This window comes from Ochotona princeps, chromosome 4 (genome assembly GCF_030435755.1).
Source record: "Ochotona princeps isolate mOchPri1 chromosome 4, mOchPri1.hap1, whole genome shotgun sequence".
NCBI lineage: Eukaryota > Metazoa > Chordata > Mammalia > Lagomorpha > Ochotonidae > Ochotona > Ochotona princeps.
Window position 1 is genome coordinate 71789406 of NC_080835.1, and position 69074 is coordinate 71858479.

Sequence of the window (69074 nt, forward strand, 5' to 3'; positions counted from 1 at the left end):
ATCAGCATTTTTTTCACATTTTACGTTTTCTTCTTCTTATTATTATTATTATTATCATTTTATGATACAGTTCCATAGGCTCCTGGCATTTCCCTTATCCCAGCCCTAATTCCCTCCCCCTAGTTTCTCTATATCATTACTAAAGTACAGTTCTTCATACACAGTCATATGTCCATCATTGCGGCATGGACAATGGCAGAGAATCCAGTATCCTATTGTCATGATATAGTAAACAGTTTCATTGTAAGTCCACCTTTGGTAGTAGAAATGCATACTGCATTGTATCCTTACATCTGCATATGTTTGTCTCCATTTCACAACTACTGTACATCCCCTCAAATGAAAAGTCATAATGCAAAATCAACAATAGAAAGAAAAGTAGAAATTTACAATGCCATGAGATTAAATAACATATTACTAGATATGACAGTCTCCATTACACAGCTACTATACATCCACTTAAATGAAGAGACACAAAACACAATCAACATCAGGAAGAAAAAAGACATTAACAACACCAAGAAGTTAAATAACATGCTACTAAATGACTATCGTGTAGTTGAAGAAATGAAAATCAAGAACCTTCTTCCAGAAAATGATGCTACTGTATGATCTATGAGTCACTGAAGAATTTAATCAGAAGACAGTGTTTTGAAGAGAAGAAACTAACCGAAAACATCAAAACCCATGCGATATAGTTTCTGCTAATTTTTGTTGGTGAAATGTGTCTCTTGTAGAGAACAAATAGATGAGTTTATTTTTTAATCCAGTCTACTAATCTATGATGTTTGATTGAGCTTAAGCCATTAACATTCAGGGTTAATATGTATGGGTGGTAATTTGGTCCTGTCATTTTAGGAATGGGTTGTTCATTGATTTAGTCTTCTGTTGTCATTTTATTGGAATGTTCTTCACATTTGCCTTTGGTTTTGTTTGGTGCTATTCCTCTTCTTTGTGAAGAGAACATTTTGAAGTATCATTTGTAGGGAAGGTTTGGAAGAGGCAAATTCTTTTAACTTTCCTTTACTGTGGAAGAATTTTATTTCATTTTCAAAGACAAAAGAAAGCTTTGCTAGATATGTTATCCTAGGCCGACAATTTTTTCCTTTTAGAATCTGGAATTGTCACTCCATTCTCTTATTGCCTGTAGAGTTTCCTGTGAGAGGTCTCCTGTGAGTTTAATTGGCATTCCTTTATATGTCAATTGATTTTTTTTTTCACGTGCACATTTAAGGATCTTTTTTTTAAGTTCAATTGAAGAGAGCTTGATTATCATGTGTTGTCTTGGTGAAGATCACTTTTGATCAGGCCTGTTGGGAGTTCTGTGCCCTTCCTGGCTCTTGTTTCCCAATTCTTTCTCCAGGTTAGGGAAATTTTCCTTTATTATTTCATTAATAATAATAGTTATAGTTTCTCTTTCTGCACCTTCTGGGACTCCCATAACTCTTGCATTAGGCCTCTTAATAGTGTCTTTCAGTTCTTGAATACATTTTTTTGGCCTGATCCAGCTCTGCTTGCAGCTTTTTTTTGCTTTCCCCTGATGACAGGAAATATCTTCCAATTCTGAGATTCTCTCTTCTGTTTGCTTCATTCTGTTTTGGAGAGTCTCCACTGTACTTTAACTTGCTGTACTGTGTTTTTAATTTCTGATATATCAGCCTTGATTTGCTTTATTGCTGCTATTGCTTGTGTGAAATATTCCTTAAATTCTTTGAACTCCTGTATGAGCTTCTCATTGTTGATCAGAAGCTTTAAAATGAGTTTTCTGAATGCTGTGTCCCCCATTTTCTCGATGTCTTCCTCAGTTAACTCTGAGGTTGGCATAGGGTTTTGCTCCTTTGCAGGGGAGTTTTCAGTAATACTCATTGTGCCTTTGTCTCTTCTTTTGCTCTTGGTCATTGTACTTCTGGTTAGCAGAGTTTTCTCCTTGGGGCAGGTTTCTAAGATGTGTCACCCACAGGTCTACAGTTTGATTTTACTTATTTTAGTTGGTACACAACTCTTTTCTTGCAGCCAATTGTGACACTCCCTCCAGTGAGTTCCAGATCTGAGTTCTTACGTTAGATTTCCACAAAGAACTCCGTAGCCCCAGCTCCTGGCTCACCAAACTCCACCTCTTGTGATACCATGCTGAGGCTGCACCGTTGTCTCTGCAACCTTTCTTCCAGTTCCGTTTGGAGCAGGTCCCAGGATTAGGGAGACACTAGGTGTTCTATATAGCTAGGTTGTTGGTGGCGCTGATCCCGTCGGAACCTTTTGGACATTCGGTCTGGGTGCCACACGGACTTATTTTGACCCATACGATGCCACAGTCAGTATTATTTTCCTGCGGGACCAGTGCAATCCACAGAACTCAGTGAGTTCTCGCAAGCTCAGCACATGCGCAGTTCACTGCAGTCCTAAAGCTTTTGCCACAGTGTGCAAAATGGCGCCTGACGTACCACAACTAGAGTTCTTGATCTGCTGGTCGTCAGGTCTGAGGGCTACCCAGACCTGTCTTGGATGGAACCTGTAGAATGCCAAGTTGATGCAGTTCACTGAGTCAGAAATGAGTTCACTCCCAGCTCGGCATATGCTCAGTTCTTACCCTTGCCTTTGCCTTGCTTGCATGATAACACAAGACAGATTGCTAAGGGTGATACTGGAAGAAATTCCTCTGAACTCAAGTTCCATGGAGCCAGACACATGTCAAATACAATCACTGGCCATGAGGGTGTGAAGAATTTTCTAAGGATTCACCATCCATGGTGACAATCTGCCCTTCTCTGGCAATGATGGCAGGGATCAAATAGGGGGAGAGATAGGAAGACTCTGTTGACCAAGGAGATTTCAGAGTTGATACCTGAAGAGGGAGGAGGCAGGCATTCACAGAACAAAGAGTCAAAAGAGGGACTAGCATTGTGGCTTATCAGGTAAAGTTGCTGCCTGTAGCTCCAGTATCCCATACAGGCCTCAGTTCCAGTCCCAGCTGCTCCACTTCTTGTAATGGGCATCTCCTTCTGGCCAGAAGAGGTCTGAGAGCTGTGAGTCAAGGTCATGTGTTGCACAAGCCAAGGTCTACTTTGCACCCAGGTGGTACTCTCGGCTCTGCCACTGAAGAGCTGAGTGACTCTGGACAAATTGCTTCTGCTTTTTCAGGTTCAGTCCTGTTGCCTCTAAAACGGGATGACAACATCTCCAGGGTACAGGTCACAAGCGACAAGGGTGATGTAGTTGGCAGTGTGCTAGGCACAGTACAGGCACACAGTAAGCCCATATAGGTGTGGGTTAAGGGCAAAGGTCTGTGTGGGAGCTGGTCAGAGTGCTTGAGTGAGCAGAGCAGAATGATGAAACAATAGTCCCTGAGCAGATATGGAGGCAGGCCCACCTGAACTTCACTGTAACCCCTGGGACAAGGTGATGGATCTCACTCACATAGTCCTATCAGAGGAAATAACTGAGCACCCAGCAGCAGAGTCTCTTGTTCCAAACTCAGTCATGAAGTGGCAAAGCCTGGACACCAAGTGTCCCCTCCCCTTCTTTCCCCAAAGCACCATCTTATTCCATGGCAGTTAGCAGTGTTGATCTCTCTTTCAAGAGAAAAAGAAAACGTTGATCAAGGAAATGCCCGGGTCAGCCTGGCTCCTTTGTCCTCTCTGGCCACAGGAAGAATACGTTATGCTCTCTGACCTTGACCTCGTCCTCTACTGAGTCTCTTGTTTGGTCCTCAATGAAGGCAGCTGAGAGCCTACAAATAGCTCACTTGACATCCGGCTGGCCGCCCTCTGGAGATTGGAAGTTAAAAATAACCTCATCTGGGTGGTGTTTCAGGCCCCTTCCATGGGTAGAAGAGGAAAGAACTCAGCTAGAGATTCTCAGCCCAGGGTCCAAAGGTTGGCCTTGCTGACAGCACTGGGAAGCCGTTTTCTTAGCACAATGGGCACAAGTTATGGGCTCAGGAAGTGTGTGTCAAAGGCCATCCCACAAACGCTACACACACTCACTTGGTCACCAGTAAGTGTTCCCTCCTCTCTGCTGGTGACCCAGCAACCCAGAGGAAACATCCAAAGCCCTATTCTTTCCCAGCAGGGCTCTCTGCACCTGCCAAATGAGCAGCATGCACGTCCCATACATCTCATCTCTGCTCTCTATGCTGACTCTGCCCCCATCCCAACCCCCTTTGAAGGTTAGCTCTGCTAGGAAGATGGCGCCATGGAGTCTTACCCTCCAGTCCTATCCAATTGCTTTGGATAGTCTCATTTTAATTGGCATTCTCCAGCACACAGCTTAACCCATGGCTTTAAAAACATTTTTGACACATTTTGGAATGTGTTTTTCACTCCTCAGTTAGGGCACAGGTATCCTGGAGATGAATGGGGACACACATTTAGCTACAAGCCATGTGACTCTGAGCAAGTTTGTATTCCTCTCTGGGCCTTGAACTCCAATTCATAAAATGTTCTCTGAGATCACACCCGGTTCTAAGATTCCGTGGCTCTGTTTGGTTCGGGCTCTAGCTATAATAATCTCTTGTGTCTCTGGGACTGCCTCTCTGGAGCCAACCCCTCCTACCCATGGGAGAGAGAGAGAGCAAAAGGGACAGGAGACATTGCTGAGGCCATCTTTGGACATGCATTTTCCCACAGATGATTTTAGGGCAGTCTGATGTGTACCAGGTCCATGAGTCATGTTCCCAGAGGTTTATCTCCCATCTTGCCCTTTATCCTTCCCCCATGCAAGGTGCCGCATCAGCCCTGGGATGCATTTTGCTTATTTCTGCCCTGTCTCCTCACTGCCTGTGTCCCTGGCTGCTATAACTCAGGCCCACTGTGTGACTCAAGACTTCACATCCACGATGCCATCTTTCTGGAAGCCACCCACAAAGCAGTCTGTAGCAGATGAAATGCTAGACTCAGGGAACATTTCCAGGGAGGCCTTGTCATAATCAGAGAGCCCAGCCCCACCTCTGGAGAATCTGGTTCTGGGGCTGGGGCCTTGTCACCTTGCTCCAGTCACCACTACTGTAAAAGAAAAGCTCCCTACATCTTACATTGGAAACATTGCCCCCGTCATTTAAAGGGTAAGGATTCCAGCAAGATCCTCCCAATGATTCCCAGTCAAGGACAGTTAAGGGGGGCTGCCTTCAGCATGGGATGGGAACATGCAAGATAACTTCAGGACTCTCCCCAGCAGGGTACTGGTAACCTGGGAGACAGATGGCATCTAAGAGCTGTGGCCCTAACATGTGAGGCATAAGCTGCATATTGTTTAGGGCCAGTTTAGGATGTTAGATAATAATCCTTCTGCCTCTTTGGATGGCTTAAAGCAAGCCTGCCCACACTGAATGAAGAGGAAATAGATCTACCCGGCAAAGTTTCACGGTGGAAGAGTGGAGTTGGGGAGAGAGGGATACATCTCTGGAGGCACAACTTATGACACCCTTAAAGGTGTTCCCCAGGGCAGTGTGTTGCATGCCGGGCCTGAGAGCCATGTCCCAGGCAGCCTGCCTCCCGCCTCCTCTGCTTTCCTAATTGCGACGCAGCGTGCAGCACCAGCACTTCAGGGAGTGGAACTCGTGACGGGTATTTGTCTACTTTTCTGGTCCCTATCATCCCCACCCTTTGTATCCCACAACTGCTCCTTGTATGTCCATTCTGCAGACACAGGGGGAGGGCTAAAAATACAAACCAGACTCCCTTTCTTGTCCTCAAGTTCCTCCCCAGCAGAGAGCAGAGAAAACAACAAGCAGGGCTGAGTCACGCCTTCCTCCTCCTGCACGGAGTTAGAAAGTTTCCAGCTCCAGGCTGGATAACAGCTGTGGATTGTCTGTGTCATACAGGCCAGGACTCAGTGAAGGTTTTATGAACACAGCCAGTGGCCACCAAGGGCGACTGTTGCATGCTTGTCACCTGACCAGCTACATCCAAAGCACCTCTCATCCAGCATGGAAAAAACAAATCAATAGAGGTAATGCATGGGGGGGATAGAGAGAGGAAGAGCAGGAAGGATATCACACGTGCCTCTGGCCTTAGAAACAATTATACCCGTGACATCATCCAAGAGAAAAGTGCATTAGGAGAGTGGAAAAGTGGGCACACCCAAAGTCGGTTAGCAATAGACTGGAGAAGTCTGGGGTCAGCAGCAGCAACCTCCCCCTCCCAAGGCAAGCCAGACAGCTAGCCCAGGAACTAGGGGTCTGCTGGACTCCCTTGCTTGCATCAAGAGCACACTATCCTGTCTGGGAACTTAGGGGGTTTCCCAATTAAGAAGCTCAACCAGCCCCTAGCCACAGATCACTTTTATTACTGCTTTTTCCCCCCAAACTCCAGGCAGGCTTGGGTGGGGTAGGGGTAAGACAGGTTGATGAAAAAAAGAAAAGAGGGATCTCATCAGTCTTCCCTGCCCAGCAAAAGTGACCAGACTCAGGGTTACTGCCCAGTTGCAAAGCAGTGCTACAGACTGAATGGGAGTACCTGCTGCGGTCCCACACTTCCTCCTGGCTCAAGACCGCCATGGTTGCTCCCGCGCCTGCCTCCCGTGGGTTGGAAGAGAGTGGACGATGATAAACAGGTGCCTCTCCGCAGGAGCGCTGGCTCCAGACTCTCAGGGAGGGGTGGGAAGCGGCAGGTGCCTGCTCATGCCAACAGGACGGCAGGCTCTCGGCATGGAAAAGCAAAAAGCCTGAGCTGCTCCAGTCTCATCTACAGAGCCATTATGCCTTGAATTTCCAACATGATTATCTCCAAAGAGCATTAGCTCCTGGAAGAGTTGCTCCACTGGCCTCCCATTTGTATTCACTGGGAAATGACGAATGGGGTCGATCTTTGCCAAATGGAAGTGGACAGGGCAAAGGCAATCATGTACTCTCATTTCGAACACATGCCCAAAAGCAGAGATCAGCACCTTGAGGTGACCCCTCACACTTAGGAAACAAGTGCCAGTTAAGCAATAATGGGTCTAGAGTGGATTTTTCACCAAGAACCCAATCTCATCCAGACCTTGATTGATGTTTTTTCTTCCTTACTGGCTCACAGTCTTCGGGTGGATTGGGATGGGAGGCGAGGGGATGGGGGAGATTTTGTTTCAGACTCTACCCTGCTGCCTACTTCCACTGCCTTTGCTTTCTCCGCTTCTCCCACACCAAGAGCTTAGCCAAGAACGGGCACAGTGCAGGGACCACACTGGTGTGCACATTGCTAGTGTCTCCCCTGGCATGTGCTAGGTGGCACTCACATGGCTGTAAGAGAAGGGAGGTGGTGTTCTTCTGGGGAAAGGGACTTGTGCTGAATTTCTGCTTTCTCAGGTGAGAAGTCTGCTGCCCCCTGCACACATAGGCCATCCCACCTGATTTATATCAGTCAGGATTGTGTTGCTATGTGGAGAGGAAAACTAGCTACTATGGCAGCAAGTCCAGAGTGACATTATTCATGGCTCTTGGCAGCTTCTTTCCCCGCTATCCTTAATCAGGGGCTTCTTGTCCTCATGGTGGCAAAATGATTGCTTCACCTCCGGAAACTGCTCAGTCCAGGGTCAGAGTCTGATGAGACAAAGCAGGCGAAGGAGCAGGAGAAGGAGGGCTCAAAGGGCAAAGGATACATAACACTGTGTCATTTTTGGACTTCTCACTCCTACCTCCTTGGCTAGAGGAAATGATAGGGACACCCACAGTTGTGTGAAAGTCTGAAGAAGTTAGCACACTGCTGTTCAGTTTGATGAGAGGGAGAAAGAAGAGAAAGATCTGTCTAGGGAACCAATGGCACCTGGGCTCTCAGCCTTAGAATTCTACATATAGTTACAAAATCTTGCTGTTCGTGCCCTAACATCATGGGCAGAGGAGAAGGCTTCTTCTGGGATGTCAAGTGGTGAGGTTCCCCTCTCATCATCCTTCATCCTTGGGGACAGAAAGCAATGCCAACACACTCCACAGCTGCAGGGGCCATGCCCCGAAGACCCAGTTCTGAAACCACACTGAGGACCTTGGTTAAGCTGCCAGGCAGGAATGCAGCAAGCCGGCTTGGGGCAAGAACATGCAGGCATTTTTTACAACAACAAGTCATTGAATTTCACCAGTGATGAATGAATTATTGTGCAAGACACTGGAGTTGATAATTGGGATATAAGGACCAAGCTGTTGCTATTTGATGAGGATGGCAGACATGGGCCCTTAAACACGGCATAGGTCGGCTGTGTCTGCATGGCAGAGGAGCTACTGATGACCACACAGAAAGGATGGCTTGAATTTCAGTAAGGCCAGGAAGCAGGATGATGACACATGTTTTTCTGGATGAGTGCTGGCCTGGGGGTTCTGTCTCCCACACGGCAGGAAAGCACTGTGAGGCATACCTGCATGGTATACTTGTCTTCTGGGAGCAGGATTCAGCAAGCCTCAGTAAGTAGAAGAAGCATCTATGTGGATTACAGCTGTTATTAGCTGACCAATTTATTTTTAAAAAAGATTTATTTTATATTTTAAAATTTTTATTGGAAAGTCAGATATACAGAGAGGAGGAGAGACAGAGAAGAAGATCTTCCATTTGTTGATCCATTCCCCAAGCAGCTACAATGGTCGGAGTTGAGCCAATCTGAAGCCAGGAGCTTCTTCCGGGTCTCCCACACGGGTGCAGGGTTCCAAGGCTTTGGGCTGTCCTCGACTGCTTTCCCAGGCCACAATCAGGGAGCTGGATGGGAAGTGAGGCCACCGGGATTAGAACAGGCACCTATAATGGGATCCCAGCACATGCAAGGCGAGGACTTTAGCAGCTAGGCTACTGTGCTGGCCCTGGCTGACCAATTTTATCCCAAAAATGAGTTAGTGGCAGACTCTTAGAAGCTTAGGAATCTTTATTTACTGGCCAGCAGACTGTCCAGTACCACCACAACTGGAAGAGGGGAGCACTCAGGAGAACTGCTGTTACTGACTTAAATTCACGTTGGCAGGAAAAACTTTCCAATCAACTAAGCTAGTGAGAGGGAACTGTCAGGAATTCTTTTTGTCTTCTCAAGATGGAGCACTGGTTCTTCCCAGGGTTACAAGAGATTTGTTTTCTCCTGGGCTGTCAGGGGAAACTATAGCTGAATGCTAATCGGAGGATAAGGGAAAGGCAACCCAACTGCCAGGCACCATTAAGAGAAACATTAACACCATTAATTATGTTAGGCTACTCAAAGGGCAAGTGTTTATACAGACTAAGAGCTGTATCCTGTTTCGTGGCAAGGCGCTGAAGCAAGCAAGCAAGCCTGCCTTGTTTACAGAAGCCAGTTTTGCAGTTAGCCACATTTTTGAGTTGACAATAGGTGTCTTTCTAATATCCTGGTTCTGCATATGTGTCTTTAACTGAACACTTATTTTCTGCTCAACCTTCAGTTCATACAGACTTAGAGGGCCTGACAAAACTGTCGTCATTTTGAATGGTTATCACATGAGAAAAAAAGAAAAAGGCCTGTGCAGGAGGGGCAAGAGATCCAGGACGGTGGAATGGTTTGGAAGTGAACAGACCTCTTTGAGTCCAGGAGTTGGGAAATTGCTCAGTCCAGGGTCGGAGCCTCAAATCCAGGCACAGCAAAGCAAGCAAAGCAAGCGTGACTGATGGAAGGCCGCACAGCAGCTGCAAGTGACAAGCTTCTCTGCCCTTTCTGCTGGCCACGCCTCAAGATGAGGCGGCCCAGCTCACAGCCATTTGCTAGGTGGAGCGGTGTCTGCCCTGGAGGCTTCTGGCATCTCCCTTCCAGGCCCTCTGCATCCTGATGGGGCTATTTTGTGCCTGGGGCACTGACATGGGTAAGTGCTATTTTTGCCACAGTACCAGGCACCTGGGGACAAGTGCTAGCCAAAGGGAGCTTTAGTGTACAGTTGCAAGTGACTTAGCACAAGCACACGCTTTGAAGCATCCGGACAGCTAAGCTGTCCTCCCACGCCCTGCCTGTCTGTGGGTTCCAGTTGGCCCTGCCCTTTCTCACCCTGCTTCCACCGTGGCTATGCACTCTGCTCTGGCACTCTATCTTCTCTGGGTTTCTACTTGTGTGTCAGGATGTGAGTCCATTTCTCAGCTTCACAATAGCACCAAGCGCCTCATGGGGTTCCCCAGAGCAGCCTAAGCTGCCTCTTCCAGATTGTTTCTTACACCTATTGATATTCCCTAGTGGTTTCCCAGTGCCCCAAGGAGTAAAGCTGGAATCACCCACAGAAAATGTCAGGCCCGCCCGGCCTGCTGCCTGCTTCATTCTTCAGCCACTCTCTGCCACCGCCACCAAGTCTTTGCACAGACTGTTTCTGTTCCATTGTCAGAATTGTTTCCTACCCTTGCCTGACACCTCCAATTCTGGCTTCACCCCCTTTCCTTAAGACCTGTTGACCCTTTAGCTTGCTTCTGAAATACTGCATTCTCAGGACTCTAACCTCTAGAACATGTCCATGACATGTTTACTCATGGAATAATTTGATAAATGTCTACCTTGCCATTGTTGTAAGGGACGGTGTCTCCTTTCCTCATTATTGAAACCAAACAAACCCCCCCATGATGTTTAAGCAGGACCCAACCTCTTGTCTGCCCCCCTTAACCTGAAGTATCTTTGCCTGTCCTCTACCAAAAGGGAGTGAGTCTCTAACTGACTTAGGGAGTGAGCCAGCTAGCCTTACCAGACCCCAGGAGTCGTTTGCTTCTCCAATAGATAAGAACCTTAATGGTTAGTGTTGTTCTGGGATGATTAGGGAAGGGGGATTCCAGCTCAGGGCAGAATAACTACCACTTTCATATAACCCTCAGGCCAACTAGAGCCCACCTGGCCATCATAAATTCCCTGAAGAACCAGGCATCACTGACCAGTCAAAGAAAGGTCATAAGCTCCACTGACCATCCAGGAACATGGCAATGAGGTGACCACACATTTCTCAGCCCTAATTTCAATCTGCAAGAACCTTCAACGCCGGTTCCCCTGGGAGCCCGGGAATCAAGCAATAGCTGTCTGGCTCCTTGCTCTGCACTCTGCCATAAACAACTGCTTTCATCTACCACACTGATGGTAGTGATTGACTTTTTGATCAGTGAGTGAGTGGACCCAATTTGGGGATTCAACAGCAACACCTACAACTAGATCAGGGTGTTGTTCTGTAGCATTATATCCCCAAAGCTTGGTACCGAGTTCAGCCAAGAGGAGCGCTTCTCCTCCATAAATGTGTTGAGAAAGGGGGCAACTGAGTGCATTTTTCCTCGGTGGGAGGTATGACTCGTCTCCCCCTAGACGAGAGAGCTGATCTTCTCCAGGACAAACTCCTTATGTTGCATTATTATACCTGTCATACCTCAAATGCTTCCAGCAAGGCATCTAGGGAACATAAAAAAGCCTCAGCCATTCCTTGGACATAGCTAACTCCTGTGCAGCCTCGGCTGGGTCATAGGGCTTGGCAGGGCTCTGCAGGAGCAATATAACCAAACACTTGGGAACTCTGGCAGGAAAAGAGCCTGAAGCAACAGGTGGTTGGGCTTTGGGATTCTTTCACCCACTGGCCTTTTCTTCCCTCACAAGGGCCTACAAAGCCTAGCTTGGCTGTGTCCTTGCCTGACTGATACTTTTAAAAGCAATGCGGACAAGTGGCAAGGAGTGGGACTTAAGGTTTATCTGGGGGCATGAATTTCCTTGTCTAAGGATAGGGGCCCAAAAGAAGTGTAGTTTCATCTATGTCCCTGGAGCTAACCTAAGGGAAAAGGAGAGTTAGAAACATCTCCTGGGTTCATGGAAGGTTATATGATCTGCTTAAGGTCATATGGATTCCAAGACTTGAACCAGGCTTTGGCAAAAGAACTTTAGCTTTCACGGGAACCAGAGGACCTGGAGACTAGGTCAGAGGAGCAGCCATCCAGCCCAAAACCTGTGCTCAGAGGTCAGGCTGTCTTGCCAAGGGTTTATTTCTCAGAAGGCATCAAAGTTTTCCTGAATTCATGGTTATTTTCTGCTTTGGGATTTTTTTTTAAGATTTATCTTTTTTTTATTGAAAAGTCAAATTTACAGAGATAAGGAAATACAGAGAGAAAGATTTCCCATCCACTGGTTCACTCCCTAAGTGGCTGCAATGGCCAGCCAGAGCTGAGCTCATCTGAAGCCAGAAGGAGGAGCTCTTCCAGGTCTCCCATGTGGGTGCAGGATTCCAAGGCTTTGGGCCATCCTCTACTGCTTTCCCAGGCCACAAGCAGGGAGCTAGATGGGAAGTAGAGCAGCTGGGATTAGAACCAGAGCCCATATGGGATCCCAGTAAGAGCAAGTCAAGGTCTTCAACCATTAGGCTACTATGCTGGGCCCAAATTTTTTTAAGATTTATTTTTATTTGAAAGACAGATTTTTACATAGAGAGAGAGACACAGAGAGGGGTCTTCCATCTGCTGGTTCACTCCCCAAATGGTTACAGTGGCCAGGGCTGAGCCAATCCAAAGCCAGGAGCTAGGAGCTTCTTCTGGAGAGCTCATGCTGATCAAGTCTATCAGGCTCATTTCACAAGTGAGAGCACAAGGTCCCTGGACTGGGGCTGTTAAGAGGCCGGGCTGACTCTCTTGCTCTTAGTACTTACTGTCTCAGGGGTTGGGTTTTTTTAAGGAAGTCCCTATGGCCCTACCTGGACTTGGAAAATCATAGCCTCTCTAAGCAGCCCCTCCCTTTTTTCCTGTACACAGCCTCCCCTCCAACACACAATTAGGTGCAGGCCTGGCAGCTTCCATCACAGTCCAGCTGTCTGGCTGTCTGCTGCAGGGCTCACCTGCTGCTTGTCCCTACTTACAACTCGTGATGACAACAGCCAGGTGACTGAGCACTCCCTCTAAGCAAGGGCTCCCTCTGGGAGTCAGGAGGTGGGGGTAGCAGCATCACTGTTTCTCTTCTCCCAGTGAGGAAATGGAGACCTAAGAGGTCAGTACACAGAATCACTCATAGTCTTTTTTTCAGGTAGGGGTACAAAGGTAGGGCATCTGGACTGGGGGTTTGGGCTAGGGAGGGCGTGGAGTGGTGGTGCTGCTGGCCACTAGGGTCAGGGTTGGATGAATGCATCCAATCTGCCTTTCAGCAGACAGCCCCTAGCCCTAGTCTAACCAAAGGGCAGCCACAACCAGGGCTCCTGCGGCTGCCACAGCCATTCAAGCTGTTGATGCCTGTTGCGCTGGATGGCCAAGGCTGCGAATCACTGTGCCTGGTATAAGGGTAGTCTCGCATTTCTCCATGTCCTAGCGTTTATTATTTCGGAGAGCTGCTAGCTGTGTCCTGGGGTTTGCTCACTTCCTCATCTTCTCTTGGGGAAAGGCCAGAAAGCAACAACGGATCTCTCAGCCGCTCCGGCGCTTGCACGCCCCCTTGGCGGTTCCTCCTGTTGCATCGCGCAAGCCGAGCGCCACTTGGAAAAATTCTCCCGCTCACAAGCGAGCGCGCGAACACATCGTGCTGCGGAGAGGGGTCCGCGTGGTCCCGCTCCCGCTCCCCGGCTCCCCCGCGCCCCCTGGGCAGCAGCCACGTTCGCCAGAAGCGCACGGCCCCGCGCGGCCGCGCCCCCTCCCACCCGGGCCGTGCGCTCCGGCTCCTTGGAGGAGGGGAGGCGGGAAAACCGTGCAAGCCGCGCCCACCGCCCTGCCCCCAGCCCCGCCACTCCCCGGCTGCTCCGGAGTCCTGCTCCTGCCGCGTCCTTCGGGGAGCATCTAGGAGGGCACTCGTCTCGCAGGTGAGCAGCTGGCAGGTGGGCAAAGTTAACCGGGTCTTAGGAGCAGGATAGCGGTGGGGTGGGGTTCGATGCCCCACGCGCCAGCGGTGCGGCTGGGTTTGTTTTCGTGGGTGGGTGCGGCCACCGCCAAATATCCGCGGGGCAGTGGAGAGCCGGCGGCTTCAGAGATGTAAACAAGCAGGGTGGGCATCATAAGAGAAAGGGGACCTCGAAGGGAAAGGCAGGCCCTGGCGGCCAAGTAGCCCTGGGGGCCAGGCAGTCTCTGCCTTGACGGCTACATGGAGCCTGGAGCTTGGGTTTTCACAGGGGTAGGCGCCACTCCCACCCCTTATCCAGCAGGGAGTTTTCCTTTGTTACACGGAAGCCTGGACACTTGGCTTGGAGCATGAGGATGTGAGAGTGGTTACACTAGCAGTGCCCATTACAACTTGCTGGCCTGGTGCTTGGGATCTGGGGAGTGGGATGTGGCTGGGCTGTGGGCAGCAGGAAGGGGACCCCCAGTGAAAAGACTCTGGGGTTCCGGTGTTAGCCCGCATCACTTTTGCCCGCCGCCTTGGCGGTCCAGTCCTGTCTTCTTACAGGACTCCTGGGGTCTCATGTCGTCCAGAGCCAGCGAAGCTGGCCCTGGCAGAGCCTTTGTGCCTCGCTGCGCTTCACACAACATTGAATGAGCAACTCGGGTCTCCCCCACCCTTCTTTCCTGGTGCTGGCTGCAGGCTCTTATAAGTGGTGGCTGGTAGACAGAGCAATAGGAGAGGGTGAGAGCAGGGCATGGCCTGGCTGGAAGCCCCCTCCCAGCCTGAGATCAGGCCCCTGCTGGCAACCTCCAGGCCTGCGGGGGGGGGGGGGGGCTTGTGTGTGTGGGGGGAAGCTGTAGCTGCTGGAGGCTGCTCTCCCAGCATTGTGGCCAGGGTCTCCCACTTCTTTTGTTTCCTGGCTTCTGCGCTCTGGTATGGAGATGAAGGAATGAGCATTCCCTCTGAGAAAGAAACGTCGTCGTGAGGCACCCGCCCCTCCTCCCCATGTTGTGTATGTGTGGATGTGTCTGTCAGTTTCCGCAACTTGGCCTTCTGCACGTGACCTGCCTGGTGGTTGCCATGGAAACTCCTCCAAGTCGGCCTCCCTCCTTTCCCTGCCCATTCCTCACCTCCCTGCCTCCTCCCTCCCCTCCCCTCCCCCCATATGGTTGCCTAGATACTGGTGAGCCCTGGCTTCTCTGGATGGGAGACCCTAGAAATCTGGCTGCTGCCAAGGGCTCAGTGAGTGACCTTTACCCATCTCACCCCCTCACATACATTGTAGATGACCACCACACGTGTGTGCATCTTGCTCTCCACACACACTGTAGATAACACCCTCATGCATATCACCCACAGTGCTAAGCTTACACTACCCTAGCACTGTGAGTTGGCACCTGCACACATGCACAATGCCACGTCCCTCCCCCTCATCACACACATATACATATGTGCACGCTCACACACATGCACATGTACACAAGCATACACACTCTCTTCTAATAGAGCTGAGCTTAGGATGAAAGGACCATTTCCTGCCCCATCTGGCTGTAGGCTCCCAGGCCTACGAGAATGGGGGTAGGGAGGCTCCCAAAGCCTAGAGGGAAAACCCCAACTGTCCCTGGGAACCCCACCAGAGGAGCAGAAAGGCCCTTGCAAAGCCCCTTTAGAGAGAGAGCAGTGGCAGAGGTTGAGCGCCACTTCTTCAGGTCCTTGTTTCTGTCTACCTCCAAAGAAGTCTGAGAGGCTGGGGCAGGCTGTGGGGCTGGGAGCTCCCACAAAGGCAGGAAGGTCAGTGGAGGAGACCAGAGCAGGGGAGGGGGGCAAGGAAGAGGAAGGGAGGTTAGGCACTGGAAGTGGGGGCCCTTTGCTCCTGTCCACAGCTGTGCTTCCCACTCGGCCAGTATGACCGGCTGTGTCCGCAGGATGCAGGTTTGCAAAGGCCCCCAGGCTGCCCAGGCTCTTGCCAGACCTGTGCCTCATGTGATCTTCAGAGTATGCATGTCCAGAGGAAGAGGTTCCTGCAGTGGCTCCTTGGACTAACTGAAGACGTCTTTCATGATGGTGCAAAGTGTTGGGCCATGGTTGGGGACGTGACCCTGAGGAGATAGGCACCGTCCTGGGTCTCAAAGTCCTAGATTTCTCAGAGCTGAAACAGGCACTGGGGGATCATCCAGATTTATTCATTTACTCATTTATTTGAAAGAAAGAGTAACAGAGAGAGAGAGGGGACAGAGATTTTTCTCTTTTCAGGTTCACTCCCCAAATGGCTGCAAGGGCTGTGGCTGGGCCAGACTGAAGCCAGGAAGGAGCCCGTAGACTCCCTCCAAGTTTTTCTCACAAGTGACAGGGGCCCAAGCTTGCCCAGGTACATTAGTGTGGGGACAGATCGTAGAACAGCCGGGCCCAGCATGATAACTCAGTTAGCTAATCCTCCCCCTGCAAGCACTGGGATCCCATATGGGTGCCGGTTCATGTCCCGGCTGCTTCTTTTCTGATCTAGCTCCCTGCTTATGGCCTGGGAAAGCAGAAGATGGCCTAAGGCCTTGGAACCCTGCACCCATGTGGAAGACCTGGAAGAAGTTCCTGGCTTCAAATCGGCTCAGCTCCAGCCGTTGTGGCCACTTGGAGAGTGAACTAGTAGACAGAAGATCTTTCTCTTTGTCTCTCCTTCTCTCTCTGTAAATCTGTCTTTCCAATAAAAATAAATAAATCTCTTTAAAAAGAGCACCCATGACTCTAGCCAGTGCGCCTATGCTGGTGTCACAGGTAGTACAATAGCCTCCTTGCACTACAATGCTAGTCCCAGTAGCTGACTTCTGACTCACCAGTGAGGATTTTAGAGTATACCTCACCTAGTCTGCTACTTTTACTTTTTTTTAATCTGTTAACATCGGTTCTCTGGACACTGGGGTGCCCCTCCAAAGTGAGGGGGTCCCTGGTGGGTAGAAGGTGGTGGACCCCTGCCATCCATCAGAACACACATCTCCCACCCCAGGTTCTGCTTGGATGGCTGCCCTGCCCTTCCCCAGCTCCCTGCCCCATCCTTCTGTCCCAGTCCCCTGGAGGGAGCCGAGCTGTCTGGAAGGAGCACAGCCCCACAGGGCAAAGAGCTAATTGGTGCCTTCCAGTCCCTGCATCACCCCTGATCCGGTGTGCTTCCCAAGAGAGAATGAGCTGCAAGCGTCTTGCTCCTTGTAAGAGTATCTATTGCTCTGGGACGCAAGCTGAGCTGCGGCTGACCTTCTGGAGTAGCTGACCCTGCTCTCCTGCAACTGGTCACTTCCTCCAGGATTTCAGACCTCTGCCTCTGCCCCGGGAGTAAACCATGCCTGCTAGGACACAGTGCTCTCTCTAGGGGTGTGGATTACACTGTCCCTGTCCCCACTTCCCTCCGGGTCCCAAACTGTGCTAAGGATTCCACAGCACAAGTTTGGAGCCAAGCCGCAAAGGCGGGGCATCCGGGCTCTGGGCACTTTAAGGAAGCCCCCCTTTTACCCAGTGTGTAAAAAGTGAGGTGGATTCCACACAGTGCAGGGACCAGACCCAGGCTCTAGGAAGTCCTCATGGGGGCGGGGAGCTTTGGGCTCTCTTCTCTTCTCTGACCAGAAGAAGCGGCCAAGGTCACAACATGCAGGACATGTTCTGGCTGGGATGAAAGCTTGGAGCCCATTTGGCCATATCTGTTCTGCTCTAGAAAGTGTCAAAGAGCGAGGCCTTGACCTGGAAAGGCAGGAAGCCAGCATGCAGGCCCTATCGGGATATGTGTGTCCCAAAGGTTTATGGTGGAAAAGGAGGCCCAGAGAGAGCAGAGTGGGGACTGCAGGAATGTGGCTGCAGCGCCCCCTCCCCACCGGCGCGTTGTTTGAGTGGAGGCATCCAGAGGTGCTGGTGGGGGGGTGTGCAGAAGGGGTGGTTCTAACTGGAGGGAAAGTCAGGCCTGGGTCTCAGACTTGCCCCTTTATTCCTGTCCCCACAGAACCATGAGAGAATGCCTGGTTGTTTGCCAGAGGTACAACCACCGACTTCGTCCTGTGTCTTTCCCACCCCACATCTCCACTTGTCACAGAAAAGATTATGCACCTCTTGTCCCCCCAGGAGGGCCCCCACACTTCCTCATAGGCGCACGGTCACTGGCACCCCATCCCCTTCCTCACACGCACATCAGCTTCCACACTTGATGGGCAGCAGGTATTGGCGCACCCCTGTGGCCTTCTTGCTGCACCCAGCTGCAGTATGCCACCCAGGCCCTAGGGATGGCCTCTGAATTTCCATTCTCTCAGCCCCGCCCATTGTACCTGTGAATGCTGCAACTGAAGTGCACCTGTGTCAGCCCTCTCAGGGCTCCCCTCCACTGGCTGGACGCTCCAGGCGTTGTATCATCTGGCCGCTGCTGCCTCTCTGGATACCCATCCCCAGCCTTAATGCCCTGTCCTCTGCCTGTGCTCAGGCCCAACTAGGATGTACTGTCCTGCCCCAACTGTGGAATTGGGGTTCATGACCTTGCGAGACGCACAGACTTGGAGTTCTAATCTAGATTCTGGTTTTTTCTAGCTTCGTTAACTTTTCTGAGCCTCATTTCATTGATTCATGTAAGAAATAGTGATGCAGAGAGACAAAGAAACAGAGAAGACTCCCATCCACTGGGTCATTCCCCCAATGCCTTCACCTGTCTGGGGCTGGGTCAAAGCTGGAGCCAGGAAATAGGAACTTAATCCAGTTCTTTGGGGTGGAAAGCAGGGCCTCCCCTCCGTTGGCAGGCAGTTGGAGTCAGGAAGCCAGAGCCACATGGGTGCTCCAGTGTGGAACCTGGGCAGGTGCCCCCTCTGCAAGCCTTAGTTCCTTCAGCTTCATATGAAGTAAGAGTGTGTGGGGACTCAGAGTGGAGCCCAGTATGTAGGAAACACTCCACAGAGGCTGGCTGTTGTCAGGATGATGTTAGGAAAGATACATTGCAATTGGAACCATATTATTCTTGCTATGATCGCATCCTTTAAGACTCCTCCCCTCTCTCCTTCCACACCCTTCTCCTCCCTACTAGGGTTTAGAATTCCAAGTAGCAATCCCAGGGTACTATGGAGGTTCTTCTCCCTCAAGGATCTGGCCTGCTATGCCCTCTTTTCCTCCGCACACATGTCTTCTCGCTTCTGTTCCCCATGGGTCTTATCGAGGGCAAAGTCTGTCTGTTCTGCCCACAGTGTCTGGCTTATAGGGAGTATGCATGCCAGTGTGCCCCCCCACTGAGAACTGCCAAGCCAATGCCCCTTGGAGCCCTCCCTTGCCCGTCAGTATCCCCGGCACACACAGCACATTCTCCACTTCATACCACTACCTTCCTCTGCCCGGTTCCTTTGGTAAAGCCTAAAAATGAAGCATCTGATCTTGGTTGGAGTCTGGGAGATGTTGAACTCCGACGAGGAGTGGACTCATTGTTGGGATTCCACAGACAGAAGGAAGTGGGGAGCCAGGGTGAGAGTGTGCCCAGAAGGCTCCTAAATGACTGGGAATCTACACCGAGCCTCGAGTGGGTCTGAACTTGGATTGGTGGTGACGGCAAGAGAGATTGAGGCTAAACTCTGGCTGTTCATGTGTCAACCTTCATTTAGCAGCTGTGGCACATAGGCACAGCAAGGGACCCAGGGTGGTTCTGCCTCCAGGGAGTTTAGGATTTTATAAAGGAGAGGGACATGTGCTAGGGGCAGCAGGGCATGGGAGGGAGGCAGGCTTTGGCTCTGTGGGAACTGGGGGGCGGTGAGAGTAGATGGGGGAAGGGAAGGGAAGGGCAGTGTGTTTTTTGAAACAGACACAGATAGCATCAGGCCATGGCCATGTATCCTCATCAGGGGTAAAGGCGGTTTCTAGGCTCAGGGTTTGGATTCATCCTTATGCCACTCCCAGCCCCATAGGAAGTGATGTGGATCTGTGCAAAGTGCTCTCCAGAAGCAAGCAAGCAGAGCAGAGAAGGGTTGGGCAAGAGAGGTGGAGGGGCCAGGCCGAGCTGCCTGGGGCTCAGAGCAGGTGGCATGGGCCTGGCCTCTGGGCTCCTGGTCTGGGAACTGCTCCAGGTTTCTGTTTCTGCCATTTGGGCTTCTCTCCTATCTTCTCTTGAATGGGTCTTTGTCATCAGGTGTGTGTGTCAGGGGTGATCCTATCCTGCCCTGCCTGTTGGAGCCCCTCTGGCTTTTGTGCAATACTGTGACATCCAGACTGTCTGGAACCTGCCGACATGGCCTAGCGTTGAGGGTTAGGGCAAGCAGAAGACAGGAGCCAGGGAGCTGGCCTGTACTCAGGTTGGCCACACAATAGCCCTGTGTGTGCCGCCTCAGAAGGCGCCTATGAGAAGTGCTTGGGGCTGTGGCTGGGACGCTGGTGACAGTGAAATGACATCACCCTGCTGTTGCGCTGCCCTGGGGCCTTTGCAGGGAGACTTGGAGAAATCAGGCCTGCCTGTGTGATGTGTGCTCTCTGCTTCTCTCTCCAAGGAAGCAATCATGCTTCTTCCCAGTCCTTTATTTCTGTCTTTTTAAATTTCCCCCAAATAATTCCATGTACAAGATGAAGGTGCCTCAGCTGTGGGATAAAGGAGCTTGCTTCTCCCACTTTCTCCCGCACCTCCAGGATGGACAGTGGTCAGGCTTTGACTCTGGGGACCCAAGGAGCCTGCCTGGAAGCCCACAGTGGTGGGGTGGCCCTCTCCTGTGAATGAGAGACAGGTACAGGGCCTTGGGGTGCTCCAGGGGCCCTCTCTGGCCTGAGGGAGGAAGGAAGGAACTGGCTGGGAGGTGTCAACAGCTGTCCACTGCCTTTTTGGCATTCCACAGCTCCGGGCCTGCTGGAATGTCACCTCCTCTGCTCTCCCCCACTCCCCACTTGGGGCTTCCAGGTTTTGTTTTGGTTTTTTGTTGTTGTTGTTGTTGTTTGTTTGTTTGTTTTCTCTCTGGAACTTGCTTTAGTGGGCGGTGGCAAAGGAGCAAAGTTAGGCCAGTAAACTGAACAGCTTATATTTAGTTTTCTACTTAATGAGCATTTAAATTTCGGATGGAAGGAACAGGTTGCATCTTCCTCTGAAAGCCGCACAGAGCCAGCGCTGGCACCCAAGGCACTCATTTGAAAAGCCTTGCCTGATACTTACCTGGCAGGGGAGATGTCATGATCATGAAAAGCCTTGCCTGGCCCTTGGCTGTGACCCAGAGAAGCCCAGCTTTCTTGAGGGTTTGCAGGTGTCGGGGGGATGGGAGGGGCACAGGAGGCTGTTCTTGGGTTGAATTGAATGTTTTCCTACTGTTCTGTTGCTTAGGGCAGGTTTAGATTTGTGGAGAACTGCAGTGAGAGTTCAGGGTCCCCACATCTTTCTCCCAGTGTACCCACTTCCTATTGTCAGTTAAGATCTTACAGTACTGGGGTACAGCTAGAGAACTGTACTGATGCTCTCCCATTAATGAATGCTGATGCCTTATTCTTGGCCAGGTGGCCCCTACCATTCTTTGCAAAGGTAGAGCTGCTTCAAAGTTACTCTCCCTTTCCCTATCACTATCTCCCTATACATGCAGGCAGATTTCAGCAGTATGGAAAACAATCCAACTAACACAACACAGGAAAGTTACAAGTGATTATTAGGATTCTCTACTAAAAGAGAAAGGGGTTAGTGGCATTTAGAAGTCTCATCCTGGGAGAATGCTGGCGGTACAGGTGGTCCTTATTTTACTTCGGCACCCCCCATTGGATTCTGAGCTGTGACAACAACTGGGGGCCTGAGAGGCAGCTTCTGGAAGTGACTGGTGGCCAGGTTTGTGGCTGTCAGCATCCCCTGCGGGCTCGACACCAGTGGGCAAGTTTGCCAACAACTGGTCTGGAGCATATTCCTGCTCCCAGCATGGATGCCTGCAGCTGCTGGGAGGTGGATGAGACCAATAGGAACCCCTGTGTCAATGCTAAGGCTTGTCTGTCAGTGATGTCCACAGCCATGGACAGCTGGGATCTGATAGCTGCCAGCCAGCCAGCCTCTCTCCTGTCCCCAGAGGCCCCTGGGTCCTGGCCTTACCCATAGGCACACCAGAATTGACAGGAGCTGTGTTTCTGGGTTAGTCTCATTCGAGCCACTTTTTTCTGGCCTGGATAAGAATACTCTCCATACCATGGATCCAGCTGAGTCCTAAGTATGGTTTTGGCTGTTTCCCCCCTGCAGGTCAGCTGTATTCACCTCCCCACCCCCTGATATTTTTTATTGAGTTAGAATGAACATGACACGGAATTAAATTTTTCGAGGTATGAGTCAATGCTGTGAAGGAAATTCCCCTGTTGTGTTGCCCTGCTGCTTTTTATCTCCATGATTTTTCATCTGGCAGACCTTAACCAGTATCACACCCCTCCCCCTAGTGCTGAGTCTACCCACCCCCCATCCCCAGCTCCAGCCCCTGGCAACTGCCATTTCCATTTTGTATCTGTGAATTTGACTCTTCCAAGTGGGCACAGACAGCATTTGTGTCTTGTGAAAGGCTTACTTTGCGTGTGGCTTCAGGGTTTGTCTGTGCTGTAGCGTGTCAGGATTTCCCTCCTTTTTAGGGTTGAATCATACTCCTTCATATCGGTATCCAAATTTCACTTCTCCATACACCCTTGCATTGAGACTTGGGTTGCTTCTGTGTTTTAGCAGTTGCACCTGAAGGTGCTGTGAACAGGTACACAGACCACCTCTTCAAGGCCCTCTTTTCCATTCTGTGGGGTGGATACTTAGAAGTAGAGTTGACTAGATCATGTAGTTGGTGTGTCCCCGGCCCCACCCTTGTCTGCTGGGAATAGGTCCCCCTACCTGCAGTAGAGGCTTGAAACTAACAGATAGTCCCAAGTCTATCATGTGGCTCAGAGTCATGTGCAATGGAAAATTTATGGTGAGTTGTTTATTTCTGGAACTTTCCGTGTGTTGTTTTTGGACTAGAGCTACTGCAGGTAATTGAAGACGTGCAAAGCAAAGCCATGGATGGGGGTGGCTTCATCATTTTTTGTATTTTAAGGAACCTCTACCCTATTTTCGACAGCAGCTGTTGCATTTTGTATTCGTACTGGCTGTAGTCTTGGCATCCTAGCCCACCTTCTGTTTTCATGTAGTCATCCTCACATATGAAATGGTAGCTAAGTGTAGTTTCTGTTCACATTTCCCTAGGGATGAGTGACGTAACCATCTTCTTTTCCAACTTCCTTGTGTAATTGCTCTAAGACTTCCAATACTGTGTTGGGTAGAAATGGTGACAGCAAGCATTCTTCCTTCATTCTTAAATTTAGAAGGAAAATTTTTAGTCAACATCATCAATTATATTCGTGATGGACTTTTCATGCTTGTATTACATTACGTTATATTTGTTTAGCTTACATTATGTTGAGGTGTTTTCTTTTTAATCATAAGAAGGTATTGAGTGTTTCGTTCAAAGACAAAATTACAGAGAGGGAGAGACAGAGAATCTTTCATGTGCTGGCTCACTCCTCTAAATGGCTGCAAAAGCCAGAGTTGGATTGGTTCTAGGCCAGGAACCAGAAGTCTCATCTAGGTCTCCCACGTGGATGCTGGGCCCCAAGCACTTAGACCATCCTCCACTGCTTTCCCAGGCTCATTAGCAGGGAACTGGATCAGAAGTGCAGCAGCCAAGACTTGGGTTGGCACCCATAAAAGATACCAGCACCAAACCACAGTGCTGGCCCCGGATGTTGAATTTTATCAAACGACTTTTTTGGTATCTATTGAGAGAGTATAGCAGTGTTTTCCCTTCATTCTGTTTTCTTGGTGTATTGCATTGATTGATTTTCATATGTTGGACAGTCCTTGCATTCCAGAAGTAAATCAGGGCCACCATTTTTGTTTCTCTTAGTCCCTGTGCATTGGTGCATTTGCTGGGGAGGCAGCAAGGATGAGTGGAAAGAGCATAGCATTTGGTGACAATTCCCAAGCGCTATTGTGAGCTGTGTGGCCTTGGGCAATAACCTGGTTCTAGTCCTCATTTCCTGGGCTGGAAAATGAATGCAGTGATCACCAGCACTGAGTATAGCTGGCGTTTCTTGGAGCTAATACTGGTGAAGTAGTTTGGTAAATACCACGTCTCAGCATTGTTTGCTGTGATTAACATCATCACCATCATTGTCATCATGCCTTCACCCAGCACTGGGGCAGGGGCTGGCAGTGGAATATGGAATATGCAAAACACATGTTCCCTTTTTTCCATGGTCAGCCACAGATACCCAGGGGGTTAAGAGTCCCTGCCCTGATACCTAAGGAGGTGGTAGGCTCCGGGCTGCCTCAGGAAGGGCAAATTGTGGCTTCTCTGAGAGGGCTTGGAAAGTGGAAGAAGATTGGGCCAGGCTGGCCAGAGCTGGGCTCAAGGGTCTCCAGGGCTGGCTCGGGCTGGCTCGGGCTGGCCACTGCCCTGTTGCAGTCTCCAGGGACCACAGCTGCTTGTTGACTCTGCCTCTGCACACAGAACCCTGCTGTATTTGCTTTCTTCTACTCTCTGGAACATCTGTGAGGCAAGGTCACCCCAGGCAGGGTGGGAACTGCCAGGGCAGGCAGCTCGTTAGGGTAAGGGGGAACCTCGCCGGAAGGGGATGGTGTGGAGGCTTATTTGCTGCTGCCCGGCAGATGGTAAAACTCTCTCTGCTTCGCCACCTGTGGCACTCAGGTTTTGCTGGGTCCACCGCACTGCCCCGGGCTGCCACTGTACTGGCTTCCAGCCTACTCCTTCCTCTTTGCCTTGCTGGCCTCCCCTCCCTGAAGTCTCCTCCCCTGCCATCTGTCACCTCTTCTGCTTTCTCCTGTCCTTGCATTTGATTTGGCTCCTGAGCCTCTGGGTGGGGGACTACTCCCTCTGGTTTTCCATATCCAGTGCGTCACCCTTGTCAAGGCAGGGGCAGAGGCCCTCCTCTCTGCCCTGCAACAGGACTGGGATGGTTAGAGGGCAGTACCCAGTGGAAGGGAGAGGAAGGAGAGGAAACGACTGAGCCCTTTTCTTGGCCCTCATCTGCTTCTCCTTCCTGCATTTCAGGAAAAGGTAGAAAGTGAATGGGGGGAGAAGGAGGAACATATTGGGTGGGGAGTGAGGGAATTAATAGAGCAACAATAGAGGTGGACAGAATAGCTGGTTTGCCAGGCATTCAGCACGTTTTTCCCATTTTCCCATGCACTTCTTGGTTGCCTGAAACAGAAACAATTGGGTCTCATTTAGGCTCTGTTCTACGAGCCCCGCTGCAGGAGGAGCAAGTGCTGTGGGTTTGAGAGCGGCGAGACCCTCCCTTGCTCCCAGCTTTTTCCGGCCAGCTTCTCCTACCTATCTGCCATTGGTATCTTCTGATCCCCCCATGCTTTCTACCCTCACATTTCCCAGTGTGGCTATGTTACCCCTCTCTCCCTCCTGTGGCTTGGCTCTGCCACAACACCCCCAGGGGCCAACCAAGCCTCCTGTTAAGTCCTTTAGCTGCTTGTGGGGGAGGGGCTGCAGTTGCCTGCCCCTGGCTGACCGGTGTGGCTGCAGTGGGCAGAGCAAGCTGAAGAGGGGATGGGTGTGTGGGCAGGCAGGCCATAACTGTCCACCACAGAGGCTAACCCTCGCCTCGGCTAACCCTCACCACTCCGAGATGCATGCTGTCATCCTCACTTGATAGCTACAGAAGCAAATATTCCCCAGAACTTGCATTAAGTGTGTGAGGCCACAGAACCTCTGAGTAGCCACGAGGCAGGAGAGTGGGGTGATTTCTAGCACTGGGACTTGCAGCAAGTGACTTAACCTTCTTGGCCTCCCTTTGCCCTTCTGCATAATGGGAAGGATTGTAAACCACTGAAAACACCACTTGACATGGCATGAGCACCTAGCAAATGTCAACATCTTGTACCTGTTTACCAGAAAGTTTACCAGGAAGGTTGCCATGACTCATCTCACTCAGACTTTAGAACAGCTTTGGATCGTAGACAAGGGAATGGACTAGCTGAATCAGCTCTGCCTCCCACCCTGTGCAGTCAGCTTCCGGCGGGCTGTGTGTCTGTGAAAAGTAATCACCCAAGTGGCCAGTGCCGTCTAGCAGGAGTTGTAAATTCTAGCCTTGTCTCCTTGTCTGCAGGCAGGCAGCTACATCTGATAGCCAAGGGACTGGGAGAGCAGCCACCTGGGGTGAGTAACCCACCCCCCCAAAGAACCTCAGTGCAGCTGCCCATCAGGGCCCTGCAGGCTGTCCCCTGCCATGTGAGATCAGGCCTGACCAGTGAAGAAGGCTGCCCTCCTTCTCCACAAGGCCGGCAGAGCTGGATCCAATTCTGGCATCTGGCACATACTCAGCACATGGCTGCTTTTTCTGCCTCTTTCTTTTCCATGTAAAATGGGCTTGGTTGGTAACAAAGGGCTATGGGAAGATGCTAGCTGGAGTCACCCTCCAGGCTCCCAACACCTGCTCTCCTGCAGTCTAAGGTCAACTTCCAGTCCAAGGAACCTCCTTCCTGCTTCTCTCATCCCACAGCCTGGGCCAGCCAGGCACGTCCCGGGTATGCGCACCCTGCTCCTCCCAGCCCAGCACATCCAAGACAAAGAAGGGAGTGGAGGCCCACTGGGAAAAACTGGAGGCCAAGGAGTTGTCTTCTAAGCCTGATCCTCCCCCACCAAGCTGGCTGAATCAGGTGCAGCTTCTCTGTTTGGATCTCAGTTTTCCCAAATGAGAACTATGAGCTTTCCTCTCACTCTGACCCATCCTGGCCTTTTGTGACTCCAGTGCCATCTGGTAAGCCTCATGATGTCTTCGTTATACTCTTATGTCTGCACACTCAAATCTTTTCACAGCTTCTTCATTGCAAAGAGTTAAAGACATCATAGGCCAAATCATATGCCCTAGCTATGTAATAGTCATAGGTGAGGATAGCCAGAGAGGTCAGACAATTGGATCCGGGCATTTCCAGTTCTCTCTGGAGTAGGGCCTGCATCTTTCTCCTGGACCTGGGCTGTCTTCAGGATATGCGATTGTGTGCTGAATCTGCAAGGAGGCAGCAGGTGGGGTGCCGGGGGACAAGGCCTGGAAGCAGGGAAGGCTGGCTGGAGGATGAGATAAGATGGCTTCAAGTGTAACTTGGAGCTGCTGCATTTGGAGAGAGGTGGTTTCTAACTTATTTTTACTGGAGAACCAGGTATTCTGATCTACTACATGGCTTCATGGAGTCAAAAGTGATGGGGCATGTTGCTCCATTCCCAGCCAGTGGCTTCTCTTTCCCAGCAGCTTTTACCCAGGCATTAAGTGGCATGATGTGACTCAACAGAGAATGATTATCACCCAAGCAACTCTTCTGATTGCCATCTCCTGCACACGCACGAGCAGATGTGCCAGCCTTGGGGCCATCAGGGGGAGAGGGAAATGAGCTAGGCAGCATGTGCTGCTGCCACTGGCCGTCAGCTGTTTACCAACACGGCCGTGAATGAGAACAGAGAGTGGAAAAGATAGCAGAAAGGAGGTGTGGGAGCATGAGGGGGCTTAGCAGCTGCCCACCCTTTCTGCAGGGCCTGGATCCCCAAAAGAGACACCCTGCTCCCTCAGTTTGCACTCCCAGGCTCCTGCCATCGTCCTGAGCCTCCTCTCACAGCTGCACTCACTTCCATCTTGCAGGTCTCTCCCTCCTGTCTTGTGTCTAACACTCAGGGTACGTCATGCACAGAATCATCTGGTCCTGCCAAGGCAACCCCAGTCAGGATATGAAATTCCATAATCCCACATCCAGAGGAGAAAATTTGCAGTTCAAAGCACACAACCTTGTTGCTTGAGATTGCCCTGCTCAAAAGAGCAGCTAGTGGGGTCTGAAATCTCTGTGCTTCACATCCAGGCACTCTTTTTTCTAAGAAAGGAATTACTTATTGGTTTATTTGAAAGGGAAAGCATCAGAAGAAGAGAAAGAGAGAGAGATCTTCCATCCACTGACTCACTGTTTTGTTTGTTGCAATGGTCAGGGCTGAGTCAGGTTGAAGCCAGGAACCTGGCACTCCATCCAGGTCTCCCACCTGGGTGGCAGCAGCCCAAGTACTTGGATCCTGTTCTATTACCATCCCAGGCGCGTTAGCAGGAAGCTGGATTGTCAGTGGAGCAGCTGAGTCTCAAATCTAACCCAATGCCAGCATCGCAAGCGGCCTTACACGCTGTGCCACAGAATAATTTTAAGTTTAGTTTTTAAGTTGCTCATTTTATTTGGCTTATGAATGATGCTGCAAATACCCTAATGTCCCGAGATTCCCTGCCACCGATTTAGTCTCTGTGACTGAAAAAGAATTTACCACCTCTGCTGGGTCTTAACCTCCACATCCTGGCCCAGCCCCATCCACCCAGCTTCCTCCCTGGAGAAGGAATGTGTGGGAATGAGGAGGGAGGGAGGCATGGAGGCCCTGGGACACCCAGATGCAGCAGTGGACAAAGGCTTTCTCTGTCCCTTCAAAGGCTCTGTGTGCGTCCTTGGCCACTGACCACGGGGGCAGGGCAGGGCCATCAGTTATCACCGATGAAATTCTATACTGTGGGTGTGGGGGACCCAGGGACACCCTGCTGAGGCCCAGGCAGCAGCTTGGAGGAGTGGAAAGCTTGCCATTCCCAGATCTGCAGCTGGCAGCGTAACCCGGCCAGAAATATTATCTTTAGCACACAAAGACAGGCCCTGATTCTGGAGCTTGGCATTCAGTAGCCTCCATGGTTGGATTCCAACCACCTTGAACTAGTCATTGTTTCAGTTTTTTATTTGTTGGAGTCAAAGAGATGGAGATCTATCATCCACTGATTCACTTCTCAAGTGTCCTCCATGGCCAGGGCTGTGCTGGACTAAAGCCAGGAGCCAAGAATTCAGTCCACGTCACCCATGTGAGTCAATTGAACCATCTCTGCTGCCTTCCAGGGTGCACATGAGCAGGAAGCTGCTGTTGAGTGAATGTGGGGTGCACATTAGCCACTAGGCCAGACCCCGGCCCCGTTCACTGTTTGGGAAGGTGGCTTACACTAGAGAGGTCTCTATCCTAGCCCCTTCCCTGCCTGTGCAGGCACTACCAGAGGATGAAGGCTTTGTCTCCTGCTCCACCTCATCTACAGTCCTTCTAGGAAAACCAATTCAGGCAGCCACTACTGAGTGAAGTGCCCTGAGGTTCAACTTGAACTGAACTTGAACTTGAATGATTTGTTAGCTCTGCTTTTCGCTTTTCCCTTCTTGCTGCCCTTGTTTCTGTTTGCTTTGCCAGTACGTCCTTGCTTTTCTTTCTCTCTCACTCCTAATACAACACCAGCTCCTCTATGGAAACATCCCAGGGCCACGCTGTGCCTGCTGCCCTGCTAGGCCCTTGCTGCAGACAATCTTCCCCTTCGGAAGCTCTCTCCACATGGGCTGATGTTCTGGGGCTCTTTGTCCCCGATTCCTGCCTGCTCCTCCTTAACTGTATCTGGGTCCTCTATTTATCCCTTTGTAGACCTGGTATGGTATGGCTTGTCCTAGGAATTCTGGGATTGTCTGTGGAATTGACTTGACCATGAACGTCTCTGGAGATGGTTGGGGGTGGAGAGACAGAAGGGAAGGCTCAGTAGTGACTGAGCTGCCGGCCGCTGAGCCACATGCATGGAATCCTTGCCTTGTGTCTTTCCTACTCCCATGAGGGGCCCTGCCTGCCTGATGATTCCTGCCCTGGCTAGAGTGCATCAAGAGGCCACTGTGAGACGCCTGGCCTGTCCTGGGTCATCTCGGATCCAGTATTCACACCAAGGTCCCTTGGGCTTGAAGGTTTGTAACATACAGTCCCCATCCACCTTGGTTCCCATGTCCTGAGTCCAGCCACCCCACTGGCTGAGCTGGGAGCAGGTGTAATGCGAAGTGAGACTTGGTCCAGAAAGTAGCAGTAAATGTGACCACACATATTCACACACAAATCAAATGAAACAGAAATATTTTCTTTTTCAAATCTTAATTTGAAAGGCAGAGTTACAGAGAGAAGGACAGGCAGAGAGAGGAGAGAGAGAGGTATCAGTTGATTCACTCCCCAGATAGCTACAAGGGCCAAAGCTGAGCTAATCCAAAGCAAAAGCCAGGAAATTCTTCTGGATCTCCCATATGGGTGCAGGAGCCCAAAGACTTGGGCTGTCTTTTGCTGATTTTCCAGGCATAAGTATGGAGCTGGGTGGGACTTGAACTGGCACCCACATGGGATACTGGTGCTGCAGAAGGAAACTTAGCTTACTACATCCCATGAAACAGAGAGGTGTTAATGCATAGCAGGTATTCAAAATCTGTGTTCTTTCACATTTTGAATTAGGCGTTTAGGACATACTGACAGCCTGGTTCCCTGAAGGGATTTTCCCCAGGACACCACTGACCCCAGCATGGGTTTTATAGAGTTTGACTTTTCAGAAGAAAGGAAATTCAGCCAGATAACTCACAGCTCCTCTCCCCACAGTACACACTTCCTCAAACCAAACAGGCCAGTGGAAGGTGGGGCAAGAATTGAAACCCAGGTAGCTCTTGAAATGAGCTCTGGGGACTAACCAGGCAGCCCTGCGTCAGGAAAGGCCAGGAAGCCCCCAGACCCTGGTGTTAAACCCAGGCCCTTGAGAGGGGCTCACGTTGGTACTTGCTGCTCAATCTCCATCGAAAAGCAGCATCACTTCTCTCTGGAGGAAAGCATCTCATGTTAAGATCAGGAGAGGGACAGAGAAACTAAGAAAAAAAAATAACAGCAATGAAAAGCAAGGAAGGAGAAAAAATGAGCAGAAAAAGTAGAGGGAAAGAGAGGCAGAAATCAGACTAAATATATCAACAGTGATAATTAACTGAGAGGAGTTAAATTAGAAATATCGGCTTTTTGCTCTTTACAAGACGATCCCACAAAGGAACACAGGAAGGTGGGGAAGTGAAACGGAGTTTAAAGAACCAACTCACAACAATGAAGAAGTCTGAAACTGAGTTCTATTAGGGTAAGAAACACAGAAACAAATCTATCAACTTTCTCCTTGAGGTCAATTTTAAAGCAGGTATCAATTTTTACTTGGTTAGTTAAAAACTGAAAAAAAGAAACCAGGAATTTTAAAATAGTTTACCTGATGGGTATAAAGAGCTGCTTCTTAAGGATGAAGGAATCCTCAACATTCATGGAACAAGCTTTAGAAATGACTGGCCCAGTACTAAGTCATAAGCAAACCTCAGAGCATCCCAAGGAGCTGTAGGCCTCACACTGTGTTCTCTGACTATCGTGCACTGAAGTTAGAAGTTAATGGGAAAAAAACAGCTTAAAAATTACCATACCCTTGGACAATCACAAAACACACACACGTTCACGCACAAGTTAAGTCAGAAATCAGAATGGAAGTTGAAAGTTCTGAGAATTGAGTGGTCAAGAAACCACATTTTAAAGAGCAGAAGCTAGATAGAGAGTGGCACTCACAGGAACTTTTATAAAAGGCTTAGATGCCCAATATAGGGGCTGGAAAAATGCAAATGAGTCTCTGCCTCTCAGATGAATTTTTAAAATATTAACAATTAATAAAAAAACAAGGCATTCGTTGGGTGGAAATATTTGCAGTACTTAACCACAAAGATTTAGTATTCAGAACAAGAACATAGTGGAGGAAAAACACAGTTTAGAGAGAGTGAACTGAGTGGGTGGAAATGCTCTTTCTCCTCTCTGCTTTCTCTTTGCCTCTCAAATAAATAATTCTTGTAAAATGTGCCCAGCGCAATAGCCTAGTGGCTACAGTCCTCGCCTTGCATGCACCAGGATCCCATTATGAATGCCAGTTCTAACCCCAGCAGCCCCACTTCCCATCCAGCTCCCTGTTTGTGGCCTGGGAAAACAGCAGAGGATGGCCTGAAGCCTTGGGACCCTGCACCTGTATGGGAGACTTGGAAGAAGGTCCTGGCTCCTGGCTTGGGATCAGCTCAGCTTTGGCCATTGTAGCCAAATGGGGAGTGAAGCAGCTGATGCAAGATCTTTCTCCCTGTTTCTTCTTCTCTGTGTAAAACCTGCCTTTCCAATAAAAATAATAAAGTCTTTTTAATATTTATTTTTATTGGACAGTCAGATATGCAGAGAGGAGGAGAGACAGAGAGGTAGATCTTCTGTCCGCTAGTTCACTCCCCAAGTGGCCACAATGACTGGTGCTGAGCCACTCTGAAGCCAGGAGCCAGGACCTTCTTTCAGATCTCCCACTTGGGTGCAGGGTTCCAACGCTTCAGGCCATCCTCTGCTGTTTTCCCAGGCCACAAACAGGGAGCTGGATGGGAAGTGGAGCAGCTGGGACACAAACTGGCACTCATATGGGATTCTGGCGTGTGCAAGTCAAGGATTTGGCTACTGAACCATTGCACCGGGCCCCATGATTTATCTTTTTTTTTTCTTTTTTAGAAAAAATTTCTTTATTTTACTTGAAAGAGTTACATAGAGAAAGGGAAAGACAGAGACAGAGAGGAAAAGACAGAGACCAAGATCTTCCATCCACTGGTTCATTCACCTAGACAGCAACAACAGTCATAGCTGAGACAATTCAAAGTCAGGAGCTTCTTCCAGGTCTTCCATGCAAATGCATTTTCAGGGATCTAGGTTGGAAGAGGAGCAGCCGGGACTAGAACCAGCACCCATATGGGATGCTGGCTCTGCAGACCGAGGACTAGCCAATTGAGCCACTGTCCTGGATCCATAAACATACTTTATCTGAACCTCTGAATTTTTCAGCTGACATGTCTGACAGAGCCAAGTATTGATCAGAACGTGCAAGTTTTGGGGACACTCATGTGAGATGTTAAAATGGGAAGGGCCCTTAGGGAAATAATTTAAAATCATTGTGTAAGACTGGGAGTTTGGCATACTGTGCCGCCAACAAGTGATTTCAACCTGAGACTTACCTCTAAAACTTAATTTTTCAAAATGCTGTGTGTGACCCATTCAGTGGCCTTGCTGTTTTACTATTTTAAAAAGGAAACAGTAGAACATGGGAGTCTTTTGTCCGTTGTAAAGGTCATGACTTCCTGTTGTTTCTGGAATGAGTACATGGGCTGGTTTGGAATGCGAGATGAATTTCTCAAGAAAATGGCAGTCAAAGGGATGGAGGCCGGTGCCCTCAGAATTCTTGGGTGTGTGCCCTGGGCACATTGCACAGAAATGTTCCAGAGCTGCATTATCGACAATAGCCCAAACTGGGGAGATGGGGTGGGGGAGCCAACCAGATGTGTGTCCACCACCAGGAGGATGGAGCAGTATGATGTCACGGAGGGGATGGCATGGTGACGCTGCTGCTTAGGCCACTGCTTGCAGCCCTGGGTCCTAGAGCACTGGTTCGAGTCCCAGCTGCCCTGATTCCTATCCAGCTTCCAGCTAATGAGGCTGGAAAGGGAGTAAATGACAGCCCAAGTACCTGGGCACCTGCCACCCACATGAGAGACCCAGGGGAAGTACCAGGCTTCTGGTTCTTAGGGAATGTCACTCTGCCGTTCAAGCAAATAGATAAATGTACCTTTTAGAAGTAGGAAATCATTTATCTGTACAGTGGGCTGTTACCCAGCATTGCAAATGAATGGGCAATGGCAGTGTGTAATACTGTGGCTCAATCTTAGACGCAATGTTGAAAAATGCTCCGGAAGACTGTAAACAATGTAATGTCATAATTATAAGGCTAGAATAATCTACACTAAATAGTATGTTATGTAGACATCTATAAGTGCTAAGGATATTTTTAAAAGAACGTGGTGTTCAAAGATATGCCTACAGTGGGCCATTATTCAGCCATAAAAAGGAGAATAGTACATTTTTTTCTTTTAAAAAATATTTTTTATTTACTGAGATATACAAGCATAAAATCTGTCATGCTTAACCGTCTTTAAGTAGCATTAGGTACACTCAATAGAGTGGTGCAATTCACCTCCACCCATTACCCAGAGTATTTTTCATCTTGCACGTTGAAGTTCTGTCCTGTCTCCTTATATATATATATATTTATTTTTATTTTGAATTTTTAATTATGTGGTACAATTTTTGTATAGACTTGGATTCCCCCAACAAACTCCCACCCCCAGACCAAAATTTTCCCCATTTTGGTACAATGCTATAGTCCTTCATAAGGAATCATAATTCCATCAGTCTCTTATAAGTGTACCCCGATATTACTGGTACAGACAATGTCAGACAGTCCGGCATCCCATTGTCTACACATTTCCAACAGTTTTACTGGGAGTTCATCCCTTGCCAGGAAGCAGGAATGCATGCTGCATTGTACCCCCGCGTCTGGATATGGTAGACCCCAGTACTCCATCACTATACATTTCCATAATGAGAAGCCATGAAGCAAGGTCAACAGCTGGTATGAGTTAGAACAACAGCCACAACAAATTACAGCACATGAAAAAATGCACCACTGAGTAACAAACACATGGGTGACAAAAAGGAAACACAAAAGTCTCTTGGGAAAAACGATGCCACCGTGTAATCCCTGAGCGGGCAATGAATTCGACGAGAGAGAAGAAATTATTTGGAATAAATAAAGCTGAAATTGAAAAACACATTTAAAAAAAGCATGGGCTGCAGCAAAACAAACAAACAAACAAACAAAAACCGGTATGGATTGGATTATCGAAATGACACTTTCCATGCTGGTTTCCTTATATAAGAGAGAACATATGGTATTTGAGAACAGCACATGTTATACACGCTACAACATAGACTAACCCTGAATCACTTACCCTGACACAGTGTGGGTGAAGCATCTGCAGTAAGCAAGCCCACAGAGCTGCAGTGTGGACTGGTGGCTGTCGGGATTCGTGAATGTGCGATGAGAAGGGATGATAAGTGGCGGGAGCTGGATGGTAAGGGTTGCATGACTTAGTGAACACATGGAAAAGGCAGTGATCAGTGCACTGCGGGGGGTGACACGGAGGCAGGAGGCCAGCACGTGAGACGTGCCTGCCCAGCCTGTGTTCAGGTGCTCAGTGCAATGTCCTTGGCCACGAGTGCAGGGTTGTGCAACAGATCTAGAACTTACGCATCTTGCAAATGGAAGTGTTACACTTGCCAATGAAGAGACGAGGAGCACAGGAATGATTTTATACATTTGTGTGTTCAGGATGCTGCTTGCCTCTGGGAGGGAGACAGTCGGCATGTCGCTTGTTCATGGGTGTTAGAAAGTCAGAGTTACAGAGAGAGGGGGAGAGACACTGAGAGAGATCTTCGAAATGCTGGCTCACTCACCAGGTGGCCACAGCAGCCAGCACCAGCCAGGCTGGAGCCAGGAGCTTCATCTGGGTCTCCCACGTGGACCATCCTCCACTGCTTTTTCCAGGCCACTATCAGGGAGCTGGATCAGAAGTGGAGCAGCCAGCCAGGTCATAAAATGACACCCATAGGGGATGCAGGTGTTGCAGGGAGCAGCTTTCTGCACTTATGCCACAAGCTGTCCCAACATGCATCCACATAGGACATAAACTGTCAACTTTGGAAAAAGTATAAGTATGAAGTTAGCATAGGAGGTAAATTACTGCCCTTTGACAAAGACTCAGTCTGATTCCATGGGCACTGTGGGAAGCCCTGGATGCAGTTGTTCTGACCCCTGCTGGCTGAGAGATGAAGTGCAGCTGGGGATTCTTTCTCAGGGAGCATCCTAGGAGGTGGTCCCTGGACATGTGGTACCACTGTCAGTCTCACCCTTTTGTGAAAGGGAACATACAGACATGAGCTTTCTGGATTTGAGTTCCTTTGGCTTCTATGACTCTTGACCTCCATCCTTTAAGCCCAAGAGTGGTGTGTGGCTCTACTGAAAGTTAACCCTGAGTGAGACTAACTAACCCTGCCTTCTGCCCACCCCAGAGACCAGGACTCTGGGAGCTCCTGAGCAGCCCTAGCATCTTCTAGGGCAGGAGGGCCTGGGAGTGGACTCTCATGCTGTTTCTGTCTATGCAGACTTCTGGGAGGAGTGCGGGTGCACCTGTGAGAGCTGGCTTGAGCATGCAGAAGGGCCACTTGGGGCAGATGTGGCACCTTGGGGTTCCCATGCAGCATCCAATTGGCAGCATGGTCCCTGCCGATCCAGCAGGCTGGGCCAGGGGCCTGTGGTTTAATCTGATCTCCAGAGGACTCTCTCATGAGCAGGGGTGGTGCTGGTGGTGTGGTGCCAGCCCAAAGACTCCTCATCAGAACGAACTGGAGCTGGCCCAGAAGGGTGGCCCGGGAAGAGGGTCTGGAGTGAGATTACCCCCAACATCCTTCTGATTCTAGCGCTTAGGTCCTAGAGGCTGTGTGGTGGGAAGATGAGAGAGGGGTTTAAGACATGGGCTCTGTACCTGCACTGGGATGAGACCACAGGCCTCTGGGAGTGTCTAGCTCCTGGCTGCGGCATGCGGTGATCCTGCAACCTGCCAGCCCAGTGTTCTGGTTCCCTGTGTACTACACGGATGCAGAGCTTTCTGTAGGCAACTGGGCCACATCAGATCTCCTGCCCAGGGTGTTTGAACTCAGGCCCGCCAGGAGAATTCAGGGTAGAACACTCAGGAAGGCTGATGGCTGGGTTGAGGCCTCCTTCTGAAGGGGTTGTGTGTTCCTCTCTCTGTCCACAGACGCCATGGAGGTGGTGCTCATCTTCCTGTGTGGCCTGCTGGCCCCCCATCTGGTTCTGGCCAGTGGTAAGTGCCTTCCACTCCCCCGTCCCCAACCCTGCTCCCGGGACCTGGCAGAAAGAGGTAGGGGTTCAGGTTCTTCCTGTCTTAAGTAGACAGAGAAAGTCCTGGACGGAGGCAGCTGTTCACAGATCCTAATCCCACATGCCCACTTTTTCCCACAGAGGCCCAACAGGGGCTGCTTTGGAACTTGTTAGGCCCTCCTGCCCTTTTGGCTTTGAGCCTTGGGGGGCGTCCGGGTTGCATACCTAAGTCTAGACTGTATTATCTAGGATGGTGTTTATGGTGTTGATTCCTAACTTGGTCCCAGTGTCCCCATCTGTCCCCAGAGGTTGTAGCACCTTCCTCTTTGAGATGATGCTGGAATAAGAAGGAGCCATCAATGTACCTGTGCCGTGGGCAGTGAGCTTGCCAGGCCTTGGAGCCTGCCTGCCCTTGGCCTTCAGGTTGAGCCGCATCTGTGGGCAGGTCTGCCCCTCCCTGAATCTTCGGGGGGAGTCTCAGTGGGGACTGAGATGAGCAAGGCCAGAGCAGAGAGCCAGGGCGTGGTGCCCTTCTGACCACATCTGCTTGTGTTCACAGCAGTTGAGCAGGAGAAGGAGAAGGACCCTTTCCACTATGGTGAGTGGTGACTGTGACCCTGGGGGCTGCCGGTGGGTGGCTCTGTCCTGGGGGAGGGAGGCAGATGCTGGTGTGACCTTTGCCCAGCTCCATCATTCACCCTCTCCCCATGCCTTCCACAGACTACCAGACTCTGAGGATCGGGGGATTGGTGTTCGCTGTCGTCCTTTTCTCTGTGGGGATCCTGCTTATCCTAAGTGAGTGTGTGTCCCCTTGTCCATCAAGGCTGCTAATAAGTGGGGCGGGGGGAGGGATACCGCATGCAAGCCCAGCCCCTTCCGTACAGTGCTGGGCACTTAATCAGTGCTTAGTACGACAGGAAGGCAGGAACAGAAGCAGTGAAAATATGCTGGGAGAAGTGGCAGAGTGGCTGTCCTGGGGCTGGAGCCATGATGGGAGGTGGGAAACCAGTGCCTGGAGAGTGGCTACACACGGGTGTGCATGCAACACACTACACAGATCCCATAGGGGTGTCAACCTGCATGGCCCCTGGACAGCCCCTGCCATGGCCAGGCTGGGAGCACGGACTCCAGTGCCCATCGTGAGCCTCATCTTGGATGCCTTCTTTGCCTTGCAGGTCGCAGGTGCAAGTGTGGTTTCAATCAGAAGCCCAGGTAAGGGTGATGCGGCCATGAACATGGGGGGGTGGCAACCCTCGATCTCTGGTCTTAGAAAGGGCATGTGTGTGTGAGAGTGTGCACACACATGCGCGCACATGCTGGGGGTGTGGGACAGAGGAGAGGTTGGAATCTCGGGGGCTGCCACATCCCTCTCTTGCGGATGTCTGTGAGGAGGGGAGGAGGGAGGGTAAGAATGTGCCAGAACCTTCTCTGGGGGCCCTTGGCACAGTTGGGCTGGGGAGAATGGATGACGAAGGCTCTATGTCCCCTTCTGATGTCCAGCTCCTATCAGCAGCATCTGAGATGCTGTCCTCACTTGCCCCACTGTCTTGAAGTTTTCTGAAGGTACCCTTGGCCTCCCTTTCTAGCCCCCGCCACACAGAGGTCTCACCCCATTGACCCAAAACAGAAGCTGGGGTGGTCTTGGACCCTTGAAGCTCAGGGCCTGTGGTAGCGCATGCTCAAGTCCCCACTTGGCCCTCCTGTTTCCTTCTGGCTGACCTTGTAGGCCACCTGTGAGTGCTCTGTGCCTCTGGACCCTTCGGTCCAGGTGCACCCCCAATGGAGAACACTGGGGGCAGCTCGGAGCCCGTGCTGGAGCCCGTGCTGGAGCCACGTGCTAGTGGCCCTGGCCAGCAGGGGGCGTGGGGAGCTGTGGGTTTGCACTAGACATGCCACCTCTTACTCCTGCAGGGACCCAGGAGATGAGGAAGCGCAGGTGGAGACCCTCATCACTGCCAATGGTAACTGTTCTTGACCTCCCTCCTGGGTGAAAGAATGGGGGCGGTAGGGGTCCTGGGGGAGCAACTGAGGCCCAGTCCTAGGGCCTCCTTTGAACTGGTCAGTGGTGCCCCATCGTGCCAGGTATGGGCTAACTAGGACCTATATAGCACCTCTCACCATGACCACACAGGCCACTGTTGCCAGGCCATGGGAGGGAGGACTTGGAACACACAGGTTTCCAGTCCAGGGGTTCAGTAAGGCTAGGGAGCTTGCCCTGAGCTCCTGTTTGCAGCCAGCAGTGGGGTGAGGATGTGACTGAGACCTCGCTAGTTGTCTTTGGCTGTTGGGGATTGGGACGGCTACAGGGCTGAGGGCTATGCTCACTGCAGTGCCTGCTCTTTTTTTTTTCCTTTGCAGCCACGGAGCCCCAGAAGGCAGAGAACTGAGGTGCAGCCCCCAGGCAGGGAGGTGAGCTGCTGTCTGCATCACCATCATGGTGCACCTGGGCTGGGTAGAGGATGGGGGAGACTAGCCTCTGCAGCCTTTATCGTGCAACAAGGCCCCTTCCCAGCCTCCTCGTGAGTGTGGCCAGGCAGGGAACTATAGCAGTTGGTGAGATGCTGCCAGCTTCCCGACAGCCTGGATGACTCTATCATGAGTCAGCAAGGACCTTCTGGAGAGCCACTTAAAAAAATTCATGAAATTTCCAAGCCTTCACAGAACTGGGGCCCGGGTTAATGACATCCTCTACCATACCAGTGTTCCAGTGCTGGGGCGAGGGGCCCTGATTTGAGGATTCATTTACATGGTGCACCTGTGGGGAGCACCAGAGAGCAATGATAAGTCACTGCATCACAGTATCCAAAGCGATGCTCTTCCCAGGCTCCTGCCTAGCCTGCCAGAAGAAGCAGCGGATGGGACCACAGGGGTTAGCGGATGGGACCACTGCGCTGTAGATGCAGAAACTGAGATCAGAGACCATAGTCATGCAGACATAGGCAACAGGCTGGACTCTGACATTGGATGCCACTTCCATGACGACTGCTGTCCTGCTGGTCCCCACTCTCAGAGACTCAATGAACCCTGCAGGGGGAGTGGAAGGAGCTGCTCCCCCATCAGCTGGCTTCCATATGGGTGAGGAGTGATAGCACACAGCTTTATGCTCAGCCACCTGGGACATCAGATGGAGGACACACAGGCCATCCCTGTGGTTCTGAGACCTCAGGGTGCCTGGGTAGCACTTGGACTCTTTTCCAAGGGCCTCTGCATCCTGACCGTCTGCAGGTGGGCCGAGCAGGGTTCAAGAGATCCATTATCTTAGTGGAGTTCCCCAAGGTGAATGTTGGATTCAGCTTGAAAGGGTTGTGGGTCGCACTCTAGCAGCTGGATGCCATCTGGTAGCTTGCTGTCTTATCTGCTGGTCTCTCCCAGAACCCTTCTCTCTCTGAAGGACTGGGGGCATTGCTTAGGGTGTCCCCACTGTGACTGTGTCCTTGCCATAGCTACTGTGAGTGAGCTTTAGGCTCTCCCCTCCCTTCTCTGCATCCCAGGTCTGTCCTTCTTGCTTAGCTGTGGACTTGGGGCTTGGAAAGGCCCTTGATCCACAGGCCCTGGAGGCACCCCAGCTGTGTCCTAACTGTGGTCCTCTTGCTCTCAGCCTCTGCCACCTGCAGGTGGCTGCCCGGACCTTGATGTGGATGCTCCAGAGAAACAACCACTTGGGTAGCAGACCGTCCCCAAAGGAGAAGCTGAGAACTCGTGTGTGCCCTGCTCCCTGCCCACTCCCACATCTGCATAACGATGCTGCCTCTGCCGGCCTCCTGACCTGTCCTCTCCCGTGACGTGTCCGTGTGTCTGTGTGTGTTTGCTCACTGTGGTCTCGTAGCTGCTTGTTTGTGGGTGATGCTGTGTTTGTGAACTGTGCACACACTCACTTCCATGGGGCAGGAGCTGGGCCATGGCACCATCGGCTCCTCTGCAGCTCCCAGTACCCTTCACTCTTCCCAGTCTGTCCCTTGCCACCCCCCCCCAGTACAGCCCTCATCTTAATTCAGGGCTGAAAGGGGTGAGGCCAGAGCTGGAGCACGGGCAGGAGGCCCCCAGCTGTCATGGATGCAAGGAAGGCTTGGTCTCACTGTCACTCTTCCTGATCCTCTACTCCCTCTGGAGCCCCTCATTCCTGTACCCCACCCTGCCACCAGGTCTGTGATGAAGGACACTCAGAGGTCGCAGATGCCGGGGAGGAGCATATGAGCTTGGCATAGCCTTAGGCAGCCCCTGCTCTTACACGGTCATCTGCCTCTAGTTGGGGGCACGGGGCACTCTCCTGCCTGGAGCAGCACCCAGGGCTTCCATCCTGCTCCCCTCCCCGGTAACACACCCTGCATGTCTTCTCAGCAATAATCCTGTGTGCCCGTCCCCCTGCCGCCCCATCCCTCCTGCCACCCAGGTCTCCCTGTGCAACCCGGCTCATCTGGGCTCGTGTTCCTTGTCCCTTATGCTGGGGCTCAGGCAAGAGATGCTGAGGATGCCATGGGGAGCAGAGGCAGTGGGGTCAGGGTGGCCTTGGTTGCTCTGGCTGCATCCTGTTCACCAGGTGGCGGTAACAACCCTGCATCCCTTCTCTGCCTAGCTGTGGATGGAGCAGTGAGTGGTGAGCGAGGCCTGGGCTCCAGGCAACCCTGCTGCACAGGGCGCAGCTGCAGGGTGAAGGTCAGGAGAGTGGAAGTTCACAGCAGCTCCTACCCTTCCCATCCCAGCATCCTCTTGAAACCACCACACAGGGCTATTGTACCCAGGGCTGTTCTTCCCCGTCTTGTGATCTCTCGCGATAACATCAGACATGGGAATAAAATATCACTTGTTTCCTAATGGCTCTGGGACGCTTTGCTTTCTGGTCCAAGGCTTGTTCGGTGTCAGGATGAACTGTGGAACTTGAAGGGCCAAGCATGGTCCATTCTGGGCCAGAGGAGGAAGTGGAGTCTGGAGAGGGAGCTGAGCAGGTGCGTGTTTGTCCCTGTAGCTTGTGCAGGCCCCGCCCTCACTCCACCCACCTCTTTTCCATCCCTATTTGTCCTTCCCACAGCTCTCCTGGTGCCTCTCCAGTCCCCTCTGCCAGATGGATGTACTCTGCATCTTAGAAAACGGGGAGCACAGTGGCTAAGTGAGGGCTCAACGACCTGGAATAAAGGAACTGACTGTTTTTGCTCAGGTCTGAGGCTTCAGGCAAAGGCTTGCTGAAGAAGGATGTGGGTGGGTTATATGGGTTATGGTCGAAGTCGGACACTCCCTCCCCAGGAAAGCCTTCCTGCACCTGGAGCAAGGAGTCCCTGTTGTCTTCTGGTCATACTTGGTCCCTGGCCTGGAGTCACCTAGAACATCTTCCCAAGAATGTTACTAAGAAATACATTGTATCATTTGTATCTTATTTGAGAAGCCACGGGACAGAGAGAAGGAGAGAAAGAAGGGGAAAGAGTTTCCAAGACCCTCAATGGCCAGGGCTGGGCCAGGTCCAAACCCGGAGCTGGGAACTCAGTTTCACTTGGTCACTTGGACCATTCACTGATGCTTGGAACCAAAGCCAGGGACCAAAGCCAGGTACTCTGGGTGTAAGGCACTCATGACCTAACATTCCTCCCCCAACACACACCTTTTAATTCAGTTTAATGTGTGTGTGCGTACCACACGGGGCCCAAGCCCAGCCATTTTCCCTGGCCGCCTTGGGACCTGTCTGGTGCCTTCCGCATGCCCACTCTCGCTTCTGTCCTCTGTCTCTGAGCCCTTGGCAAAGATTGAGATTTACAGCTGAGAGCAAGCACAACATGTCAGCTCAGGACCCATGGGAGTTTTAAAAAATGTCTCTGGCCAGGGGCTGGCATGGGAGTAGCAGGTAAGTTGCAGCTTGTGACACCTGCATCTCATATTAGAGTGCCTGGTTCAAGTTCTGGCTGTTCCCCTTCCAATGCAGCTTCACACTAATGCGCCTCGGAGACAGTATTTAAGGCAGGTCCCTTAGATACTTAAGTCCCTGCCACCCTCATGGGAATAAGCCTGGGCTATCTGGGCTGTTGGCTTTGACCTAGTTCAGCCCTGGCTATTGCAGACAGTTGGACAGTGAACCAGCAGGTAGGAGATCACTCTCTCCATCTGTCCTTCTTTATTTCAAATAAAAATATTTAATTTGAATCCTGTGGTCACATGTAGACGTGACACATGAGCTGGTGACTGGTGCTCACGGGACCCGAGTGCGTCAGTGGACTGACAGGCCTGGCAGAGGCTCTGGGGCGTGACTGGACGGCAGGTTGCAAGCACACGGAAGTCTATGGGTGCCTCTCCTAGATGTGACTGGAGTCAGACGGTAAGCCTGGCACAGTGCATTGGGCAGCTCTGGCCCTTGGGGTGGTGATGTGACTGCCAGGAAGCACTCTGCCATCTCATCACGTACATGCAAAAACCTTACACAGGTTGTGACTCACTACTGATGGGCCAGACCCCACAGCTGGGGGCCATCTCTCTCCATTGCCCTGGGGCACACCATGCAGCCAGCCTATCATCTTCATCCTGGGGTGGCTGGCGTCCTGATGGAGGGCAGGGTGGTCCCATGGCCCAGGTGACCCTACTCAGGGCACTGACTAGCAAGACATGCTCCAGGCAGGCTCCTGGGCAGCAAGCAGGTAAATGATAGTGAAGTCAGTATGGCCTGACATGGCTATGGAAAAGGGTCAGTCTGCTTTCTCGCCCCCAGCCCCACCAAGAGTGCTGTGGCCCGGCTCCCTGTAGGAATCTATAGGTTACAGATTAGAACTTGGACAATGGTTCTGGGAAGAGAGTCAGGGACTGAGCACCGGCAGCCAGGAGCTGTGAGGGTGAGGAGGATTTGAAGCTGAAGTTCATGCCAAGGTCACCGTCCCCTTCCCCTGTCCTCTCCATGGATTGGCTGGGCAGAGCCAGGGTAGGAAGGCTCACCAATTCTGTCTGATTCACCCCATCTTGTCCCTGGCTGTGCTACCCTGCTGTAGGTCCTGATCAAGAGAAAGAGAGAGATCAGGTGTGTTAGCCTGAGCTGGGGCTATGGGACGCAGGGTGGGGGTAGAGCTTTGATAATACCTGTCGCCAGGCCACAGGAGGGGGAATGGCCCCCCTCTTGCCATTAGTGTGATTCATGGCTGTCACAGCCAAGCTGCAGGGGGCAGAATGAGCCAGTTCAAGCCACCTGTTTGTTGATTCTGCAGGGCCAGCCCCAGCCCCGTGGCTGGTTACACAATAATGGGGCACCTGCCCAGGCAGTGATGGCAGAGCAAGTGAGGCTGTGATCAGATGTCCCAAAGGACTAGGGATGGGGGTGCGGTACCTGGTGGAGGGGGCCCTGCGGGCCTGGGAGAGCAGGTTCCTGCCCTGAGCCTCCTTATCTTGCTTAGGCTAGGAGAGCCTGGGCAGCTCCCACCTGTCCGCCATTTTCTCTCAGGTGGGCTGGGCCTCCTGCCACACAAACCTCAGTCTCCCCAAGTGGCAAGGGGAAGGCCCCTCTTTCTTCCTGCTGTCCTGTGGGCTCAGAGGGGGCAGCCTGGCCACTTGCGCCTGGACTGTCTCTGGTGCCCAAGCCTCTGCTTTCGTACATGGCATGACCTCATCTTGGGAGCAGAGTTACCCTCCTTCTGTGGGTCTGGGTGCAATTCCTGACTTCTTGTCCCTAAAAACCTGCCTGACGGAGTTTTGGGTGCAGTAAGACAGACCTCAGGAGTAGCCAGAGCAGTGGCTGTCGGGAGTAGAGCCAGGTGCTGAACTCACAGAATTTAGCAGACGATGTGGTCTGAGGCCTCATGGAGGCCAGAGCAAGCTTGGCATACTGCAAAGGACATGAATGGTTTTGCCAAACCACCTGTGAACCACTGGAGCCACATCAGAGAGGAGTGAGGGGTGGACTGCTCCTGGAGGACTTCCTGGAGGTGGCGAAACTTGAACTACTGATCAGAAATGAGGAGCTATGTGGGTACCAGCAGAGGAACAGTCTCTGTACCTCGTCCAGCCCAGCGTGGGAGTTCTGAAAGAAGGCAAGAATGTATTCCTCCCCAGGGACTATGAGAGAGGTTGGTGGGTCAAATGGGTTTGTCCTAGTCATCAGTTGGTGACCTTGACACTTGGATGGAGTACATTTCCCCTTGGCAGTTCCCAGGACCTCCATGCCCTGCACTCAGGCTGCCTGGAAGTCAGCACCAAGGATCCCCTGGGCCCACCCCCTCTCAGTCCTGCCTTATAAGACCCCACCTGGCATCTGGAGCCACAGCAGCAGCTGGAGCCAGTGCTCCTGGGGATCCAGGACCTGTGGTTGGCACAGATGGGGTCCTGGAGGAGCTGCCACCTTCCCCACGCCATGCCCACAGGGCCAGACACTGAAGGCGGGTTCTGAGCGCCATCTAGGAGTTTCTGGCTTCTGCCGGGTTGAAGCACCCTTCAGCTGCCAGCCGGAAGGAGCTGATTTGATGCCTGGAGTTCAAGACTATGGACTCTGACATACAACCCCGAAGAGGACTGGAGTGGGTTTGGGTAACTCCAGCCTGGGATGCTGGGGGTACAACTTCTGCTCTGTGAGAGCCAATGGGATGAGGGTGTCCCACCCAGCCCATCAACCACCTCAGCAACTCAGCAGGTCCCATCCTGGCCTGCTGCCCTGAGCCTTTAGAACTGGGGACAAATGGAGGGCGCCTCTCCCTATCCCAACAACCCAGCAGTGACCACCTCAGCCTGCTGCCAGAAGGCTGGCCTGGGGACACTGGGGCAGGGCTGTACTTTGAGATGGCCATTGACGTGGAGGGAGGACCCAGGGCCCCGAGGCTTGGCAGGGACAGGAGAAGACAGCTGATATCATCTCTATACTGGGAAGACAGACAAGGGGGCCTGGGTCAGAGGGTATTTCCTGGCCCTCCCCCAGCCTTTCTGGAACAGCATGGAGGGATGCTGCCCAGCTCCACGTGGCAGGGAAGATGAAGAGCAGGCTCCCGAGCCAGGTGTATACCAGGAGGGGAATGTGTCACTTGGCTCTGTCCAGGGAGGAAAGAGTGGTGGTGCTGGCACAGGCCAAGGGTTCCGGAGGGTTCTGGCAGGTCCTGAAGGGTCCGGGAGGCAGGTGCTGTCTGGAGCCTGCCATGGAGATAGCCCCTGCAGAGGCTTGAGCCAGAAGCAGAGATGACCGCCGGAGTTCCCCTCCCCCACCCTGGGGGTTGCAGTGGGGGCTGGTTCAGGTCGAGGGGAACAAAGCTGCCACTCATGAAGACCTCTGTGAGCGAGAGCCATCGCTGACGCGGTCCCTGCAGCAAGCCCGCAAGGTAGGTGTCAGCATCTGCACGGCAGACAGAAGGAGAGGAGCACTGCGGGGGCGAGGGCACAGGTCCCAGGCTCAGGTGCAGGGCAGCTTCTTCCATCCAGGAGGTCTAGCCCTCCCAGGGAGGAGAAGCTTGGGAGCTGTCCCCCGGAAACACGGTGGCCACAAGAGGACAGGCCAAGGCCTCTTGGAAAGGGTAGTGCTGGGTGTGGAGCCCGGGCAAAGACAGAAGTATCTGGACTTGCTAGCCACCTGCTGCCCCTCCCAGAGACCAATCGCAAGTCAGTGCGGGGGGCAGGGTAGGCAGGGCAGGGGCCAGCATGAGAGGTCAGCCCTGGACCCACCTGGGCCCCAGTAGCCATTACTTTTTTTTTTTTTTAAGATTTATTTTGTTTTCATTACAAAGTCAGATATACAGAGAGGAAGAGAGACAGAGGAAAATCCTCTTCCGATGATTCACTCCCCAAGTGACTGCAACAGCTGGTGCTGTGCTGATCCGAAGCCAGGAGCCAGGGACTTCATCCAGGTCTCCCACACGGGTGCAGGGTCCCAAGGCTTTGGGCCGTCCTCGACTGCTTTCCCAGGCCACAAGCAGGGATCTGGATGGGAAGTGGGGCTGCCAGGATTAGAACCGGCCCCCATATGGGATCCCGGCACTTTCAAGGTGAGGACTTTAGCCGCTAAGCCACAGCGCCGGGCCCACCTGGGCCCCAGTAGCCACTACTAAACAGAACTGGGGTCCTCTCTGTCTGCCTCAGGTGATGCCACCTTCCAGGCTCAAACACACAGACATTCTTGCCCTCTTGGAGCTTAAATTGTAGTTGGATTGCAGACAGACGAGAGAAGGACAGTCTCAAAGCTCTTGGGAAGTGTTGAGTGCTGCAGAGCAGACGGCCTCAAGAGGGGCTTGGCGTGGTGCTTCCTGTGGAGCATTCAGGACAATGGGCATCAACTGGGTCCTGAGGCAGGAATGTGCCCTGCTGGGTCCCAGAGACCAGCGGGGCTGCCATGGAAGCACGGGGGGGGTGTTCCCGAGAGGTCACCAGAGGCCGGGTGCAAAAGGTCTTGCAGGTGGTAAAAGGACCTTGGCTCCTCCTTGGAGCCGTTGGAGTGCTTTGAGCAGGAGACTGACCCATCTGTGTCATGGATGGGACAGCCAAGGATGTTCTCCAGGGTCTCAGTTCAGGGTGGAGACACTGTCCTTCACAATGTGAGGGCTCTGTGTGTGTGTGTGTGATTGTGAGAATATGTGTATATGAGAAAGTTTGTGTGCACGAGTGTGAGTGAGAGTGCATGTGTGTGAGTATGTGTAAGAGGTGTACATCTATTTGCGAGTGTGTATGAGAAAGTGTGTGTATGTGGACTGTGCATGTGAGAGTGTATGAGTGAATAATGTGAGTACTGTGTATCTACGTGAATGTATATGAGAAAGTGAGTGTATGTGTGATATGTGTGAGTGTGTATAGGCGAAAGAGCTTTGTGTATATGTGAGTATGTGAGTGTGTATCTGATTGCGTGTGAAAGTGTGTGTGTTTGTGCAAGTCTGTGGCCGGGGAGTCCGGCTGAGACCATCACCTGCCTGGACCCTAATCACGCGCCTGGGCCAGGTCACCTTTAAAGTCCCTCCCTGCCCTGGGGTTTGTGCACCTGTCAAAGTGCCTGGCTTGGGAATTTCTGCTCTGCGGCTCTGAGCCATCTCAGTAGGCAGCTTTCCACCACGAACATGTGACAGGGCCACCATGCAGGCTAGCCACTGCCTGCCTCTGGACCTGGCAGCCCCCTCTGGACCTGCAGGTATCCATTTTCAGCATTTTTAAAGCTCCCCGGAGGAAGACATGGCCACAGAGGGACAGAAAGGGGACTTGTCAGAAAGACTAGGGCCTGAGGCCAGAGCCAGCATCCCCCTCAATGCTATTGCTCAGTGGCCATGCCAGGGAGACCCTGAGGGAGACCTCAGATCCCAGATCTGCTGCACGACATGACACTTGACCCTGCCTTGGGCTGGTCACAGGCCTCAGTGACCCAGGAGCAAGGTCTCCTTCCCTGCCCTGGGGTGGGGAAACAGGCTGCCTCTCGGCCATTCCCCAAGCAGGCCGGGAGCAGCAGCACCCCCTCCAGGCCTGCTGAGGCTGCGGGCATCTCAGTCCTCTGAGCTACAGCAGCAGCAGCAGTGGGTCTAACATCACAGCCTGTGCAAGTCCCAGCTGGAGGCCAGCCCCAGTTCCAGTGCTACAGTTGCTCCCCGTCCCTCCGGAACCTCAGGCCCCAAGGGCAGGCTCCCCAAAACCAGTCCCACCCAACAGAGGCTGCTGCCACTCTGCCCAGTCTCAGGGGACCCCTGGCTATAGAAGGTGACACATTAGGGCACAGGACGAAGGGACCTGCAGGATGTCTGCTCCCTGAGTAACGGCTCAAGGAGTCCCACCCTCAGATGCCCTTGACTATCTCCCTCAACTGCCAGATCCTGGCAGGGGGTGGGGGTGCTGGAGGAAAGAGGGGACTCTGATTTCGCTGACTCCAGCCCTGACCAGTGTGCTCCTGGCTCCTGGCAACTGTTCTGTGCACCTTGGCTGCTTGCAGGTACTGGCTGCTGCCGTGAGCCCCTGACAGCTGTAGGGCCACCGTGAGGGCTTATTAGAGCTGCACCCCCCTCCTTGGGTGCAGGTGGAGGTCAGCCATCCTCCCCCTCCCTCTAGGCAATTCTCACGTGGCTCCCTTGCCCCAACCCATCCCAGCGGCGGGCGGGCGGGCACGAGTGAGGGCTTCCTTCCTGCCCCTCCTCTCAGCCTCCTGGCTCTGGGCTCAGCCAAGGTGTGCAGACAGGCCGTACCATTCTGCGCATCCGGGCCCTGGGTGACAGACACATCACACATCTCTCACACCCTAAGACACTGCCAGCAGCTCCTGCCATGGACAAGTGGTACCTGGGTGAGTCCCCCGAGGCCTGCCCCATCTGCCTTCTCAGCTACTGACCCAGGTGTATTCCTTCCTCCCCCCACCCCAACTTTCCAGTGCACCCACCAGATAAGCAGCAGGGGCCGTCAGGGCATGCAGCTCTGAGCACAGGCCCCTGGCTGGCTCGTCTCCCATCTGTCTCTCTGGGCAGCCTTGCACCTGCAGGAACTCTGAAGGCAGACCCTGGCTGCAGGTCTGGCTCAGCCATTTGACCTCTCTATGAAGCAGGGATTTTGTTTCCTATGAAGTGGGGGCCCCGTGCTTCGCAGAGCTGAGGGGGTGACGACTCTACTTGCTGCAGCACCAGGCACATGATGGTACATGATCCAGCTGTCAGCCAGTTGTGAACCATTCATCACCTAGCTCTCCATCATCTATTGGCTATCTACCTATGGAACATCTGTATTGATCACATAGCTATCATCTTTTTCTTATCTACCATTGTCACCATCATCTATCCATATCTACCGTCTGTCCATCTGTGTCTATCAGCTATCAGCTGTATCGACCATCTGTATTGATCAGGCAGCTATCATCTATTTCGCTATCATGTAGCATCCTCTTCTATCCATCTCTATTATCATCCAGCTAACTATACTTATTATCACTCTAGTCCTTCTCCATCTGCCAGTCCTTCTCCTCTATGCATCTGTGTCTCTCATCTCTCGATCTGTCCCGCATCTCTCACTGTCCCTTTCTCTGTCCACACCTGCTGTCTCGCTTCCCACCTGTTTCCCTCCCTTGTCATCGGGGAGCCCCCCAACGGTAGCCCAGGGATCAGGGTGCACTGAGACAGGGAGGTGATACGTAACAGCAGCTCCAGGGACAGCGGCTGGAGCTGCGCAGCCCTGGCAGAGCTGAGCCTTCTAGCTCTGATTTTACTTCCAACCCTGTGTTCCTAAGCGCATACCTCAGCCTCATGCCTTTGCTTCTCTAGTTTGCCCAGGGTCGCAGGGCACTCTTCCAGGGGCCGCTGCCGGCCACCAGAGACCAGCCTTTGCTTCTTGATCTGAAAATGACCCCATGGGGTTGGCCGTGGGACAGCACCCAACAACAGGTGCACAACATCAACTGCAGAGTGGGATTTTCATGGCTGTACAGGTGGTTTCCAAAGGATCATGGAAAAACATGGAACCCAAAGATAGTGTGAATTTTCCATGTGCCTTTTGAGGCCTCCTTGGGCTACTGGTCCCTTGGCTCTAGGATAGGAGCTGCAGTGGCAGGACAGTCCCTGGTGTTAGGGTCAGGACACCCTTCCCTGTCTTACTCACTCACTCCTCCCAGGTAGCACTGTGCCCATTTCACAGATGAGGGGACCGAGGCACACAACACTTCAGCCAGTGGAGGAGCCAGGGTGTGGCCTCAGAGATGGATCCCCTGAGGATTCCTGGAGGTGGTAGCTCCCCTCAGAAGGAGCAAGCTGTCCTGGATGGCCACTGGCCGCTGGCTTTGACTCTTTGTATCATACCAGTGTGTGTGTGTCAGTCTCTTTGGGAGAGCTGGGCAAGGATGTTACAGGGCTCCCTGAGTCCCAGGCAGTGGGAAATAGCCAAGGGGGCTGGGGAAGGACCCCTGACTTCCAAAGCTCCAGACCCGACTGTCAGGCTGCACCTGCTCCTCACGGGCTGTGTGACCTCAGGCAAGGTGCCCAACCTCTCTGGGTCACTGATGCTTCCCCTGTAAAATGTAAAAATCACACAAAGCTCAAGATGGTGGCAGCCAGGAGAGTGCTTGATTAGCCAGCAGAGTGAGATCTTCCTTCTCCTGAGGGTGATGGTGGGAGGAGAGGAGAGTCTGATTCCTAAGGATCCCCACAGGGAAGCACTGAGTGCCAAGTAAGCCATTCTAGCAACCAGGTCCTGTCTACAGGGCTGAGGGGTGGTGGCAAGTTGGTGTTGCGGTGGCTGGGGGGTCTCCGTGGGATCCCTGCCTTTGCCCTGAGAGCTCCCGAGGCCAGCTGAGACCTGCACTCCCCCAGCCCCACAACTGGCTTCCACAGCTGGCCAGGTGACCTCTGCTGATCCATCCCAGGCCCTTCGGCCCTTTAGCCTGTCAACCCTTCTCTCTGGAAATTTCCTCTGGGAGGGCTTGGGACCCCAGCCAGCCCCTCCCACCCCTCACAACTCCGCCTGCCTCAGCGGGAGCCCCTGGTTCACGCTGCAGCCTTTCTTGTGACCAGGGTAAAGATTACCTGACACTGTTAATGTTTAATGTCCGCACCTCATCCCAGGCCACCCGCAGCAGACACTTGCCCCAGGAGGTGGGAAGCGGGCAGAGGAGTCCCCGTTGGGCTGGGGAAATGGCAGGGTTGCAGGCTGCTGCTGTGGGTGAGTGTGTGCCCGCCCATGCTAATGGGGTCCCCTGTCACGCCTGCCATTCCCGAGCAGGTCTGCATGCAAGGCATAGAGCACACATGGCAGAACGGGGCGGGGGCGGGGAGTGGACAGGAGATGTAAGCTAGTGAGCATGTGCCTGCTGCCTTACCAGGTCTTGCCAGAATTCCCAACCAGAGCAAGAGGAGGATGCGGGTCCTGGCTAGGGCAGGAGCAGGGCAGCTGTCCCAGCCCGTCCCCTACCCTCTGACCCATGTCCAGAACACATTCCCTAAAGGCATCCTGTAATGGGAAGGGACTCAGGTCTGTGGCTGAGGGGCACCTGGTGACTGCATGGGGGAGAGGGTGTCAGCTGATCTGGAAAAGGGGAAGGCCTGGGGTGGGGGAAGGACTCTTCGGCATCCTAGTGTGAGCTCCCCATGTGACCTTGAACAGGGCTTCATCTGAATCTGACCTTGCAAGGTTCTGGTGGGGGAAAGAGTGATCCAGAGGTCCCCACCCCCCAAGCCTGGCCTGTGCACCTGCTCCTGTTGAACTACTGGGCATCAGGCCCCAGGGGGAGTGGGCACTGACCCTCTGCTGACCTGGCGATGGGCCATCAGAGACGCAGTCCTGCATAGCCTGGGAGGTACCTACCTGCACACCCCCACAGCCTCAGGCCTGGTGCCCTGTGCCAAGAAGGGCATCTGGCAGGCAGGCAAGGTGGGGAGTCCTCCATCGTCCCAGGGCAGGTTGACACCTTTCAGGATGTAGGACGGACCTGGGACATCTGCCGGCTCCTGGGCAGTTCCAAGGCAGTGTCAGGGAGGCCTGCTAGGCTATCTCAGGGCTGGCCGGGCAGCTTTACTTCCAGAAGTTTCTTTCCTGCTTGCCTGCAACTCTGAGATGACCTAGCTTAAGCACCTGGATTCTTGGCTAGCCCAGCCCCACCACTTGCTCACTCTGTGACTGCAGATGAATCATGCCCCCTCTTTGTGCCTCCATTCTGCTAACGGGGATGCCCCCTGGTGCTTAACTAGGAGGCAAGGACCCCCACGGGTGGTGTGTGAGTGTGGCGATGCAGGCAGCAGCGCTGATGCTCACTGCGAACTTGGCGCAGGGTCCCATCCTGCCTCCCACTTCCACAGGGGCTTGGTTAAGCTCCCAAACTGGGCCTCCCTTTGCTCCTCCTGCTCCGTGAACTTTAAGGTTCTGCTTCATTGGTTCACTGGCTAATGTTTGCACAGCATCCTGTAGCTACCTCCTGAGAAAGAGGTAGGCGGTGTCCCTACCGACCAAGTGCCCACCCCTCCCCCACACAGCACGGGCACCTGCTGCAGACAGGGTTGAAGCAGTCTGGCACAGAGGTGCCCCACAGGCAGGGCACACACACACTCCGCTGCCTCCCCTGCCAGGAGCTTCCCTGCGCCCTCCAGACCCTTAGGCCAATGGGGGGAGGGAAGGCAGGGACTGGGAATCTCCATCATTCCCAGGGCTGTTCCACTGTCCTCGAGCCCCCGCCCCTCCTTCAGCCCACCTCTGGCTCTCTCCTCAGGTGGCAGCTCCAAGGATGACGTGGACCCATTCTACTATGGTGAGCTGAGCGGGGATCCTGCCCAGTCTCCCTGTGTCTGTGCTCTGAGCCCTTTTGTCCCCCTCCCTGCCCTGGGGCCGCTGTCAGTGTGTGGGCGTGTGGGTGGCCAAGGGAGACGTACGCCCATCCCACTTCTTCCTGCCCTCTGTGCCCAGATTATGAGACCGTTCGTAAGGGGGGTCTGATCTTCGCTGGCCTGGCCTTCGTCGTGGGACTCATCATCATCCTCAGTGAGTGGGGATTCCTCACGGTGCAAGGAGGGGGTGCAGGATGGAGTCATGTCTCTCCCCAGGTTCCCCAAGCCCCTTCCTCATGCCGCAGTAGGAGGCCAGGCTGCCTGCACCTTGGGCCACAGAGCCAGGCGTGTGCCCGCTCTGCTGCTGAAATGGAAGGGCCAGCTCCCTCCATCCTGGGAGGCCATGCAGAGCAGGGAGAGGCGGGCACCTGCTGCGACCTGAACCACCTCTTAGAGCATTCAGGTCCTGGGCCCTATGAGGGAGGCCCCGCTCTCTCAGGACCCCCTGGAAGGGGGGCAGCAAGTGGCCCAGAGCTCCACAGCGAGGGGTCCCAAACTCCCTGGATCTCAGTTTGCCCACCTGCTGAGATGGGCTGACCCTATCTGCCAGAGACACTGGCGGTCAGGTAGGATCCTGGGCCCTAGTCCCAGCAGGCAAGCACAGTAAATGTTTCTTGGTATGTTTGAGTACATCCCAAGACGGACACATGGAAACACCACCAGAGGCAAGAAGAGGCTTTCTGCAGCGCACATGTGTTCTTGCGTACTGGAAGCCTAACGCGGGTCTGGGCACTGTCACTCCCACACGGTCTGGCAGGCGGACCTGCCTGAGCAGGGCACAGAGGGGACTTCTTGCCACATTTCTGTAAGTGTCACGAAGCTGCGTGCCCGGCGCTGTGTTGGGGGCACTGCGATGACCCCTTACGCCTCCCGCCACGTCTGGCAGTGCCTACCCTGGCAGGTGGCGGTGGAGCCTCTGTAGTAAGCCCTTGTTGCCGGCGAAGAGCCCTGGGCTCTTCCTTGCTCCCTGGCCAGCTTTACATCAAGGACCTCCCAGCCCCAAGCCAGGAGGGAGGGAGGCCGAGGAGCCAAGTCCTCAGAAAGTTCCTGAACACGAATCCCTTTTTCTCCATTCAAGGCAAGAGATTCCGCTGTGGGGGGAATAAGAAACGCAGGTGAGCGCGGCCTGGGTGGGGTGAGCCAGGGCTGGGCGTGGGATGAGGATGTTGTCCTTACGGCTGGGGAGGGGTGGAGGCCAGGCCCCTCCCACTAACCCCCTCCTGTTCTTGTTCCTCCCCATCCCAGACAAGTTGGCGAAGACGAACTGTGACCAAGGTGCGTGGGGTGGGGGGACAGACGGGAACTGAGCTGGGGGTGGGTTCAGCCCTCCCCCACCACGGGTCAGGTGGTCTGCCACCCACTATGGGCTTTCTATGGTGAGCTGCAGGGGTGGGAGGGCCCAAGATTCCAGCGTTGGTTGACCCTTAACTTCCAGCCCCATTCCTACCTTCGTTTTTGCAGAGTCAGCCCTGGCTGCCCAATGGAAGTGGAGGATCTCTAAGTTGTCCCGGGGCTGGGGATCCCTTGACCTGTGTCTGCCAGCACCTGGGCTGAAGGTGGAGCCAGGCTCACCGTGATCCCCGAGGAGTGCAGGGGTGGGGGCACCTCTTCCTGCCCATGCCACTCTTGCCCCCAATAAAGCCAGTTCCTGCCTTGGCCTTGTCTCCAAGATGAGCACAAACACAGATGGGTCTAACCTTAGGTTTCCAGTAACTGCCACCTGTGTACCTGACAGCAAGGAACCTGAACCGACGAGAGTCTGGGGACAGAGAGCTGGGGATCCCCTGAGACCTCAGCCACCAACTTGTAGCCATTTGTGGCCACATCCTAGGCTCTGCCATTTCCCCAAGCACACCAAGGTGGGGAGAGCCCAAGGCATGGGGCTGAATCAGGCTTTCCCTGCCACCCTGACCCCCGTGCCAGGTTCAGGACACTCCTTCCTCACCTTTGGGCTCCCATGACCCCAGCTGAACCTGTACCTGCCCACTTACTTGGATGCTCCTGAGTTAAGCCTTGGCACTAGATGCCCAAGAATGGACAAGAAGGTGTGGGGGGGGTGCCTTGTTCCCATATACTCCAGGCCTCTGTCCATTCAGGCAGGGAGCGCCCAGGCCGCCCTCTCTCCAGCTCGCAGCCGGCGAATGCCTCGAAGTGGCTGGCTTCTCTGCTGACATTATCTCCTTCTCTGCTCCGGGCCCGAGGATGGTGGGGGAATGGCGCCACCTGGCGTTGCTCACTGGGTCTGCAAGGGGCTCGGATTTTCAAGGTGAGTGATGGAGCAAGTGGACCAGCGCTCCTCCCTGGAGTTAGCTCTTTGCCTTAGCCCCCTGGCCGTGAAGCCCAGCAACCTTCAGAGGACTTGGCCAGGCAAGGCCATCAGAGACCTTCATTCACAGGGAGACTGAGGGCCCCAGGAGTCAGGAACACTTGTCTAGGTGACATAGCCAGCCTGTGTCCAAACCAGAGCTGGGAGCCTGGGAGACTCCTCCGGACACCCAGGAGCAGGAGAGGGGAGGCCGACTTCCTGAAAACCCCACCTGGACACCTCAAGAGGAGTAAAGCAAAGAAAGAGAAACTAGGGCTGGGGAGGCAGAAGCCACCCAGGGCAGGCGGGGCGAGCAACGTGCAGGTGATACTTGCTCTGAAGGGCTCCTTCACACAGACAGGTTCCCTAAGCCGCGTTCGGATGTGTCTGTCCAAGAGGCAGGTGCTCACTAGGCTGGGAGGAGTGAGCAGTGGCTGGGCATTCCAGCCAGGGGGACTTCCGGAGGAGGAGGTGGGTTCCCATAGCAGAAGGAGGTGTCACGGCAGGTTAGTGGCCCAAGTGGGGAGACATGAGACAGCCTTCCTAGAATGTTCTGTTCATCGCCCACACAGCCTCCTGCATTCAGAGGAAATTCCAGGGGGCTATGGAGGGGAGCCTGTCCCATGTGAATCATTTCCCCTGGCTGACCCGGCCACCAGCCCCCTTCCTGGACAAACATGAGACTGTATCGGGTTCTATTTAAACTGCCAGATGCCCAGGAACCTCTCGAGGCATGTTGGAGAGGCCCCTTGGAGTGGGGTCCATGCAGCTTGACAAAGCCCTGTGAGCTCCAGGGGACCCACTTGGGGACAAATAGGACAAAGGTGTGACCGACTGCCTTGGACAGGACCTTAGAGGAATGGTTCCCCTTCTCCCTCCAGGGAGGTCACATGGACTAGCAGTTGCTGAACTTTCACTTCTCTCCGGAATTTTCCACAGTGCAAGGGAATTGTTCTTAGGAACGCAGGAGTGACGGAAGCAGCCCGGACCTGAGGATGTAGTTTCCCATACGGCCACCAGAGGGAGCATGCGGCTCACGCCAATTCTTTTCCATGGGGAGTTGGCAGCCCTGGCAGCCTTGGCAGCCGGGGGCCGCGGCTCTCCGGCGGTCTTCCCCATGAGTTCCCAGAACTGCCATGAGTCTAGCTCCTGATCACAAAATCACAAAACTCAGCACAACACCCAAAGACAGGAAGGTGTAGGCTGGGACCCCTGTGCGTGCTGAGGCACCTGCTGCCTGTGCCGCCCAGCCTGTGCCCAGCTGCAGGAAGGCAAAGAAGCAGCTGGGGAAGATAGGTTCTGGGTGGCCCGAGGCAGGACTGGACCAGCACCAACTCTGCCCAGAGTGAGTGTGTACCTGCCAGGCTCTCTGCTTTCCGTAAGTACCCTACCCCGGCGATCCTAAACTCTGCCCAGCTGAGTAGAGCAGCAACCCAGAGAGCTCACCCAGGGACCTTCTCTGGGGCTTCCTCCAGTGAAGGCACTGAGCTCACTGGCAGATAGCTGTGGGGGTGGAGAGGGCGAGTGGGAGGTGTTGGGCTCAAGGGGGGCCTAGGCTCCATCATTCCTGCTGCTCAGAGGCCTGACTGTGGAGCTCTGACCCCAGGGCAGCTGAGCCCCAAACTGTGAGCCTTCAGCAGGAACCTCTGGGCTAGCTCACCTGCTCCTCCCTGGAGGCGCCCACTCATCAGAGGGCTGACAGGGAGAGAGAGAACTGAGACCAAAGGCTCTGTTCTGTCACCACACAGAGTCACTGCCTGTCGGGGAAGACAGGTCAGGCCTGGGCTTTCTATCAAGGTCAAGGCTGTTGGGGGGACAGTGCAGGCCCTAAGGGAGGTGCCCAAGTGCCCCAATTTTGGAAGAACCCCACAGCTCAGACTCTGAGCCCCCTCCCGGGTCTGGGGCAGGAGTCTCCAGTCTGGAGACACAGTATGTCGTTTGTAGGTGCAGTAGCGGGGCGCAGGGGGAAGAGCCAGCTTACAGCTTTGAAGCATGAACCGCAGCAGGAGCTGGGGGCATAGGTCTCCTAGGGTGTGCCCAGGAAGACTGGAAGAAGCTGCATTTGCCCTGACTCAGTAGGCTGCTCTTCTGGGATTGCTAAGACCTCAAGTGACTCCCACCGCTATGCTAGCCCACCACCCCACTCCAGGAGGCCCGCTTTTAAAGAAATTCTCTCTGTGGTGTCCCTAAATGGGGTCTCGGGTACCACAGGTGTCAGGTGTCAAGGGTGAGATCGGCAGGAGGCCAGCGGAAAGAGCACCCCAGGACATCCACCTGCAGCTCTGCACGCTGGGGCTGACTCCTCCAGCAGTTTTGCCCTGGGCCTGCTCTGCGACCTTGGACCCTGGTCGGTCTCTGGACTTGAGCTTCAGGACAGGCCAACGTGAAAGCAGAAGTTGCAAACTTTAGCTTAAAAGCCAAGGGGCTGTGACTTTCAAGGGGAGGGGCAGAGGTAAGCAGGGGAGCCGCAGCCTGACCCCAGGAGCACTGTCCTTGAGTAGAGCTGAGTGCACGCACTCACAGGTGCCCTCCAGCACACACAGGCTGCAAAGGCAGACAGAAAGGCACACTTGAACTTGACAAAGCACAGGACACTTTGGCTGGGAGCCAGGAGCATGAGGCATTATCTCCCGGTCTTTGTTTCCTGAAAGGGCTATCAATCAGTCCCCCGGGTGCGTGCCCAGCGCCTGGGGGAGCCCAGCGGCCTCTGTTCGGAAGCGAGTACGATGTTAGGTTCATGTCCCTGGACGGAAGGCTCCTGGTGCAGGTAGTGAGAGTTCTGGGAAGCCAGGGGACAGATGTCCCCTCTGTCTGTGTTTTACTGCTTCTCTGCCTTTCAAATGTAAATAATTACAAAAGTTAAAAAAAAAAGTCATTGGGGTAGCACAGTGGTATATCAGGCTAGTCCTCCACCTGTGGCATCACTAGGGCGCCGAGGATGGTTCAGGTCCTCAGGCAGTGCACCCTCATGGGACCAGCCAGCTGGACCAGCCCAGCACTGCCCATTGTGGCTGTTTGGAGAATGAACCGTTTGAATGGAAGAACTTCCTCTCTCTGTAACTGACTTTCAAGTAAACTGAAAATTAAAAACAAAATTCATGCAGGAACGTGCTAGAACCCTCGGATGCCCATCTGGGCAGGTCCAGACTCTGCTGTCCCAGGACCCTCTCCGGCACCCTGGGGTGTCACTGCCTGCTAGCGGCCTGCCGGCAGGATTGCACCTGCTGTTCACCAGCTCCACCCCCAGGCCCCAGTGTCTTGCCTGGTTCCCACAGGCAATCTGACTGCCCGGAGCACCTGTGCTGGCTTGGCATTCCCACCACCAGCAGCCCTGCTCCTTCCCCCAGGGGGCCTGGAACTGCTGTCCACTGTCCTTAAAAGGGTCAGAGTTGGCCTCCCTGCATCTGCATGGGCCCCTGATCACGGCTCTGTTTTCTGGATTGTGTGTCCAGTGTGGCCACCTTGGGCAGGTGGCTGGGCTTGGGTAACGTGTGCCAACTGGAGCTTTCTAGTGACAGCTGTCATATCTCCCTGGCTGCCATGGTCATGATCATGGGTTTAGGACTCAATGGTCTTAGAGTTTAACATGGACATGGTCACCCAGGGCAGGCTCCTTCTGGGCCTCAGCTTCCCCAATTTCCAGCATCTGAAGGTTTCTCCCAGGGCATGGAGGCTGCCAGGGTCACGCCCTCCGAGGCCACCCCCACTCCAGAGCCCCACACCAGCCACGTTCACAGACCTGGCCGGATCTGCCCTTGTCCAGTGCCTGTTGCCCCCACATCCCCTGCTGGCTCAGACACGGGCACCCATGTCCCCTGAGAGGACGGGATCGTGACCTCTGGCTGCTGGTCTGGGACCAGGGAGCTCTGGTGAAAGAGTTCTTAACTATGGGTTTTCTGGGTGGTTGTGTGTGCTCATGTGTGTACATGTGTGTGAGTACGTGGGAGTATGCACTATGTGTCGTGTACATGTGTGGGATATGTTTCCATGTGGATATATGCATGTGAGCATGTGTGCTGCTGCTAGTGTTGGAAGCCAGACAGCAGGAAGGACTGAGCAGGTGTGAGAGGGATGGAGACCTGGGCGATGGGGCTCCAGCCAGCCTAGCCGGGCTCAGCATGAGAGGCCCAGGGTCGTCACCAGGCGTTGGCCATGCCTACGGGACTGGATTTAAGCAGAGGGGGTGAATCTGACCTGGGACACCCCGACTCCCGGCTCTGGCGTTGCCTTCCCAGCCTCGGGCACCAGAGGGAGCCAGGTGACCAGCTTCCCTGTGCGAGGGACTGGCCTTCGCGGGCAGCGGGCCGCGGGCACGGTGCACGGACTGGACCCAAGCCCAGGGGCCGGCGAGCGCTGTGGGGAGGTGTCCCGGCCCAGCCTCGCCAGGGAGTGCAGATGCCACGGCGGCGGTGAAGGGCCTCCCGGGGGAGAAGGGAGGACCTAGGTGTCCCTGAACCGGGGTTTCCTCATTGGTCAGCTGGGGGTTATCAGAAGAAACTGCCCCAGGGCCGGCCGACTCACTTGTGTGGGTTCAAGTGTCAATTGGGCACGGAGGCCACAGTCATGCGGCACGTACCAGATCCGAGTCCTGCTGGATTGCTGATTTCCAAGCACGCTGGCAGACGCACAGCCCTGAGGGTGCAGCTTCGGCTCTCCCCACGTGCGTGCGTGGGTGACGTCGTGTGTCTGTGAGTGCGTGCACCTGTGTGGCTGCACAGCGACGTCATGCGTGTGCCAGCCTCTTGCTCTGGGAAACCTTTTCCTCGTGTGCTGCGCGAGTGTTGATGCCTGTCTTGCCAGGGGTCTTCAGGTGGTCTATCAGGCGCCACTCTTCACCTCCGAGGACGGCTAGACTGACGCTTCTAAAGGGAGCCCCTACAGACCGGCCTCCCTACCGCTCTCCCCGTTCCAGTCGCATCTGGTAAAGTTCCTTCTCTTGGTGGAGTCGCTCCCAGCCTGCTCCTCAGTCTGTGCTGGACACCTGCTGGCCACCTCGGGTACTGCATCCCCTCTAGGCAAACAACTCCACAGAGGGAACCTGTCCATCGCAACACGACAGCTGCTACATACCCATTGCTACAGATGCGGAAAGTGAGCCACAGTGGAGCTCCGACTGCAGGTGCCTCAAACCCATCTTGCCCGTACTTCTAGCTCTATTCCCTGCTGGGAGGAGGAGGCTCCTCTTAATCTTCCTGATGTAGCAGCTAGGATCAGGGCCAAAGTCGAGAGCTCAGGTTTGGACTCATCAAGATAGACTTGTGGCCCCTGTAGCAACAGCTCCTCCAGGCAGAAGAGTACAACACTCAGTCGTTGCTGCTTCGGCTGCTTCCCAAACTAATGATGCTAACAGGGAGCTTGGAAAGGCAGGCATCTCTGGGAGGAAGCTTGGGGACAGGGTGCAGCATTGCCTCTGTGACCCCTGGCCACTGGCACAGTTGCTTGGGGGAGGGCTAGCCTGAAATCTGGTAGGGGGGTGGTAAGGGGGTGTGTGCCTGGCCTAGGGTACCTCGCAGTTGGAAATGGGCTTCTACCTCATCTCCTAGAGGTATGCGTGGAAAGATGCGGGGGCGGGGAGGGGGGCCATGATGTAGTAGAACTTGTTGACAAAGCATCCTGGGCAGGAGAGCAAACAGGCTGTCAGCCCACGATGGTTATGTCTGGTGAATGGATACGCCTCGGTTCACCCTGCTCTTCCTGCCTTCACTGTACATTTAAAATGCACCATGTTCCCTTGCTGATTATGAACAATTGACACAACTCGCTAGCTTCAGACCAGCCATGTTCCCTTTACAGAAAGTCCTAGCAGGGCAGGCACTTGGTCCCACAGTTATAGAACACCCACACCCCACAGCTGAGTACTTGTGGTTCCAACCCTGGCTCCCTGCTTATGCACATACCTGTGAGGCAGCAGGTGCTGCTTTAAGGCGGTGGGGCCCTGCCACCCACGTGGGAGACCTGGATGGGAGCTCCTGGCTCCTGGCTCCTGGCTTAGGCTAGCCCTGGCAGATATTAGGGGAGCAAACTGGCAGATGGGAACTAGCTCTGTGTTTTCTCTTTCTCTCTGTTTCTTTGCTTCTCAAATAAATGAATAGTAACTTAAATGGAAAACAGCCACTGCAACGTGCCTAAGATATAAAAAGGGAAGACCGTGAGGCCAGGCTGCTGGCCTGGGGTCTCTGATATCCAGTAGCTTTGTGTGTTGCCCAAGTTAGTCAATTTCTCTGCGCCTCCATTTCTTGATCTGTAAATTAGGAATGCCACAAATGGTGCCAGTCGTCCCTGGCAGGTAGAGGCTCGGTTTTGGTGGTGCCCTTAGAGCACTTGCATGGTGCTGGCCGGCAGCAGGTCACTGGAGTCCCTGGCTCCACTTGTGATTGGCTGAAAGAAGCTGCTTCAACTGACTCAGTTTGAGGCTCTTCAGTCCGACTGAGGAATTTCTAGAGACGTGGCCCCTAATTGCTGTGGACTCATGGGATCTGGCTGGATAGAGGTGGGCCTTCCTGCAACCCCCATCCCTCCCCCAGAGTCCCCTCTCCCACATGCCTGCTGGGGCTTCTCCCTGTGGCTCTGCTGCCCTGGGCTACCTGGCCCTCAAGCCCAGCTCACCTCCTGCCAGTTTCTGTTAGCCACGCCTTCCTCTGAGTTCAGGCAGCTCTCTTCATCCTCATCTCATGCAACCCCTGCCCTGGATGAGATTAAAAGTCATGGGTCTTGGGCCCGGTGGTGTGGCCTAGTGGCTAAAGTCCTTGCCTTGAAGAAAAGAAAAAAGTGCGTGCAGGATCCTGAGCTACTACTTCTGAGCGGGGAGGGAGCCCTTGGCCCTGGTGACATTTAACCAAGGACTGTGGTGTACCTGTTTGGGGGGTGTAGAGAGCCTGAGGGTGAGGCGGGGCCAGGGCAGGAGGTGGTGGGTGTTGACACTTTCCATGGGCTCTACAAGGGGCCCTGTTCAGCTTTGCTGCCGACACCACACTAGGGAAACCCCTGTTTCTGTGACTTTGACCTCCAACAGGTGGAATTTCCGGGCTGTGTAGTCTTCTGCTCGGAGTGGCTGAAGGACTTACTGGTATATTCTATAGACTCTTGGGATTTTAATAGATACCCACACACACACACATTTAATTTATTTGAAAGGCAGATCAATCTCGCACCTGCCAGTTCAGACCCCCAAATGGCCATAATAGCCAGAGCTGAGCCAGGCCAAAGCCAGGAGCCAGGAACTCTATCTGGGTCTCCCACATGGGTGACAAGAATCCAAGTACTTTGAGTTCTCAGCTGCTAGCTTCCAGGCACAGCATCAGGGGTGTTGTGGAAGCAGAGTACCTGGACTGGAACCAATGCTGTAGTTGGGGGTGTGGACATCCCAGCCAGCTGCCCCACAGCACCCGCCCCAGCCTCTTGGGCTTCATGGCATCTCAGTGGTCCTTGCTGGTGGCCTGTCATGGCCCTAGGAGGGACACTCCTGCAGAGTGGTGGTACAGGTGACTGGGACTTCCCCAAGACCCTCCTGTACAGAGAACAACAAGTCAGACTTATGGTGACAAGGTCAGATGTCCTAAATTGAGATTTCCATCGCCCAAGTCAAGGTTACGACTATGGACCAGAGCATTGATTTCCTTGTTACCATGGACAAAAAATCTTTTCAAGGCAGACATGCACTTTGAAGTAACTTCCGTGTGCACAGCATTGTACAGATGGGCAGTTCACACATAGCTAAGGCCCCAGAGGCAGGAAAAGAGTCCTGGACAGCATCCAGCAAACCTGAGCTGGGCCCAGCTCCACCTCCTCAGAGGAATCCAAGGAAAATTCCTGGGATGCATTCAGGTTTTGCAGGGTCTGGAGTGTATCCAAGAGCCTCCTTAAGGACTAGAAAATTATGCATAAATATGATTATTAGCTTAGGATGACCAAAAGTTATTGCAACAAATCCTAAATCCTGGAAGAACTGACCGATGCCGCAGAATTCTCAGAATCTGGACAGCCAGCTTAATCCTGTTTCTTGCCTGATAGACACCCTTACCTGCAAGCAGTTCATCTTGCCCCACCCCCTGCCACCTCCCAGACACAACTTCCGGTCCTACAGCCTGGTGTCCTTTGGCCTGGTGAGTGGGCCAGGGAGTGGAAGGAGCATCTCTACTAGCTGTGTCCTACACTGGAGGAGTCTGGGACCTGACTGTCACCTGCACTCCATGCATCACTAGCCCCAACCCAGGGTAGAACCACAAGTGCCCCCCAGACCCCTTCGGAAGGCAGCAGATAAGAGGGACAGCTGATAACCTCCTATCTTGCACATTTTCCAGTCATCTCTGACCACAGGAACATGGTCGGGACCCTCAAGGGATCCTGAAGCTTGAGTTTTTATTGGTGTCATTGTAAATTTTGTACTGGAAGCTTCCTTGTCATCACCTGTGTAATGAGCATAACCATCCCAGCTCTATCTGTGTGTTTGGTCAAGATCAGAAATGGAAGGAAGCCATGCAGATGATGATGAGGGTGGCAGCCGTGCAGGCCCAGCAGGTGTTTGTCAAGACTGCTACGCGCAGGCTCCACCATCCTTGGAGGCTGGAAGCATTCAGAGGTGAAGTTCAAAGTGGTGTGTGCTCTGATGGCAGTGAAAGGACATGTGTGGCTGTAATCAGGCATGGGCGACCTTGTGGGACTAAACCTGTCTCACTGCTCAATCAGCATTCACTGAGGGCTCCCTGGTGAAAGGAGGTACCAGCTAGGGAGACCTGCAGGTACAGATGCAATGGGTTAAGATCACGTGTGCATAACCAGCCCCAGTCCAGGAGAGCCACGGGCCAGGCAGATCCAGAGGCAGTCTGTCCAGCCAGGCCTGGCTAAACAAGAAGGCTCAACAGGAGAAGCAAACACTGGGGGCTTGAGAAAAAAAAAAGAGAGAAATTAAAAATAATGTGCAGAGACCACATAAAATTTTACACACTCATTGTGAGCGTCCCATGGGTCAAGCTGCGTTAGCCAGTGAAGGGTATTCCTACTCACTGAACTTTCCCTCTTTCCTCTCTCTGGATTCCTTCATAGCCACCCCATCCTCTTCCCTAAAGGGAAACGTGGCTGTGACCTCCAGCTCCATAGAATTCAGACTTCATGGACGCTGATGCTCAATCTCAGAGCTATGAGTTGAGAAAGAACAGGGCGAGAGGGGTGGGCACTGTGGGGCAGTGGGTCAAGCAGCCGCTTAAGACATACATATACTATCTCAGAGAGCCTGGTTGAGAAGTCCCAGCTGTTCTGCTTCCGACCTAGCTTCCTGCTAACGCATACCCTGGGTCCTTTTGGCCATGTGAAAGAGCTGGATGGAGTTCCTGTCTCCTGGTTTCAGCCTGGTGCTCCCCAGCTACTTAGAACATTTGGAGAATGAATCTGTCCATGGAAGATCTCCCTCCTGTCCATCACTCTGCCTTTCAAATAAATTAACTGAATAAACTTGAAAACAACAACAAGAAAAAATAGCAGGAGAAAGGTCATAGTTATGCAGCCTTGCTAGGGCCATCTACAGCCCCTGCCCAACCTGTCCAGAGATACTGCTCAGACAGTGGCCTCAAACAAGGGAAATAGGGCTCCCAGTGAGCCCTTGCAGCGGCAGGAAACTAAGGGCTATAGGAAAACCTAAACTCCAATGATGTTTCCATGTAGAGTATGGTTAGGATAAGTGGCAAAAAATGCCAGCCCATCATCTAAGTTAAATATACAGAATCCTGGTCCAACATGCACCTGCAACTCAACCACACCATCATCTCTCCCTCTGGGGGCCAGGGCCTGTGTGTGATGCAGAGGGGAGTTGTCCAGATGTATATGGAAGTACCAAAAGCAAAACCTGTGGGCGCTGTGTGACTTCCAGGCTGCTTGTTTGCTTTGGAGTTTTTCAGCGTGAAAACTTGCATTTCTGCTTTTTCACCTGCTGCCAAGAGCATCCACACATTCATGGCACAGACCAGCGCACACACCTCCTGGTGTAGGCTCAGGCTGGGTGCATTTCACCCTGTCCTTCTGATAGTTTGCTCCTCTCACATTTCTGAGGAGGAAATTGAGGTCCAAAAACATAAAAGCGACTTGGCCAAAAATCCCAAAGCTGGCCATTGAGGTACTGGAACTCAGGATTTTTCCCTCAAAGGCTGGGGCGCTTTCTGCTAAGGTTAAAGCCAATTACTAATTGAAAAACTAAACAGAGAAATCCTTGTGGCTCTGTTCCCTCCCTAAAATCAATAAGTACCAAGAAGGTCAATCACAAATTAGCATTGTAACCCCAAATGTTAAGTTTTTAACATTCACCTGATTCAGTATTGATTCCTGAGAAACTGTATTTATCCTGAAATTGTCAAATAATTTTCAGAGCATATATGCCGTCTTTGAGAAAATAATTCTACGCTTTTGTTTTAAGAAAAATAATCCAAAACATATAAGCTTGTTGTTTAGGGGAAACAATAAAAACATCTGCTGTTTCTCATGATGGCTCTCATCTTAATAAAACATGGCAAAATAATATCCTTATAAATATCCATGATTAACCTGAATTGGAGAGGGCTCACCTTCCAGTGACTCCGTGTGGCAGCTTCAACTGGCTTTGCGAAACACAAAAACGGAAAACCAAGAAACTGCAGTAAAACAGCCGGCTCATCACCCACTGTTCTGATGCAATGAAGTATTGAAACCAATCGCTCTGAAGGAGTGGTGTGTTCCTGCTGTCCACATGACTCACACAGATCTGAGGCTTTTTTCCCCCCAGTTCGGGCCTGTGCCCAAGTGCCAGTGCAGGATTTTGGAGTGTATTCAAACAGAGCTGCAGCACAGGTGTGCCTGCCTGTAAGTGTTTATGTTTACCTGCACACAGGAATGTCTGCCTGGGGGACTCTGTTTGCTCTCACCCTGGTGTGCCTACATTTGGGTGTGGGTGGAAGGATTTCCATCTGATTTTGGATGGAGGAGGAGCTGTTCCCCCTCCTTTTTTTTTTTTTTTAATCCGAATAAAGCAACCTGGTCAGGGTTCACCCTGGGCATGGGTGCAGCAAGCTCCCGGACTCTCCCCAATCAGGTCTCACTCTTCCTTGGGAGATCACTGGCTGGGATTCCTGAGGACCCCATCTTGCTTGCTCCACTGCCCACTGCACAGATCCCAATGAAGATGGGGGTGCGGTGGCTTCTGAACACATCCGAGCCAAGCTGTCATCTTCTGAGATGTTTTCCGAAACACAAAGCAGGAACCAAACCCTGGAAATGGAAAGAGAACACCAAGGGGTTATCTGCTTCCGGGTCACTTTCCCATGAGCCATCTCCACAGCCTCTCTCGCCTTCAGGTGCACCTCCTATGTGTCTGTGGCCTCACACCTATATTCTCAGCTCCTTGGCTCTGGCCTTATCACAGAAGGGGTGCAGGATGTTGCCTAACACACCCCCAGCAGAGCTGTTCCCCGGGCTTAAGATTTTTGGAAGCCAAACCAGTGACTTTCATGATACTCACCTGTTGTTCCCATGCACCAGTAGCTGGACTTGATTAATTACTGCTGGCACTTTCTGAGGGGGGGTGAGAACTGCACATGTATTCCACATGAGGGAGCTGAGGCTGGGCACACAGGCTAGCAAGGGCCAGAGCTGGACGGAGCTCGGCTCTGCATGGACTCCAAGGCCTCCTCTTGCTGAAGGGAGTCCTAGAGTCTGTCCTCCCCTCTATTACTAGGTATAGCTCCTCTCCAGGGGACAGCCAGACTGTAGTCAGCAAGGGACTTAGGTGAGTGGATAAAGCACCATCCTGTTCTCTCTTTCCACAGTGCATGGCCTGGAGCTAGAACAGCTGTGCTGCTACCCTGGGGCCCACTCTGACCCTGTCCCCTCCCAGCAGACAGCAGCCCCTTTGGCCCTGTCTGACTTAGTGGTCTATTTTAGGCCTGGCCTGGCCAGGTGCTCTGGGTTGCCCAGGCTTAGTTTCAAATAACTGAATTCCTCTTCATGATCATCTCCTTTGGAAGGGAAGGAACACGATGGGACTGTGGCTCAGAAGATCCATGGGTCATGATGCCGGGCAGGTTTACAGCTGTTCCTCTCTGAGGATGGGGCTGCACACCCCACACGCCCCTGTATCTGTCCTAGGTCTGTGTTTACAAGCGCCACAAACATGTTGAACTTCATGGAGCTAAGCTCCAGAAGCAGGAGATCTGAGTTCAAGTTCTGCTTTTGTCAGTGACCTTGACAATCTCTGCATTCCTTTTCTCACCTGTGAAAATGCCCACACACATCAGAGTATCCGGCTTCTCAGCTGCTGCTCCAGCTTCCTGCTGCTGCACACCCTGGAAGATACCAAGAGGAATGGGATGGCAGATTCAGCTCCAGGCTCCTGGTTTCAGCCCAGTGCAACCCTGGCTGTTGTAGCCTTTTGGGGGGTGAACCAACAGATGAGAGGTCCCTGCTATTCTGTTTCTTTGCCTTTCAAATAAAATGAAAAGAAAAATTTAGAAAGATAATAAAAAGTGGCTGAGAATGCTTCAGCAGTAGTGTGAGAATGACTTGGAGCAGCTGCCCTTAAAATTGTCAAGGCACTAAATAGAAATAATAGGTAAATGGGCCCAGCAAGTCCTCACAAAATTCAAACAAAAACAACCACCCTCTGATCCCACAGCACCACTGCACAACACACACCCCAAAAGGGCACAAGGAAGGTATCTGTGCAACTGTGTTATGGCAGCATTATTCCTGACAGCCGAAAAGTGGAGATCCCCCTAAGTGTTCAGGGAGGGATGAACGGATAAACACCTGGAGTGTACACAACAGGAAGTACTACTCAATTCTACAAGGGAGTGGCACCATGACACTTATCCTAACATGGATGGACCTTGGAAACATGATGAAAAGTGAAACATCAAAGGATTAAAACAAAACAAAAAAAACTAATTCCACTAATAGTGAGTGACCTGGAACAGGCAGATTCGCGGATGGAAAGTAGAATGTGGGGCAGGGGAGGGACTGGTGGGTTGCTGTTGGATGGGTGTGGGGTTTCCCTTTGAGATGGTGACAGAGTTCAGGACAGGGTAAGGAACAGCAGTAGCCCCAGAGCGTTATAAACTCATTCCATGCTCCGGATGCTGCACTTGAACATGGTTAAAAATGGCACATTTTGTGTAGTGAGTACACCTTGTTCAGAATTTGCTTACAATTTCTGGAGATCTGGCAAAATCAAAATCTAGGAATGAGGAGGCCTAGCTTTTGTGCCTTGATTTAGAAGAGGATATTTTGGGGGAAGTAAATGATCTTCTTGAGAACTGGGTCCATTTTGTGTCCAGGCAACACCACATGCCCAAGGCACCTCCAAAAAGACCTCCATGACCCCACAGAAAAGAGGAGCCCCCCATGCTAGTTTACAGTCCATTCCCAGGGCTGTGGTGACCCGCTTTTCTGGGTCCTATGGAGCTCTTTATTTTGGAATTGAAACAAAAGGGTTTGCCAGCTCTGCCCACCACCTTTTATAAGCTGTCTCTGTCCTCCGATGCCTAACCCAGTACTTGACACACAGCAGGTGCTGGGCATTCCTTTTGGAACTGGCAAGGTGTCCTCACTCAAGTCCCACTCAGTGTTTTTTGTATGGGGACGATGAGTCTAAAGAACCAGCCAATTTCTGCTGGGTAAGAAAGCTTTGGGGGGTGGGGTGGGGTGGAGAAGGAGGAAGCCACACAGGTGGAGCAGTCATGAAACGTCACTACAAATGAATGTGGAAGGGGCCACAGGTGCCCAGAGCTGAGGAAAATGTTGGCCGGTACTGGAAAGGGGCTGGGCTGATTGGGGGGTCTCCAGGAGGCAGCTTGAGGGACCAGGCACGGTGGGGTGCAGGAACATGAAGTCTTACCTTTGAGAGTGGCGAGTAGCACCCTCTCTCTCCTCAAGACCCTAGACTGGATTTTACCCAAAGTACCCAAGTGTTCCCCTCCAACGGGGCTTAAATGAATCCAAAGCAGACAGGGTGCAATGGCACACCGTGAGTGGTCCAGGAGGACTTGGCTCAAGTCTGACCCTTAGCATGCGTCTGGCACAAGTCTGAGTATCAGCTCAGGCGCCGAAACCATGGTCAAAGGACCTCTGGTCTTTCAAAAGGTGAACCCGGGTCGGGGCGTCTGCTCCTCGTTCCTGTGCCCTCCCTGGGCCCCGCAGCCCCGGGGAAGTCGGCTGGTGTTGGGGCTCTGGCGGGCGCTGGCCTCCTGGGGTGCAGCGAAGTGGGGGGAGGGGAGGCGGGG

General features: G+C 52.8%; 2 protein-coding genes across 5 annotated transcripts; both read left to right on the forward strand.

The window, feature by feature from the left end:
• Nucleotides 1-13280: 13280 nt before the first annotated feature.
• Nucleotides 13281-40503, forward strand: FXYD6 (FXYD domain containing ion transport regulator 6). 3 transcript variants are annotated; one of them, XM_058663846.1, is made up of 8 exons: nt 13281-13672; nt 36254-36319; nt 36899-36934; nt 37057-37131; nt 37512-37548; nt 38248-38297; nt 38695-38745; nt 39935-40503. In XM_058663846.1, exons 2-7 carry the CDS (start codon nt 36259-36261, stop codon nt 38721-38723), a joined length of 288 nt encoding a protein of 95 aa, XP_058519829.1. In that variant the 5' UTR covers nt 13281-13672; nt 36254-36258; the 3' UTR covers nt 38724-38745; nt 39935-40503. The 3 variants fall into 3 exon arrangements, with proteins under 3 accessions (XP_058519829.1, XP_058519828.1, XP_058519827.1); XM_058663845.1 differs by having other exon boundaries at nt 13288-13687; nt 36896-36934; XM_058663844.1 differs by having other exon boundaries at nt 13301-13672; nt 36896-36934.
• Nucleotides 40504-48386: 7883 nt separating this feature from the next.
• Nucleotides 48387-54171, forward strand: FXYD2 (FXYD domain containing ion transport regulator 2). 2 transcript variants are annotated; one of them, XM_058663849.1, is made up of 6 exons: nt 48387-48523; nt 52418-52456; nt 52612-52686; nt 53611-53647; nt 53778-53807; nt 53994-54171. In XM_058663849.1, exons 1-5 carry the CDS (start codon nt 48505-48507, stop codon nt 53800-53802), a joined length of 195 nt encoding a protein of 64 aa, XP_058519832.1. In that variant the 5' UTR covers nt 48387-48504; the 3' UTR covers nt 53803-53807; nt 53994-54171. The 2 variants fall into 2 exon arrangements, with proteins under 2 accessions (XP_058519832.1, XP_058519831.1); XM_058663848.1 differs by lacking the exon at nt 48387-48523 and adding an exon at nt 50809-50877.
• The last annotated feature ends 14903 nt before the right edge of the window (nt 54172-69074 follow it).

Excerpts from the sequence above, each read along its gene's own strand:
- FXYD2 (XM_058663848.1), top strand. The coding sequence starts at position 50,850 with ATGGCAGGGTTGCAGGCTGCTGCTGTGG. Across the intron at positions 52,457-52,611 it reads CGTGGACCCATTCTACTATG|ATTATGAGACCGTTCGTAAG; the intron begins GTGAGCTGAGCG and ends CTCTGTGCCCAG. Across the intron at positions 52,687-53,610 it reads GGGACTCATCATCATCCTCA|GCAAGAGATTCCGCTGTGGG; the intron begins GTGAGTGGGGAT and ends TCTCCATTCAAG.
- FXYD6 (XM_058663845.1), top strand. The coding sequence starts at position 36,259 with ATGGAGGTGGTGCTCATCTTCCTGTGTGGCCTGCTGGCCCCCCATCTG. Across the intron at positions 36,320-36,895 it reads CCATCTGGTTCTGGCCAGTG|CAGTTGAGCAGGAGAAGGAG; the intron begins GTAAGTGCCTTC and ends TTGTGTTCACAG. Across the intron at positions 37,549-38,247 it reads GGTTTCAATCAGAAGCCCAG|GGACCCAGGAGATGAGGAAG; the intron begins GTAAGGGTGATG and ends TTACTCCTGCAG.